We start from the raw sequence: 70,690 nt of genomic DNA, 5'->3' as shown, positions 1-70,690 counted from the left end.
TTTTTCCTGGGTGGTAGCTCCTAATATGGAACCTAACCTCATGTAATTACAGCAAGGGTTATTTTTCTCTATATGCAACACCTTGCACTTGTCCACATTACATTTCATCTGCCATTTGGATGCTCAATCTTCCAGTCTTGCAAGGTCCTCCTGTAATGTATCACAGACTGCTTGTGATTTAACTACTCTGAATAATTTTGTATCATCTGCAAATTTGATAACCTCAAATATATAAGAACTTTTTGCTAGTGGAGCTTAGTTAATCACATCATCTTTCAGAAAACTAATCTTTTTCCATAACCCTTCTTTTCATTTGGGTTTCCTTCCAGGTTCAATGTTAACACCTATGGATGGGTTCAAGCCATGGTCTTCGCCATCAATGAGATTAACCAAGACCAAGCTTTCCTTCCCAACATCTCCTTGGGCTTCCTGATTTATGACAGCTGCTATTCCATAAGAAAAGCTTTAGAAGGCACGTCTCGGATTGTGAATGCGCAGAACAAGTCCATCCTGAACTACCAGTGCCAAAGACAGGCTCTATTGGCAGCTGTCATTGGTGAATCCCGATCTACCATCTCCATTTCCTTGGCCAGATTGCTAGGTCTTTACAGATACCCTCAGGTAAGAGTACATTTCCTAATCAGAATTATATCTTTTAGAGGAATATAATGTAACTACCATATATTGCAAAGAAGAACCACAAAATCTTTACAAGAGTTTTCAAGTTTTTAATGTTCAAGTCTAATGGACTCAATGGCTTAACAAAGCAGCCATTTTGAGATGTTTGGATAATGATGCCAATTTGGGTGTTATTTGAACTGAGTTTGTTCTCTGAGCTGAGTAACTGCTTCTGCTTTTCCAGGTCAGCTTCTTTTCCTCTAGTCCTCTCTTGAACGATAAGATCCAGTTTCCATCCTTTTTCCGCACCATCCCGAGTGATGACATTCAGGTCTATGGGCTTGCCCAGCTTGTGGCGCACTTTGACTGGATGTGGGTGGGGTTGATATCTAGTGAGGATGACTATGGGGAATTTGGGTCACAGCTGCTGAAAAAGGAGCTACAGGCAATTGGAGCATGCATTGCCTTTCATGAGACATTCCCACTGGAACCAGGGAGAGAGAAAATCTACCACATCACTGAGACAGTCAAAAGAACTTCTGCAAATGTCATCTTCATCTTTTCTTCTGGCCACAACGTGCTACCGGTGGTGGAAGATCTTGCCAAGCATCACATCACTGGGAAGGTATGGATTGCTACGGAGGGTTGGTCAACCTCCCCCATTATTTCCACCAAGGAACTTTCTAACACGTTAAGCGGCAGCATTGGTTTAACTGTCCACGAAGGTAACATACGTGGTTTCAGTGACTTCCTGCGCAACCTACGCCCTTCTTCTTCTCCCAGTGACATATTTATTAAGCCATTTTGGGAAGAGACCTTCAGGTGTCAGTGGCAAAATTATGAAAATCCTCCAACTCAAGCTCCTAGCAAATTCAACACCACCAGAGAACGGTGCACGGGGAGTGAAAAATTAGAAGAGTTTAATAGCCAAACTTCCATAGGGAATGACAATAGGATCAGTTACAATGTCTACAATGCAATTTATTCTGTGGCACATGCTTTACAGAGCATGAAATCCTGCGTGCCAGGGGAAGGACCCTTCACCAACAAGATATGTGCGGATATCCAGGATTTCAAACCATGGCAGGTAAGAAGCAAAATAAGATAATGTGCCACTAAAAGTGAGTGTTTCAAATAAATATCTTCTCTTTTTCTAAACATTGAGTGAAATCTTAAACAGCAATTTTCAAAGCCTCTTACTTGCGTTACTCAGGTCATGAGGCTAAAAGTGCATGCAGTGTCTCACAAAGCAAATCACAATGCACCTTATAGCCATATAGAGAGCTAGCCTTCCCTGGGGGTAGGTTTAGCTTGGCGGGAGGCAAAGGAGATGTGCAGATGGCATTTTCAGATCTACATGTATACTTTTCAAGTAAATCTATCCCCAATTTTGAAAGGGTAAATCCACTCGTACTTACCCTTTGAAAGCTGGTGCAAAGACTGTGAGTATAATGTAGTGGTCAAATTTGTAACAATGCAGGAGGATATAAAGTTGTCCCCTTAGATGGTAATTTTCAAAGGGATTTCTATGGATACAACAGGGTTTTATGTGCAGATGTGGTCTTGTAGAAACTTGCTCGCCTAATATGTGGAAATATGTATGCGCATACACCATGTTCGCATGTAAGTTTACCAAGACTGAACGGAGGTGTCCCCAGGGGTTGAGTTGGACTTATGCGAATATTCTGCAAAATTCCATCGAATGCATGTAAATTTTCATTAATAAGATTTTTACTAGCATTGTAGTGAGTTGAAGTTGTGTGGGGTAGTCTTGCTGGGATAATTTCTCAAAGTGGACTTATGTGCGTAAGACCGCTTTGAAAATTTTTGTAACTTATGCACACACTTGCTGACATTTTTTATGTGCAATGTTACAAAATTCCCCCATCCCCTCCTCTCTCTCGAACTTTCAAGTTTGACAATGGTCAAAAGGAGCAGATCTACTTGTTACCAGCAGAGAGACTCTTTTGTGTATTGTTCACTTTTCTCTTTACAAATCGTTGTAGTCTACTGAAGATGAAACCTGCACATTTATACTGAGGTCTTTAAAGAGCATGCCAGCAAGCAGGAATATTATCCAAATAAAGTTACACAGATAATTTTAACCAGATATTCAGCAGAACTTACCTGGATAAGATTTCCACTGATTGATAAAGTTATCCAGATAACTGTTGCACAGATATTGGTCAACCATATGTACCTGGCAGCGTGCCTTGGAAACATCCCCAGTGCCGCTTCTATTTACCCTGGTAAATTTTGCATGGGCAACAAATTGCCCAGACAAAATTTAGGCAGGGAATGGGGTGAACTCCAAAGGTTAGCTAGATAAATCCTTTGAATATCAAGCTCACTAAAATCCATTATTAATCTTTAAAAAATGTCTTCCAGCTCCTGCACTACATGAGGAAGGTGCACTTCAGGAACAAGCTGGGGGAAGAGATGTACTACGACAGCATCGGCAACCCTCCTGCCGTTTATGACATCATCAACTGGCAGCTGAAGCCTGATGGTGCCATCAGTTACGTCAAGGTGGGGAGCTTTGATTCCAGAGCACCCAAAGGGCAGGAGCTATCAATAAACATCAGCGCCATCTGGTGGAACAGACAACGTGCGGAGGTACCAGCTCATATAAAGAAATGGTGGGGTTGGTCTAATAACTGAGTAGCAAAGGCACGGTAGAGATTTGGGTTTAATTTGCAAGCCTGGATTCTGCTTCTTGATCCCGCTGGGGCTGGAGAATGCTGTGTAGGCAGCTTTCCCAACCCTTGAGAGGAAGAATCCCAAGCCTTCACTCAACATGTTGGGGACGGAGCCCAAGCCACCTCTAGTTTCACCAAGTGGCAAGGCCCAGGGTGCACACAGTGTCTGTGGACCTTGAGCAAGGACTGTTCCTACGATGGCTGGGGTAGAGGGAAGAGTTTTAAAAGGAAGGGGGTAAATTCTTGGATAGTTGTAAATGAAGGTTCATTGCACCAAAGCACCAGTAAAAGCTGATCTCAATTGAGCTAGGTGCACAAAGAAGCAGGAGAAAGCTGCTGGCCAAAAAGTAAAAGATTGAAAATAATTTATGCTTAAAAATACATTACTGCTGATTGTTAATTTCTGTCAATGTTGAAAATATTGCTTACTATGAGCCATTTCCCCCTCAGCATCAGGCTCTTACCAGCATATCAAAGACCTTGAAAAGAAAGGGTTGTTTACTTTATCTGAGGCACTAATAACCAACATACCGTGGGCTATTGCGATGCATTTTTAATTAGCAGTGAGTTCTTGGCCTCCCCCATAGTCTACGTCTCTTCTGATGGTCTATGAACTAGGTATGATCCCTGACTCTCATCTACACTCAAATCAATCCAGTCAAGGCTATAGAAGCCTCAGTGAGGACCATGTTTACCTGGAATCTCTAGGTGGGGCCAGTGCCTCTCATCTATCAGAGATCGTATAGTATGGCTTGTGCATGAAATCACAAAATATTAATGTGGACAGTGGAAACAAATCACAAATAAAAGCTTAAATCAATTTTTATTCCATGATGCCGTGGAAGCTCAGGATCCCATTATGCTTATGATACAATGACTTGATGAACTACATTTGAAATATTGAGTTACAATTCCAAAAGACCTTTCCTCTTTCCCTTTTCAGATCCCACGCTCTGTGTGCAGTGAGAGCTGCCCCCTTGGTTACCGAAAGGCAGTTCAGAAAGGACAGCCCCTCTGTTGCTTTGACTGCCTCCTGTGTGCCGAAGGGGAGATTTCCAACATGACAGGTACAGTATGGAATGGGGAGTGGGGGCATAAATGATGTGAAAATTGAAAGAATTCATGCTAAATAATTAAGTATAAGGTTATAACAAGTGCAGGAGGATGAAGGTACCGGTAAATGATTGGCGTGATATCCTCAAAGTAATGTAAAAGATTCTAGAACATAAACATTTTAGATCAGAGCTTTTCTAGACTTGTGAACTAATTCTGTAAGTCAAGAAATCAACTCTCATGCAATCAAGAATTATAATGTATTTTACCCCTTTCAATATGGAGAATTATTTGTTACCACATGGAAGTTTTCCTTCCACAAGATAAATTCATTATCAAAGTAGTTCAGAGATTTTGTTTAGTTTCTGTAATAAATTTTATTCCTCTTCTAGATTCCACAATTTGTTGGCCTTGTCCAGTTGACCATTGGCCCAACTGGAGCAGAAGTGAATGTGCTCCAAAGAAAATAGAATTCCTCACCTATCGAGAACTCCTAGGAGGTGCTCTTGCCGCTGTTGCCTGTTTCTTCTCCATTTCTACGGCTGCTGTATTGCACATCTTCATCAAATACCATGATACACCCATTGCCAAAGCCAATAACCGGGAGCTCTCTTTCCTTCTCCTAGGAGCTCTACTGATGAGTTTTCTTTGTTCTCTGCTCTTCATTGGAGAACCTTGGCCAACAACCTGCTTGATACGCCAATCTGCCTTTGGTGTCATCTTCGTCCTTTGTGTCTCTTGTGTGTTGGCTAAGACCATCATGGTGGTCATCGCCTTCAATGCCACTAAACCCAACAGTAACTTGAGAGGTTGGCTAGGACCCCAGGTGCCCATTGTGATAGTTTCTGCTTCCACACTTGTTCAGATCCTCATCTGTGCCTCCTGGCTGCTGCTATGCCCTCCCTTCCCAGAGAAGAACATGAAACTGATCATTGACACTATCGTATGGCAATGCAATGAATGTTCAGATGTTGCTTTCTGGTGCATGCTGGGATACATGGGGTGCTTGGCATGTGTCAGCTTTGTGGTGGCCTTCCTTGCGCGCAAGTTGCCCGACAGCTTCAATGAGGCCAAATGGATCACGTTTAGCATGCTCGTGTTCCTGAGTATCTGGTTCTCCTTCATCCCCAGCTATCTGAGCACCAAAGGGAAGTACACGGTCGCTGTGGAAGTCTTTGGGATCATCTCATCTAGTGCAGGGATTCTCATTTGTATTTTTTTCCCCAAGTGTTACATCATGGTACTGAGACCTGAAATGAACACCAGGGAACAGCTCTTAGGAAAGGGACCAAGAAAAGGAAAGTAAATGACATTTAGAAAATACTGTGAAATTCTCTGTTGAAAATATGGTCAATTGTATTTTTTGAGTAATCATGTTTATAATGAAATTAGTAACTGACCTTTCAAGTAGGTTCTAAGCTGGGCCACAATTTGGTCTATTCAAGGCTTACTGGGTTGAGTGCTTCTGTGAGCTATTTTCCTTACTGAATAATAACTCATTCCTGTGAGCATTTTTATAAGTAAATTACCTGTGGGTTGGAAAAAGAATTACAGAGGCAATCAGAGGAAGGGAGGGAGGGAGAAAGTGAGAGATGAAAGAACTCAGGAGAGATGGAAAGTGAGAGGGGGTGAGAATAAGCATGAAGGAAACCTACTAAAGTTGGAAGAACAGCTTGACCTCTAATGGCATGAATTGCTTCCAGCCCCATGATGGTAGGTTATAGGACTCCCCGTATTCATTCCAATAGAACTATTCAGTGCGCAGATGCGGCTTAGTAAACAGAAATGAGAAGTTATGTTACATCACTTGGAAATCACTAATAAACCCTCTGGGATCTTTGAAATAATTGTATCTGCTTCATTCAATGAATTTGGCTTTGTTGTCCTATATCAAGAAATTCTTTAAGTTCTGATTGCTGCACCTTCCTTCTCTCTACATATATAAATATATATGTGGGGCAGCTTGTTGTCCACGTATTCGTTTTGGATGTTCCCACTGGTACCATCAATTCAATTTCAATTTATTAAAACTTATTTTCCGCACTTATCACAAGAACTATTTCAAGACGGATTACAGTGCTGACATTCATAACAAATATATTAGACTATGACGATCATTACACAACTAGCATTTCTTATCTACTGTTCACATTTTAGACTCATGGCACCTGAGGATTCTGCTGCTCACCTATGCTGTAAACCTTAAATAAATAGGTCTTTGAAGATTTTTTTAAAGTCTTCTATTACTCTGATGGAATCAGGCAGAGAGTTCCAGAAATGAGGTACCTCTTCATGCCAGGTCTTGCCAGTTTAAGAGCCTTATTGAGGGGGTTTTTATGTACATCCCCACAGATTACTAATGTATCTCCTGGGGCGCTTTGTCAGAAACAAGACAGGGGGAGGAGATGGACTTCAGCACCAGTTGCAGTTTTGTTGCCGTGCGCGACATCATCAACTGGCACCGGCAGCCTGACGGTGCTATCCAGTAGGTGAAGGTGAGAGGGTGCCCAAAGAGTAGAAGCTGTTTGTCAACATCAGCATCATTGGACAGCGCCCTCACTGTGCCCGGAGGCACCATTGTCAGCCAAGAAAAATCATGGCCCTTAACCAATTATTGAGTTTTTGGGTTTTTTTTTTAAGTTTACTTGCCCATCGTGGGTCCCAAATGCGTTCTGCTGTTATGTAATTCTTGGCTCCAACACTGAAGCGCTGGTTGTGGCATTTTGCCACGTCAGGGAGGATTCATTGTTCTTTCCACAGCCGAACTATTATTGTGAAATTGAGAAGTTAATTCTTCCCTCTGCCAGACATTTGTAACAAGTAGGACCACACACCTTACTCTGGGTTTTCTCCTCTCTGACTTGCGTTGGTTGCCATAGCTTTACTTTCTGATTTAAGAAGAAGTGAAGGATATGAGTTAGGTACAAAATGGGCCATTACTGAATGCAGTACCAAGTGGTCTATTTGCTGCTCTGTCAGGCAAAGGTTTAATAGGAGGCCTTGTGCCAGGGAGCTCACAGCCCGACTGAAAAAAAAGAAATCCAGAAAAAGAAGAGAGAGAGAACAGTAAGACACAACAGAGTCCATTGGAGCTGCATTTTGTATTTAGTATTTTTAGTATTTATTAAAATGTATTATCTGATCAAGTCACAAATAATAGTTCATGGCAGATTACAAAAGATTATATAATAGTAATAGACAAAAACAAACAAGACCTTAGCAAAATAAAAATAAGGATCAAACAACTAAATATTAAAATTCCTAACAAAATGGCTCAGACATGTGAAGACTGTAAGCCTGCCTAAATAAAAAGATTTTCAGTGAGTATCAGCCAACCTGACATGGGCAACAGGGACTTCCACAGGATAGGGCCTGTAACACAGAATGTTTGTTCTTGAGCTTAACAAACATGTAAAAAAAAACATCAAATAAATGCATAAGAATTTATGAAGTTTCCCTGCTTTCCATACCTAGGAACGTTTGATTTTCAGATGCTCTTAGAATGTCATGGATTAGGAGGCAGAAAGGAAGGGGGTCTGTTACAAACTTTCTCCACTCTCACACACACAGACGCATACACACATGCTCTCTTTCTGTCTCTCACATACACACATGCGCTTTCTCCACACATGCACGCATACACACACATTCTCTCTCTCACTCTCACACACACACATGCTCTCTCTCACTCTCACATGTACCCTCATACACGCTCTCTCACTTTCACGCACATTACGCACGCTCACACATGCTGCCTCTCTCTCACACACACAGTCTTACACACACACACACGCATTGTCTGTCATGCTCACACAAATGTTCTCACACACACATATATATATATATGAATGCACACAATGCTCTCTCTCACACATACACACATGCATGCACAGAAATGCTCTTTCACTCTCTCTCATACCTTCATGCTCTCACTCACTCTCTCACAAACACAAGCTCTCTCTCTCACACATGCTGTCAGAAAGACATGCGCTCTCACACACTCTTACACATACACACACATGCAAACAAACATGCTCTCTCACTCAGGCATGTACACACATATCTCTTCCAAACACACACACTTCATGTTACTCTCTCTCACACTTGCACTTGGTCAATCCTACTTTCCTCCTCTTGAAACAGCAGCAGCACTCTCCTTTTCAGCCCTGGTGGTCAACAGGTCTTCTTCTTGGGGCCATGAGGGCCAACACAGATGTGGCCTAGTGCTTCTTCCTGCAGAGCAGGTCACACCATTCCTCCTCTTCCTCCTCCTAAGGTCCTTCGATAATTCCTAAGGCCGGGCTGTAGCATTGCTCCTTCTCCCAAAGCCCCACTGGTGATTTCAAAAAATCCTTAATGCTGCTCCTCCTCCCAAGCTCCCACTTGTGATTCTGGCAGAGCTTTCTTGCTGCTCCTCCTCCTAATCAGACCTCACCAGCTGTGCTGCAGATTCTGGCGGGGCTGTTCTACTCCTTCTCAGGATGACATTACTGGCAACACTAAGGGTAGCAGCGCCTGTGGCCGAGGCCGTCGTGATTGCTTCAGTAGCGCCCTAATGGAACCACCTTACTTTATGTTATCTTAGCACATTTCAGCAGCATGTATCCCTCCTGTCTACCACATGAACTCAGAAACAGCGCATTGAGACAATATTGTATATTATTATACACTTTTATGCGTGAGAAATACAACTACCATTTTCATTTTTGGCATCACGAACAGCGCCTACTTTTGTTCTATTTCGCTGAGTGTAACTTTGAAGAACAAGCTTAGTATTTTAGAAAAAAATTTCTTGGATCTGACCCAGTGGTAAGAGCTACCATGCAGAGGACCTGTATTCAAATTCCAGACCAGGCTTCTGCTAATTAGGCTGGATGGAGCTGTTATTGCTAGCAACATTTTTCTAAGGTGAGCAGCCTTCCTGATAATTCATACAATGCTGGTACTTGAACAAGCTTTGCTTTTTGACTGGGCCATAGAAGAAGTTCTGTACGTTTTTCCTAATGTCTGCGTATCAGTACACTGGTCCAAAAAAGTCAAGGCCCAGTGTTGGTTGTTATCCGAATCCTCCACCCCCCCCCCCCCCCCATCAACGCAGCGAGCGATGCTACAGTTGCATAAAAAATGCTTGACTGCCTTCCATTTGCTGAAGGGAAGATTTCCAATATAACAGATATATAACACACAATGGTGAATTTGCATGTCAATGATGTCTAAATACAGAGAAACACAAGACTATCTAAACTCAAGAATCTGGAAGACAAGTATTCAGGACTTTTACAAGAATGTCTAAAATGTTATGGGCTATACAGAACTCTTGAGTGCTTAGAACCCATCTCTCTTATAATTAATCTCTCCTTGAGGAAGTTTTTACACTCACTCTAGCACATAAAAAGGCCACATACTAATTTTTACCTGACAATCTCAGGATATGAACCCATGACCTTCAAGCTCCATAATGGAAACTCTACCTCTTAAGCAAGAGGAACGGCTCCACTCACTGAGCTAGTAGGCTGACTCTAAAATCATGAGTGGGGTGGAATATGTAAACAGAGGATAGTTATTTACCTTTTCAAATAATACTAAAACAAGGGACATGGGGGGAAACCAAAATGGCGTGTGTGGTACACAGGTGTGTTTAAGAGCTCTGTGTTATCTTTTCTTTTTTGTTGAATTTGCTTCAGTTCTCATGGGAGTAATGGTGAAGCATAAAGGGGCAGTGAAGGGGAAGGCAACTGCCCCTTAGGATCACAACTCTTGTCAGACAACACTAATGGAATTCTCACATACCTTGCCTGTTCCGGCATTGGCAACCGACTTGGCAGGAGGTGGGGCAGCCAGCCTGTCGGTGGTGGAGGTTTCTCTTGACCCCAATGACCACACGATGCCAACTCCCCCTCTCTATGTCTTGGTTGAAGCTTTGATTTAGGAGATCCATGAGGAGTTGGGTGCATCTTCAGAATCATCAGTCAGCACCTCCCCAGTTGAGTTGGATGGATGGGAAACCTATTGGACCAAGCTTAATCTAGTATAGACACGGGGGATGGAAAATAGAGTCAGAGAGGCTAGAAGTTCTACAGAAGATGGAGGTTTTACTGTGCAGCCTTCGGGGAAGATCTCGTCTAGCTCCTTGGAGATTCTAGCTGTAATTGCTGGACTTAAGGTCAGCGTGTTGATGGGCAAACCTCCTGTTGCTACTTTAGATAATATATGGTTTGTAATGGCTGTTCTGGAAAAGTCTGTTTCTTATTTAGCTACTCTTACACTAGATATACATTCTAGATTTCATGTGCAGGGAGAGAAGATGGCTGACTGTGAGAAGAGGCTGAGCACTTTGGAGATCTGTTTCCTATGTTTCTGATGTTCAATCATGTTTCATTCAAGAACAAACAGCAATACAACAGAAGTTGGAAAATTTGGAAAATAGCTGTATTTTCTATTTAATTTTCCTTAACTGATCAGCCTTATTTAAAAGGCAGAAGGTCTGGGTGTTTCCTGACTTGGCAAGATCTACTCAACACTGCTGGAAGAAATGTCGTGCTATTGCATCCCAAACGTTTGTTTTTGGACTGCAACATTTTTGTTCACCATCCCTGCACTTTTAAATGTACATTCTATGAGCTTTCCACAGATTCTCAGCAGGAGGCTAGACATTAATTTTGTTTCAACGATCTTAAAATCACAATTATAGTTTTTGGCAGGAATGTCTAGTTTAGATCAAACAGTATCTCTGTTGCCAGAAGACTTAATCAAGGCAACTAACATAGCAGAGTTAAAAGACTGGAAGAAAAGTCCGTAACACATTATTGGCCAAGTAGGCTAAATAAAGTTATTGCTAACTCCTGGGAGTGAATAACAGGAATTAGATCTACTTTATGGGATCTGCCAGGTACTTGTGACCTGGATTGTCCACTGTTGGAGACAGCATGCTGAGCTGGATGGACCTTGGTCTGACCGAGCATGACAATTCTTATGTTCTCATGTTCTTTATCCTTTAGCCCAATTACTCATATCCTTTCTCACTATCATTCTGTTATTTATTCTGCATTAAATATATTAATCCAATATCTTACTCTTATTATATAACTGAAACCCAGAAAGAGTCTGGGGCTCATGTCCTGGATGTACGTTGACTGGCAATGGGCTGCAAATAAGCTGGAAACAAGTTACTAGTATGACTGCTTAAATGGGTGAAACATCTCATCTTCCACAGCAGTGACTCCATATGTCAGCAAATCATAGGCAAACAAATGAATTGCATTGATGTTAAGAGAAGGCAGTTCCTGACACAAGGTTTGAGCCATTGTGAGAATAGAGAAGAGCTTGTCTCTCACCCAGCCATACTTTCTAATTTTACTGGGCGCAATCTTTTTAAGCACGTAAACACATGCTGTTACTTTAAATGGCCTTTAGCATACATGGAAAATGAGGTGGGGTTAGGTCAGGGAGTGAAAGAATACATGGAGGTTTCATTTTGAAATTTCCCCATGCATTTTCATGCATAAACTTTGAACCTGATTCAAAGTAGATGCAAAACTACCTGGGCACCAAAGTAACCACATTTCCTGCTTAGTGCTTTCCACAGATTTTCAAAGGGAGACTCAATGGGGATTTTCCCTGGGAAAATGAACTTTCAGGCCCATTGATACAAAATATCCATACCCAAGCATTCAATAGCTCAATGAGAAAAGATGTGAATGTGTCCCAAAGACAAAAGAATTCCTTTTCTATCAATATCCACTTGATGCAGTCTCCTCTTTCACCTCTATCACCTTGGCTGCTATACTATGCATCTCCATCAAGTACGGAGATACTTCTATCACCAAAGTCAATGATCGAGAATTCTCCTTCCTTCTTTTGGGGGCCTTGGTGATGAGTTTCCTCTATTCTATGATCTTATCAGGAGTTCCTCACCCAATGGCTTGTTTGTTTCATCAGCTGGCCTTGGATGCCCCTCTCCATCCTCTTATGTGTTAGTCAAGACCATTGATGCCACCAAGCTCAGCAGTAACTTGATGGGGTGTATGGGGCCCTGGGTATTGTTGCTGAACTCTCTTTGCTAGAAATGACCATTTTGCTTGTGACAATAATCTGGAATCCTACTCTGAAGGTTATATTCTTGCTGGTACCTTTGCCTTTTCTGTATCTCATACTAATCATTCCTTGATAGCTAGATACAATCAATGGTGCCTTTGCATTAGAACTTCATGTCCATTTTTTATTGCTGATGATCAAGTGTTTATTATTGTTGAACATCTTAATCTATGCTTGTGCAATGTTACTGTTATTTCTGGTTGCAATTTCAACTACACATGTCCCGCCCATACTATGCATGTTTGTAAAAATCTCTCCATCCCAGCTCCTAAACTTTACGCCGCCATCTGGATTTTAATATTTCTTTGTAGAAATGTATTTGGACTCATCCATTTTTATCTTGGTCCCTGAATTGTCTTAAGAAAGAGATCCATTTTCTGACCGATAAACTCTCCCCAGACTCTCAATTATTATTCAAATTAGCAATGGACATTGAGGAACTTGGGAGACACTCAGGGAGGAACATTTTTTAGGGGATGGCTTCCTTCCATTACTAGCCTGCTTAAGAAATTTTTCTATCCACTGTTAGCTGTCAAGTTTACTCAACTTGTCCTTGTCTCCTCAATTCAGCTTGTCCTCTCTCATCAGATACATACTTTGCATCTACATGAAGCTTTCTTATAAACCAGCATACATATATATTTACTGATTGCATTTTTGCACTTTATTATGATGAATTTACTATCTGTAATTAATTTTCAAGAAAAAGGAAAAATGAAAAGCAATGACTTGTTCATGTATTCCTTAACTGCTTTTCATTCAAACATATATCCATATTCGTATTCATTTTACTTCAGTTATTATCATCTTACATTACATAACAGAAATTCTGATTGCTGTTAAAATTTTAATTCTATTATGACTGTTACACAATTTTTGATATTATATTACATATTGCACTAATTGTTTTCACATCGGCTAAAGAAATTTGCATAACTTTCCTGGCTGAGTTTTTTTTTCTTGTTGCCAGTAACGTGTCTTCCTATTGATGATTTGCTCTTAGCAATGTTTGTTTATGACATCCCTGTACTGATTAGGCTTATTCAGTCATGCCCATTCCTATCAATCCCTTTAGAGGGGGTGGGAGAGTGTCAGAGTTGGCATAGTGCTGTTTGGACGTGAACATGAGCCTAGCATTAGTAGTGAGGCCTAAGTCAGTCAAGTGAAGTGCTGTCAGCTTCTTTTGCACCTTTGCACCAGTATAATTCTGGATGACATCATGAACACAATTACTTGCCCCTCAAAAGAAAAGAAATGTATGCCCGGCAGTTTCAAGGACATTCGGCATGGAACATGGAGATCTAGCAACCACTGGCAAAATGATATTCCTTCCAGCACACTTAGAAACTGCATGGCTAGCTCAAGGACGGTATATTCTGAAGCAAGAGATAAGTCTCCCTCATACACTTGCAGACACATCTCCCCCGCCTCCCACCCTTTCCTTCAGTTGCTGCATCGGCTCATGAGTCAAAGGGTCTCTACTGCTAATTGAATAGATAAGAAAAACTCTGGCCTGGCACACACACAGTGCAGGCCTGTGCAACAGAAGGACATAATATCGTTTGTATGAAAACTAATGCAATACAGCAACAGCAGCAAGCGACGTCTGACCGGACTGGATACAGGCATCCTTCTAGCCAAAGTAAGTAATCAGCTACTTGAGTGAAAGATAATCCTGTTCATCTTGGTAGCTAGGTGTACATCACCCAGGGTCTTAGGGATAGCGCAATTCATAAATGCAAGCAATAAATAAAAAATGAATAAAATCAGAGGCATTCCCGAAGGCATGTTTAGGTCAGGGAAGAAAAAGGACCAGATGGTTTGAACACCTGCTAAGCTAGCTAAAGTAGGGCCAGGCAGCAATGGTGCACGCTGGAGGTATTCAGAGGGAGATGAAAATCTCTGACATATAATTTGGGAATGATCAAGATTTTCTAATTTCTGGCAAGAGGATTGGTCAACCATTGATAAAACCTTGCCCATCTCTACAGTCGGCAACAACTGGTGTATTCCATGATTTAATGAAGCTGACTTATCTTGACGAGCACCAGAAAAACTGGTTATGTATTGCCTGTTCATGCACCAAGCAGATTATACTGATATAAAGTCTACTATTCTTCACCACAAGCTAAAATGTGGAAATTTCCAGCACAGGAAGGTTCAATGGGTATAGTGTGTGCATTGAGTGATAGCTCCATCTCCTACAGAGTAGGTCAATTGTCTAAAGCTATAAAGATGAGTCCATGAGTTGCTAGTTGGGGACATTATCCAGAGAAGCTATGAAGAGTCAGCAAGGACTGCTTTCCTTTTCCTCGCCAGTGGGTTGCTCTCTCAATGATTGGAGTGGGATCCAGGAGGGACCCAACAGCCGCCAGTGCTCCTGCACTTGTTGGGTATAGGAGACCTGCCCAAGAATCTGCTGCACTAGCCAGGCACTGTCCTTGTTCAATCTCTTAAACAGGGAGGTGAGAACTTCATAGCTTCCAATATTGGTTCTAAGGGAAACAGAGGCCTATTGGGAAATAATTAAACTAAACTGAATAAGTCCCAGCTTTCCTGCAACCTTGCTCAATTATTAATAAAAGCATCAAATATAAACATAGGGAGGGTACATACTGTTAAGATTTATCCTACCTTCATGACTCCTCCCCACCAGCAGAGGCCCTTAGTGTGCCTCATCACTAGTCTTGTCAAGTAGAGCCTTTTCCAATTGCAAAACCCAAATTAATGTCTGTATGTAGCTTTGAAAATTCAACCCAAAACACATCAATATATACAAGTGCAATATTCCCCATAAATTGCCAAATTCACACTAATTCACCCTCCTCCGGGTCCCTTCTTCACGGAGGGATGGAGCTTAAGAACCCCTGCCGATTTTCAAAGAGAAAGGAGGCATGTATTTCCTCTTTAAAAACTGGTGCAAGGCCCGTGGATGAAAAGTTTGTTTCAACGTGGTTAAGTCTGAAGCCTGCCTGTCTTTATAACATAGAGTTTGCACTGTAGTGTTAACTGCTTTTTTTTTTCTATTGCAGCCATCCTCTCTTATGCACCTGCAAAACTTTTAATCAGACTGAACATTCACAATAAATAAATATCTAACCCCAGTCTCTCTTTCTTACTATCCGCTTCACATGCACTGCTGAGTCCTATCATCCCCCCATACTTTAAAAACCAGATGACTCCGAAACTTGTTGTGGATCAATGTGAACGGGAGGAGGAAGCCTCGTTGCATGACGAACGACCTGAACTTGTTTCAGAATTGGGCGGGGCCTTATCTTGTCCTGCTTCCTAACCCCCACTTTAACAGCCCATGACCGGGTCAGACACACTATGTGTATATCGCCTTCAGTACCCAAGAGTTGCCAAATTATTAAGGACAGACCGACTGGGAGAACGTTATGGCAGACATAAAATTTTATATCATTTGCCATTAAATAAAAAATGAGAAATAAATTCTACATGGTGTTTTCTTTTCTATATAGATAACTACATCTGCTCTGTGTGGTTCTGGTAAAATTCTCAGTGCATTGTGATATCATCAAACGTTCTTTGAGCTCTGCCTCACCATTGGCTAACACTGGAAAAGGAATGTACATGTCACAATCATTCTCACATTACTGCTAGCAAATCAGGTTTCTCGCTTTCACTCTGACACACACATATATCGTATCTAGTCAGATAAATAGAGTTATGTACATACATGGTCCTACAGAGAAAGAGAGATATATGTATGTGGCAGTGAGCACACTGAACCATATATATCCCTACTCTAGTGTTGGCTAGAAAGGTAGAGGGTCACATTCAATCCCAGGGCTGAGTCCTGATAAAAAGTCTCATCCAACCTGGCATGGATTCTGGGATTAGTGGGGGAGCAGATGTACCTGCAAGCCCAGGGTAATGTGCAACAGCCACTCCAGGGGTGCAAACCCAATGCTTCGGCTCCTTTGAGTTCCAAGGCCAAACAAATCAGACTGGAGACTCGGATTAAAAAGTTGAAGTTCCCTGTCTGACATGACCAACGGTAGTCGCATAGCAGCAAACACCCTTTCCTGGAGTTACATCCATGATCCGTATGAAGCTCCTCTGTGTGTGTATGTCCCTTTCCTCCAATGAGGTGGAAAAGAAGACGCCCAGGATGGGAGGGAATCTCCCGTCTTTGCTGGTTCTTCCATTGCTGGACTGTAAAACTCCGCTCCTCTCCGTCCCTATTTTCCTGGGAGGGGGGTCCTGCAGGTGAAATCTCCTCTCTGATAGGCTGGAACTTTCAGACTGAAAAATCCCCAAATTCACACAGCAGGGGGAAACCAAAACCCTCTTCTTTCCTCACTCCACTTTTGGGCAGGAAGGGTGGGCACAAAAATGTCCTCCCAAAACAAAACTTTATAAAATTTCCCCAAAATCTAAAAATGCAGAGATGCCACAATCCAGCCACTGGGTGCGAGGTAGTAAAATTAGGTTTTTCTCTCTCTTCCAAGCCTTGCCCAGAGCAGAAGGGCATCCCAGGCTGGGCAGGACCAGGGGAACCAGCAAAGACAGAATCACAAATACTGAGGCACACTCCGCCAGTCACAGGGTGGGTACAGGCGAGGAGCTGTCTCGCTTCCTACCCTATTCAGGAAAAAAATGTAAAAATGGAGTCCAAGCTGAATAGGAATTGGGAGGCCACCACAAAGATCCTCTCATTTCAGCTTTTAAACAGAAAACGACACCCATCCCAGGTGTCACCTGCCCTCGAGTTGCCAGGAACCCACTAATGCACCAAATCAGAGCTGGGGCAAAGTGGTGTGCTCCACTGCTCCTTCCCAACGGGTCCTTACTACTAGGGCCAGACGCCGGTTACTAATGGCCATGTATGATTAAGGTTACACTTAGCCATAAATTTATCAAATTCTTCATATGGACTGCAAATATAATGACTATAGAGTAGATTAGAACTTGTGTGCATTGGCAGAACCGTTAGTAGGGGCCCAGTGTTGAAACACCAAGAAGTGCCACAGGCCACGATTGAGGTCCATTGGCAAAGCAGTATATATGGGATCTTAGAGCAGGGAGCAGGGAGCTCTGCAGGGAAGGACTGAGGTGCATTGGCAGTGCTGTGGGTCAGAAATGGAATAGCAGAAGGTGCCGCTGGGCAGGAATGAGGTGCATTTACAGTGCCATCTGGAAGACCTCTGCACTGTCCCTGCTTGCACTGTCTCTCATGGACACTCAAATTACAGCAATTGAGTAAAACAAATGTAATTAACCAACCGAGTGGCACTCTTACGTGTACGACAGTGCATTACAGAGATGAGACATAATCATAATTCTGTCCGGAGGGAGATCATTGGCAGTCAGAGGAGGGGCAGGGAACGGTATAAATGTAGGGAGTCGTCGGGGGCCGGGGAGGATTGCAGTCACTGCTGCGGCACTGTCTGAGATCCTGAGTCGTCAGAGTCTGAACGCTGTATGGGACGAGGGGGAAGGAGAGTTCTGGAAGAAGTGATACATTAAAGGTAAGGAAATAAAATACACGGCTATTTCTGCAGCTTCCACCTTGCTTTCCTGTCTTTGGGAGAAGTTACTTTTAGTCTCATTTCTTAATCTGTCAGTATTCGCAATCTAATAATATAAACATTCATTTAGGCTAATTTGATGAAATATGGAGAGAAAGATGAAATGTGTGTGTGAGACAGAGAGAGACAGAAAGAGTGAACAGGAAGCGTCAGAGAAACACCAGGCAGAGAGGAAGATAAAAAGTGAGACAAAGCATTTGGCATGGAAGAAAATTTCCACCAGAAAAAAAACTACAATAAAGAAAAGCACTGAGGGACTTTCACCCGATCCCTTAATTTCAGCCCATAAATCAGGCCTTTGGGACAATAAGTTGCTGCTGTTTGGTGACTGATTCCTTATAAATTATTGCTCATCATTTCTGTAAGCGCCTACGAGACGCACGCAGCGCTGCACAGATACACAGAAGAGACAGTCCCTTCTCCGTAGAGCTTACAGTTTTGTCAGGACACACACGCAGGGCAAACAAGAAGCTACAGGAAATTTATTTATTATAGAAAAGCGACTAAAATCTATGAGGTCCATACTTAGCGGTGCGGCCAGCGGGAAGTTACCTGAGTAAAGTTACAGCGGCATTGACTGGTGAGCCTGCCGCTGAATGTACCCGCCTGAAGTTACCCAGGTAAAATTATTGGGGTAGTTTTAGGGCAGAAGTTTCTTCCACCATTATTACCCGTCAAGGTTTCTCCAGGTAACGCTGAATTGTGGTGCTACCTGGATAAATTTAAGTCTGGTAAAACCCTGGTTGTCCACTAGGTGGCAATAGAACCCTGCTCTGGTAGGTAGGTGATAGCTGGTGGGACAGACCATTTTCTGCAGCACCTCCCCTCGAGGATGGTCTCTATTGGTTCAGTTGCTTGTCCAGAAAGGGGGTTGGAGCCATGTATGGAGTGGTCAGTTGATTTTCATGCACTTCAAAGCAGATTACATTCAGGTACTGTATGTTTAGATTTTGAGGAGGCAGGAGCTGTTTTGGGTTCCTGTGTGTGTTGTCTTGTTTGGGGATGTGCTCAGTTCCAGTGCACCTCTTGCCTGGTAGGGACTATTCCTTCCTGTGAGTAATAAGGATTTTTGGAAGAAGTTTGTATTTTTCCAGTTTTGGTTGTGCCTTGGTAGAATCCTATTCCTGCTGGTGAGGCCATCCCTGTAACGTAAGGAGGGAGAAGACCTGTACATACCTTCCGTGCCGGTATCCAGTAAAGGACCTTTTCCTCTTAAGAGATCAACTGCAGAAGGAGTCCGGGAGTTGAAGATTCAAGATAAATTGGATCTCCACCCCTGGGGAACGTTGGACACAAGGCTGGACTCTGTTGAGCTGCAGGTACAATGGGGCTGATGTTCCACCACGGAACAGCTAGTTAAGTTAGCCAGATGTAGCTATCTAACTTCACGGGGATATTCAGTGGCACGGCAGCGCCTCTGAATGTACCTGGCTATCTTAAAGTTAGCCTTAGTCAACCCTACGGAGCGACCAGAGTTTGTTGGATTGGTTAAGTGGCTATCTCTGAAAACCAGAGATATGCGGCTGACTCTGGCCTGCCACAAAATGCCTCCCACCCATTATGTAGAGCAAGGAACCAGGTAGAGAGCCTCAGAGAGAGGGGAGGGGGAAAAATAGAAAAGCGCAGAAACACAGCAGGAAAGACACATAGGAGGGGGGAGGGGAGAGAGAAGAGAGATTCATAGGAGAAGAAAGAAGAGCTGACCCACTCACACAGGGGAGAGATATACATGGAGGAAGGGGAGAGAGAGAAGAGTGGAGATAGGGAGGGGAAAGAAGAGCAGAGACACTCATGGAAGGGATATACAGGGAAGGAGGGAGGGAGAGGAGAGAGACAGGGAGGGAGGTGGGAAGCAGAGCAGACAGAAACCCAAAGCGTGGATAGAGAACAGAGGCAAAAAAAAGGAGAGAGATGAAAGAAGAATGTAGAGAGGCACACTGGATACAAGGAAGAGAGAAGAGTATAGAAGCAGAGGGAGGAGAGAGAACAGCACAGAGACACTCAAGGGAGAGGGCAGAGATAAAAGTGGGGGACAAACAAGGAGGGAGAGAAGAGAGAGACGAGCAGAGGGAAAAAGAGAGGGACACAGGAGAGAAAGGAGGGAGCAGGGCTGGCTTTAGGGGAGGGCAAGCAGGGTAACTGCATGGGGGTCGAGCACTGCAAGGGGCCCCCTGGGTGGAGACGAGTGATGTCACTGAGCTTCAAGGCGCCCGGCGCTGGCTGAGCCCAGGCCTTCGTGTCAGCCCTGGCACCGTCCCCCTCATGTGCACCTGCACAGTGCCGCACATCTCTAGAAGCGCCGTAAAAATGATAGGTAGCAGCAGTATCACTAGCCCTGGAAGAAGGGAAAAAAGCAGAGATGCATGGAAGGAGCTGAGAAGAGAAAAGCAGAGACACAAAGGGGAGAGACATGCAAGGAAGGGGGAGCGAAGGGGAGAGACACAGGGACGGATATGCACGCACAATATAAAATCGGCAGTATGTGTGTACATATGAGTGCAACTTTATATGGATAATGCATGTGCGCTCAAATACTGCCTCTACTGCGGGATTTTGGTAGGCTCGTGCGCCGACGCAAATACCTATTTCCTCATTTCAATCCCTCTTCACCCCGGTAGAGGACAGGACTTCCTAACGCCCCTAGGTAGATAGCCTCCCTTTTACCCTATTAGCCCCGACCCTTCAAACCCCACTGGCTAGCCTTGATTTTTTTTAATTTTAAAACTTACACACCATCCATAGCAGAAGTAAAGTGACGCAGTAAGGGAGCCTGGTGTGCGTGTAAATATTTACATGTGTGTGTACTTCAGGTTACAGGCGTGGAATGCCCGTGGCCCGCCCATGCCCACCCAGACTCCACCCATGCCCGGCCCCAATTTGTGCGTGTGCGGGCGCTTCTTCAAATCCACGCGGCATGCACTGGCCCGAGATACCCGCCTGACTCCCAGCATTGGCGCCCATAGGGCTTTTAAAATCCGCCTGATAAAGAGGCACGTGAGAAAGGTCATAAAAATGCCCTCTGAGGAAGTTGCTAACGCGGAAATGTCCCAAGGCATTGCCCTGCACAGAGCATGGAAAAGATGGGGGGGGGGGGGAGGGAGGCAGGTATCTTGGAAAAAGATGGCCACCAGAGAGCATCTGGAGCAGGCAGCAGCTGAAAGAGGAGGAAAAGGCACCACAGAGAATTTCTCACCACCTTCCGAAGATCTTCATCCTCCACCGAGACTCATCGGGACCTATGTTAACTTTTAAAAATTAAGCACTGCTTATGAAGATTTCTGGTCTTTTTTTCTTGTACAACAGGTGACGCCCACTGATGACCAGCAATGACCTCAGTAATTCCAGTGAGAAATTCCCCAGCCATGATCCTGGCCAGGCTGGCGGTCCTGCTGATGATACCCTTGCCCATCAGCCCAGTCGACGCCTCAGGCTGCACACTGAGAGGTCTAGAGGAAGCAGGTTTCAGACAGGATGGGGACATCCTGATTGGTGGGATATTCCCAGTGACCGCTGACTGGAAAATGCCTGAATGGCCTTCAGTTGAGCAGCCTGTCTTCTGCCAAACGTAAGACTTATTACTTCTTTACCGCATATCCTCTTTGCAGGATGGTCAAATCCCCAACATAATACTGCCCTAGTGTTCTGGCTGCTTTTTGATGTCTAATGGTCATCCAGGTCCCAGTATCAGTCTGTAAAGTGTTTTCTCCACTCCCAATTTATCAACTGAACAGCAGAACAGAGACTTTTATTTGCTTCAGAGGACCCTCAGGAATCCAACCCAAAGATTCTATCACGACAAATAGTTCCACTAGCAAAATGTTCTTATCTATTTCAGCTTAGCTAATCATACCACATTTCAGAAAACTAATCATCTTCCACAGTTCTCCTTCTTTTTTGGATTTCCTTCCAGGTTCAATGTTAGGACCTATGGATGGGTTCAAGCCATGGTCTTCGCCATCAATGAGATTAACCAAGACCAGGCCATCCTTCCCAACATCTCCTTGGGCTTCCTGATCTATGATAGTTGCTACTCCCTCAGAAGGGCTCTAGAAGGCACTTCCCGGATTGTGAATGGGCAGAACAAGCCCATCCTGAACTACCAGTGCCAGAGACAGGCTCTTCTGTCAGCTGTCATTGGTGAATCCCGATCTACCATCTCCATTTCCTTGGCGAGATTGTTAGGGCTTTACAGATATCCTCAGGTAAGAGTCCATTTTCAAATCAGAAATATATCTTTTAGAGGAATATAGTGTACCTACCATATACTGCAAGAAGAACCAGCAAAATCCTTACAAGAGTTTTTAGGTTGCTAATGTCCAAATATAATGGACTCGTTGGCTCAACAAAGCAGCCATTTTGAGAAGTTTGGAGAATGATGCCAATTTAGGTGTTATTTTATTGGGTTTGTTCTCAGAGTTGAGTAACTGCTTCTGCTTTTCCAGGTCAGCTTTTTTTCCTCTAGTCCTCTCCTGAATGATAAGATCCAGTTTCCATCCTTTTTCCGCACCATCCCGAGTGATGATATCCAGGTCCATGGGCTTGCCCAGCTGGTGGCACACTTTGGCTGGACATGGGTGGGATTGGTGTCTAGCGAGGATGACTATGGGGAATATGGATCACAGCTGTTGAAAAAGGAGCTACAGGCAATTGGAGCATGTGTTGCTTTTCATGAGACATTCCCAGTGGTACCAGTGAGAGAGAAAATCTACCACATCACTGAGACAGTCAAGAGATCCTCTGCCAATGTCATCTTCGTCTTTTCTTCTGGTCACAACATGCTACCAGTGATGGAGAATTTTGCCAAGCATCACATCACTGGGAAGGTGTGGATTGCTACAGAGGGATGGTCAACTTCCCCCGTTATTTCCACCAAGGAACTTTCTTACACGTTAAGTGGCACCATTGGCTTAACAGTCCATGAAGGTGACATACATGGCTTCAGGGACTTCCTGCGCAACTTACGTCCTTTCTCTTCTCCCAGTGACATATTTATTAAGTCATTCTGGGAAGAGACCTTCAGGTGTCAGTTGCAAAATTATGAAAATCCTCCAACCCAAGCTACTAGCAAATTCAATACCACTAGAGACTTGTGCACCGGGAGTGAAAAACTAGAAGAGTTTAAAAGCCAAACTTCCATAGAGGACGATAATAGGATCAGTTACAATGTCTACAATGCAATTTATTCTGTGGCACATGCTTTACAGAGCATGAAATCCTGTGTGCCAGGGGAAGGACCCTTCACCAACAAAAGATGTGCAGATATCCAGGATTTCAAACCATGGCAGGTAAGAAGCAAAATAGTTTTCCATAATGCATTAATTTGTTCGATGAGGATAAAAGTGCGTGTAATGTACCACAACACGCAACCTTGTAGCCACACTGAGAGCTGGCTTTCTTCAGGGGTATGTTTAGGTTGGGGGGAGGCAAAGTATATGTGTAGATGGCATTTTCATATCTCCATTCATACTTTTCAAGTAAATCTATTCGCAATTTTGAAGCACTATTTCTGCTAATATTTGTTTTTTGAGAGCTGGTGAAACAACTGTGAATAAAATGTAAGCGTCGAAAGCAGAAGGGTAAAAAATAGCCCCCTTGGAGGGTAAGTTTCAAAGGATATCTGTGGATAATACAATGTTTTACGTGTTGTGCGGATAGTAGTGGACCCTTGAGCCGGCCTGACGGAGAGAGAGTATGATGGAAGAAGGAGTCTCCATGGAGAGAGTACAGGCCAGGAGGCGGATACCGGTAAGCGAAGTGAAGCTCTTCACCCTGGAAGCCCGAATCCCCCCGGGAGGAGCCCTTGAGGATCCGAGGCGCTGGGACTTAGGCAGTGGACGAAGATGACTTCACCCTGGAAGTCAGAGGCTCCCCCCAGGAGGAGCCTGTAGGAGCCCGGACCGCTGGGACTTAGGCAAGCAGCACTCTGATGAGACGATCCGAGGTCAAGGCAGGCGGCTGGCGAGCAGAATCGGAAACAGGCAGAGGTCAGCACCGGGGAAGCAAGCCGGGAGGAACGGGAAGGTCCGGGACTGGAACCGAAGCAGAACCTGGAACTGGAACTGAAGACAGGATCCGAACCTGGAACTGGAACTGAAGACAGGATCCGAACCTGACGCTGGAGCTGAAGGCAGGGTCCGAAGCTGGAGCTGGAAACAGGGTCCGAAGCTGGAGCTGAAGACAGGGTCCGAAGAGAATGGACAACGTCCGCAGCACACTGCAACAGGGAACCAAGTACCCTAGTTGCAAGGCACTGACTGAAGGCAGACGCCGGCTTTAAATACCAGCCGGCGTCTGACGTCAGAAAAGAGGCGGCCCGTGGTCTGGCGGGAAACGGCCCTTAACTTGCCACTCCTCGCGCGCGCGCCTAGCAGGGGAGGGGCAATGCTCCGAGACTCGGCGGCGTCTCCCTCGTGGGGACGCCGCCGACCAGGCTGTGCGGGTCCGCCGGAACGCGGCGGCTGCTGCTCAACTCCAGGCCCGAGGAGCGGCGCACCAGCTGGCGGCCCCCGGACCCGTGGACGGCAAGGTAAGGTCCCGGTTGCCAGCGCAGCGACTGGGACCACAACATTACGCGCAGACTTAGCCTTTCACCATCTTGCTCGCCTGATATGCAGAAAAATGAATGCGCGTATGCCACATTCACGTATAAGTTTACCCAGACTGAGCAGAGGGGTTCTTGGGGGCATAGTTGGCGGGGGATGGTTGGACTTATGGACTTATGCGTGTATTCTGCAAAATTACACCGAATATGCATAAATTTTCATGAAAAGGCTTTTGCCAGCGTTGTAGAAACTTGAACTTCTGAGAGATAGTTTTGCTGGATTAATTTTTCAAGGTGGATTTATGTGCGTAAGACTGCTCTGAAAATAGGTGTAACTTCTGTACATACTTGTCAACATTTTTTATGTGCGATGTTACAAAACTCCCCCTTTCTTGTTCTACCTGCCCATCTCCTGCTCTCTCTTGAACTGCCAAGTTTGTCAATGGTCAGAAATAGCAGATCTATTAGTTCATGCCAGCAGAGAGACTCTTTTGTGTATTGCTCACTTTTATTTTCACAAATAGTTGTAGTCTAAAGAGGAAACCTGCACATTCATACTGAGGTCTTTAAAGTGTAAGCTGGAAGCAGATAAAGTTACCCAGATAATTTTAAACTGACATTCTGTGGAACTTACCTGGATAAGATTTCCATTGACTGCACCCAGATAAAGTTGCCCAGACAAAATTTAGCTAGGGAATGGAGTGAACTCCAAAAGTTAGCTGGACAAATCCTTTAAATATCAACCTCACTGAAATCCTTTATGGATTTTTAAAAAATGTCTTCCAGCTGCTGCACTACATGAAGAAGGTGCACTTCTGGAACAAGCTGGGGGAGGAGATGTACTATGACAGTGCTGGCAACCCCCCTGCCGTGTATGACATCATCAACTGGAACCTGAAGCCTGATGGTGCCATCCGCTACGTCAAGGTGGGAAGCTTTGATTCCAGAGCATCCAGAGGGCAGGAGCTATCGATAAATATCAGCGCCATCTGGTGGAACACACAACATGCGGAGGTACCTGCTCATATAAAGAAATGGTGGGGTTGACCTAATGGCTGAGTAGCATAGAGATTTGAGTTTGATTTTCAAGCCTGGATTCTGCTTCTTGATTTGGCCAGGGCTGGAGAATGCTGTGGAGGCAGCTTTCCCAACCCTTGAGAGGAAGACACCCAAGCCATCACTCAACATGTTGGGGAAGGAGCCCGTCACCTCTAGTTACACCTAGTAGCAAGGCCCAGGGTGCACACGGTGTGGATAATGTTGCGCCCTGTGGACCTTGGCCAAGGACTGTTCCTACAATGGCTGGGCTAGAGGGAGGAGTTGTAAAACGAGAGGTAAACTCTTGGATAATTGTAAATGAAGGCTCATAGTATCAAAGAACTTGTAAAAGCTGATCTCAATTGAGCTAGGAGCCAAAAGAAGCAGTAGGAAACTGCTAACCAAAAAATAAAAGACCGAAAATAATTTATGCCTTAAAATACATCATTGCTGATTGTTAATTTGTGTCAGTGTTGATAATATTGCTTAATATGAGCCATTTCCCACTCAGCATCAGGTTCTTATCAGCAATCAAGGGCCTTGAAACGAAAGGATTGTTAACTTTATCTCGGGCACTAATAACCAACCTACCATGGGATATTGTGATGCAATTTTAAATTTAATTATCCATCAGTTCTTGGCCTGCCCAGATGATCTGAAAACTTGGTATGATCCCTGGCTCACATCTACACCCAGATCATTCCAGTCAAGTCTATAGAAGCCTCAGTGAGGACCCCTCCCATTGGATAACTGGAGCGTCTTGGTTGGGCCAGTACCTTTCATCTATTAGAGATGGTATACTATGATGTGTGCTTGAAGTCACGAGATATTAATGTGGCCAGTAGATACAAATCGCAAATAAAAGCTTCAATCAATTTTTATTCCACAATAAGTTCAGGATCCCATAATGCTTAAATATAATCACTTGAACTACATTTAAAATATTTAGTTACAATTCGAAAGGACCTTTCCTTCTTTCCCTCTTCAGATCCCACGCTCTGTGTGCAGTGAGAGCTGCCCATCTGGATACTGGAAGGCAGTACAGAAAGGACAACCCCTCTGTTGCTTTGACTGCCTCCTGTGTGCTGAAGGGGAGATTTCCAACATGACAGGTAACAACATGGCATGGTGGGGGGGGGGGGGGGGCATACTTCATGTAAAAAATGAAGAATATTTACAAATATATGGCTATAGGAAGTGCATGAAGATGAGAGCAGATGAGTGGCTGATACCCTCAATGTAATATAAAAGTTTCTAGAACATTAAATACTTTGGATCAGAGCTTTCATAGACTTGTGAATCAGTTCACTAAATGATGGACTCAACTCAGGCAAGAATTCTAATGTATTTTAATCACCCCTTTCAATATGGAAAATTACTTGTTTCCCCATGGAATTTTTCCTTTTGAAAGATAAATTCATTATCTTAGTAGTACATAGATTTTTTTTAGTTTCTATAATAAATTTGATTCCTCTTCTAGATTCCACAGTTTGTTGGCCATGTCCAGTTGATCATTGGCCCAACTGGCAAAGATGTGAATGCGAGCCAAAGAGAATAGAATTCCTCACCTATCGGGAACTGCTAGGGGGCACACTCACCGCTGTTGCCTGTTTCTTCTCCATCACCACGACTGCTGTATTTCACATCTTCATCAAGTATCATGATACGCCCATTGTCAAAGCTAATAACCGGGAGCTCTCTTTCCTTCTTCTTGGAGCTCTATTTATGAGTTTTCTTTGTTCTTTTCTCTTCATTGGAGAACCTTGGCCAACAACCTGCTTGATACGCCAATCTGCCTTTGGCATCATCTTTGCCCTTTGTGTTTCTTGTGTTTTGGCTAAGACCATCATGGTGGTCATCGCCTTCAATGCCACCAAACCCAACAGTAACTTGAGAGGTTGGCTAGGACCCCAGGTGCCCATTGTGATAGTTTCTGCTTCCACACTTGTTCAGATTCTCATCTGTGCCACCTGGCTGCTGCTATGTCCTCCCTTCCCAGAGAAAAACATGAAACTGATCACTGACACTATCATATGGCAATGCAATGAATGTTCAGATGTTGCTTTCTGGTGCATGCTGGGATACATGGGGTGCTTGGCATGTGTCAGTTTTGTGGTGGCCTTCCTTGCACGCAAGTTGCCCGACAGCTTCAATGAGGCCAAATGGATCACGTTTAGCATGCTCGTGTTCCTGAGCATCTGGCTTTCCTTCATCCCAAGTTATCTGAGCACCCAGGGGAAGTACACGGTCGCTGTGGAAGTCTTTGGGATAATCTCTTCCAGTGCAGGGATTCTCATTTGTATTTTTTTCCCCAAGTGTTACATCATGGTATTGAGACCTGAAATGAACACCAGGGAACAGCTCTTAGGGAAAGGGACCAAGAATAAGAAAGTAAAGTCCATTTAGAAACTACTATGGAATACTCGGTTGACAATATAGTGAATTGTATTTTTGAGTAATTAACGTCTATACTGAAATTACTAACCGGCCTTTCAAGTAGTTTCTAAGTTGGGCCACAATTTGGTCTATCCAAGGACTACTGGATTGAGTACATCTGTGAGCTCTTTTCCTTACTGGATAATAACTCATTCCTGTGGGCTTTTTTATAAGTACTTTACCTGTGATGGAGAAAGAATTACAGAGGCAAACGGAGGAAGGGAGGGAGGGAGTAAGCGAAAGATGAAAGAACTCAGGAGAGGTGGAAAGTGAGAGAGGGTGAGAAGAAAAGTGGAGGAAACCTACTGAGGTGAAAGAACAGCTTCACCTCTGATGACAGTAATTGCTTCCAGCCCAGTACTGGCACATTTCAGGACTCCCTGTATTCATTCCAATATAACTATTCAGTGTGCAGATGCAGCTTAGATAAAAGAAATCATTGCTCTGTGAATGTACTCTGCTGTGTACACTGAAAACACTTTACAAATTAAAACAATAATTTAACAAAAACTAAAATGTACAATAAAATGTAGTTTTATATGAAGGAATCACAGGCTCTTTCAATACACTTCTGGAACTTCTACCTTGGTTTATAGTGTACTCGATCAGAGCTTTCGTAGACTTGTGAATCACTTGTGGACTCAACTCTCATGCAGGAAAGAATTCTAATGTATTTTAATTACCCCTTTCAATACAGAAAAGTATTTGTTACCCCATGGAATTTTTCCTTTCGAAAGATAAATTCATTATCATAGTAGTACAGAGATTTTTTTTTAGCTTCTGTAATAAATTTGATTCCTCTTCTAGATTCCATAGTTTGTTGGCCATGTCCAGTTGACCATTGGCCCAATCGGAGCAGAAGTGAATGTGCTCCAAAGAAAATAGAATGCCTCACCTATCAGGAACTCCTAGGGGGCGCTCTCGCCTCTGCTGCCTGTTTCTGCACCCTCCCCACAGGCTCTTTCCGTACTCTTCCGGCACCTCTACCTTGGTTTATAGGGTACTGGAGTGCCTCATCTGTGGCTGGTGTCCATTTGTGGCCTTAGAAGATGTCATATTGTCTTGGAGTGTGTGTGCATTTGAAAATGCACTGGTTTTGTGTGTGTGTTGTGTGTGTGTGTGTGTGTTTTTCTGTTTGTGTGTGTATGCTCTGTGTATATTTGATAGTATGAAATCACTTGTGCCTGCACTTTTTTTTGTCTGGGAGAAAAGGTTTTGCAAGAGGTTCAGGAAATACTGCCCTACGGCAGGCCTCAGCCTTTGCTAATAAGGCTCTCTTTTTAAGAAACTTTCTCCAAGCAAATGAAAAACCCTTGAATTAGAACTGAGTCCAGCAGTGACAGCATGCTAATGAAATTAGACACAATTCTACATCTCTCCAGAGGGAATTTTCTGGCAGGATGGTGATGGTGGTGGTAGGGTGTTTAAATGGAGAAAGGGAATAAATACAAAAGTGAAGCTGGGGGGTGGGGGTGCAGGCAGCATTGCTTCAGGTTATTGGGTGTTACACCGAAAGGATCCAACTCATCCAGCCCCTTAACGGAGCATCTCCAAGAGATGAGCAGGACAGCGAGAACAGCTGAGGAACTCAATAGTGACCTTTTTTTTTTTTGGGATGTAATCCATTTTGAAAAAGGAGTTCCAAAGCTTGGGCATATGTGCCGCATTCCAGGTTAATATTCCCAGACATAAAAATCATATCGCTGAGGTAGTTAGAAGCGCTTCTCCTACTTCTCAAAGCCCCTTTGGAGATTCTGGCACGGCCGCGACACTGCCCCTCCTTACAAGGCCCCTGCCTGTGATCCTGGCAGTGCCGCCGCGCTCCTCCTCCTAATCGGACCCCACTAGCTGTGCTGCAGATTCTAGCGAGGCCTCTGCACTTCTTCTCGGGGCGACATTACTGGCAGCACTATGGTGCCCTTCGGGTAGCAGCATCCATGACCGAGGCCATATTGGCCATGGGAACACTTAGGGGTGGATTTTCAAAGGGTTACGCGCGTATATTATGCGAGTAACCCCTAAAACCCGCTCCTGCGCGCTCCGAGCCTATTTTGCATAGGCTCAGCGACGCGTGCGAATGTCCCGGGGCTTGAAAAAAGGAGCGGGGAGTGGGCACTCCAGGGCGGGGCATGGGCATGGCCAGAGGGCTCCGAAAGCCCTCTAGGCTGGGGATTGTGTACCGGCACTCGGCAAGCGCGCGCAACCTACGCCTGGCCAGAGGCAGGCGCAATTTATTTAACAAAGGTAAGGGGGGGGGGTTTAGATAGGGCTGGGGGGCAGGTTAGGTAGGGGAAGTGAGTGGAAGGTGGGGGGGGGGGGGGGGGGGGGGGCGGAAGGAAAGTTCCCTCCAAGGCCGCTCTGATTTCGGAGCGGCCTCGGAGGGAACGGGGAAAGTCATGGGGGCTCCCCTAGGGCTCGGCGCGCGCAAGGTGCACAAGTGTGCACCTCCTTGCACACGCTGACCCCGGATTTTATAACATGCACGCACCTGCACGCGCATGTTATAAAATCGGGCATAGATTTGTGCATGCCGGGTTGCGCGCACAAATCTACGCTCGTGCGTAGATTCGAAAATCTGACCCTATGGCTCTGGTACCCGAAGACCTACCAATGGGCACTTCTGCACTCAGTTGGCTTGGTGAGTGATGATGTGGCCATTGGGTTTGCTTCTGTAGTAGCCCATGGTACCACCCTACTTTATGTTACCTTAACACATTCCATTCCTCCTGTCTGTTACATGACATCGGAAAGAGCACATGGAGACAATACCCAGCCAGAGCACATAGATCTTATTATTACACACTTTATGCGTGACAAATATAAGCACCACATTCGTTTTTGGCATCACGAACAGTGTCAAATTCCTATTTCACTGAGTGCACTTTTTAAAAGGAAACTTAGAGTTTTAGAAGACATTTCCTTGGGCCCGACACGGTGGTAAGAGCTGCCATGGAGAGGACCTGCGTTCAATTTCCAGACCAGGTTTCTGCTACTGAGCCTGGATGGAGCCAGGGCTGCTGCAGAGGAGGCTTTCACAGCCCATAGTGAGGAGATTGATAACAGTCAACTAGTGGTCGGACTTAGGGCCCATGATTAAAGGGTTTCCAGACCCAGTCGTGGTGTGTGACTTCCTCAGCTGAGGCTCGTCACTGTAATAACTGAGCTAGGAAAGCTGGAACGGAGACAATAAAATAAGGGGAAAACTCTGGATTTTTGCAAATGAAGGCTCATCATAGCACTGTAGCCCTAAGGGAGGCCGGCTCCAATTGAACTGGAAGCCCAGTGACCAGAAGGAAATTGCTGGGCCATAAACCCCCCCATGATTGTATTCTCTTTCTACCCCTTCAGGTCCTATGGTCTATGGGCAGTGAGAACTGCCCCTCCAGATACAGGAAGGTGGCTAAAAAGAGGCAGACACTCTTCCGCCTGACTCCCTTCCATGTGCAGACGGGGAGATTTCCAGTTTAACAGATTATGTAGCCCACAGAACTGTTGCCATTCCATGGTGAACTTCCATGTCAAGGAGGTCTAAATACAGAGAAACACAAGACTATCTAAACTTGAGAATCTGGAAGGCAAGTATTCAGGATTCTTAACAAGAAAGTCTAAATGGGCTCCACCGGACTCATGAGTGAAGGCTCTGCACTCACTCTGGCACCTGAAAAGGCCACATGCTAATTTTCACCTGGCAATATCAGGAGATGAACCTTCTAGCTCCATAATGGAGACTCTACCACTTAAGCAAGAGGAACAGCATCCCTAAATGAGCTAAGAGGTTAACTCTAAAATGATGAGTGGGGTGGAATGTAACAAACAAAAAAAGGGCGGTTATTTACCCTTTCAAATAATACTAAAACAAAGGTGACGCGGTGGGAGGAAAAGACGGCATTTGTGGTATAGACGTGTGCTTGAGAGCTCCGTGGTTGTTTTTTTTTTGTTCTCATTTGAGCGACGGTGAAGGATAAAGGGGCAGTGAAGGGGAAGGCTGCTGGCCCCCTCGGGACCCCAGCTCCGTCAGACACACCACAAAACTTTCACACACCTTGCCTGTTCCTGCATCGGCAGGGGGTTGGGGCAGCTAGTCACAGGGTATGTGGAGACGAGGAGTCGCCTTATTTCCTATCCTAGTCAGAGGTAAAAAAAAAATTTTAAAAAATGGAGCCCAAGCTGAATTAGGAATTGGGAAGCCAAGAAAAAGATCCTCTCGCTTCAACGTCTAAACAAAAATTCACATTGATTCCAGGCGTAACCTGCCCTCGAGCTGCCAGGAACCCACTAATGCACCAAATCAGATCTGGGGCAAAGTGGTGTGCTCCACTGCTTCTTCCCAACGGGTCCTTACTACTAGGGCCAGACGCCGGTTACTAATGGCCATGTATGATTAAGGTTACACCTGGCCATAAATGTATCAAATTCTTCATATGGACTGCTAATATAATGACTATAGAGTAGATCAGAACTCGTGTGCATTGGCAGAGCAATTACTGGGGGCCCAGTGTTGAAACACCAAGAAGTGCCACAGGACATTGGTAAACTGTGTATGTATGTGGGGTCTCAGAGCAGGGAGTGCTGCAGGGCAGGACTGAGGTGCAGTGGCAGTGCTGTGGGTGTGTGCATCTCAGAAATGGAATAGCTAAAGGTGCCGCCGGGCAGGAATGAGGTGCATCTGGAAGACCTCTGCACTGTCCCTGCTTGCACTGTCTCTCATGGACACTCAGAGTACAGCAATTGAGTGAAACTAATGTCGTTAAAGAACTCAGTGACACTCTTGCTTGTACGACAGTGCATTACAGAGATGAGAGATAATCATAATTCTGTCCGGAGGGAGATCATTGGCAGTCAGAGGAGGGGCAGGGAACGGTATAAATGTAGGGAGTCGTCAGGGGCCGGGGGGGATTGCAGTCACTGCTGCGGCACTGTCTGAGATCCTGAGTCGTCAGAGTCTGAACGCTGTATGGGGCGAGGGGGAAGGAGAGTTCTGGAAGAAGTGATACATTAAAGGTAAGGAAATAAAATACACGGCTATTTCTGCAGCTTCCACCTTGCTTTCCTATCTTTGGGAGACGTTACTTTTACTCTCATTTCTTAATCTGTCAGTATTCGCAATCTAATGATATAAACATTCATTTCGGCTAATTTGATGAATATGGAGAGAAAGATGAAATGTGTGTGTGAGACAGAGAGAGGCAGAAAGAGTGAACAGGAAGCGTCAGAGAAAAACCAGGCAGAGAGGAAAATAAAAAGTGAGACAAAGCGTTTGGCATGGAAGAAAATTTCCACCAGAAAAAAAAACCTACAATAAAGAAAAGCACTGAGGGACTTTCACCCGATCCCTTAATTTCAGCCCATAAACCAGGCCTTTGGGATAATAAGTTGCTGCTGTTTGGTGACTGATTCCTTATAAATTATTGCTCATCATTTCTGTAAGCGCCTACGAGACGCACGCAGCGCTGCACAGATACACAGAAGAGACAGTCCCTTCTCCGTAGAGCTTACAGTCTTGTCAGGACACACACCTACAGGGCAAAGAAGAAGGAACAGGAAATTTATTTAGTATAGAAAAGCGACTAAAATCTACGAGGTCCATACTTAGCGGTGTGGCCAGCGGGAAGTTACCTGAGTAAAGTTACAGGGGCATTGACTGGTGAGCCTGCCCCTGAATGTTACCCGCCTGATGTTATCCAGGTAAAACTATTGGGGTAGATTTAGGGCGGCGGTTTCCCAAAGCAGACTGTCCGAGCTAAATTTATCCAAGTAGTGCTGAATTGTGACGCCACCCGGATAAATTTAGGGAATGTCCCTGGGAACACTCTCCGCCTTCTCTTATTTTATCCGGCTAAATTTTACCCGGCAACATTTTGGTGATTTTGCTAGGTGGGCGGGGAGGTGGGGGGAGGGGAGGGGATTAGTGGGAAGATCTGGCTTGCAGGCCCGAAAGGATTAAAAAAAAAAAAATTAGTTTTGTTTGCCATTTAATTGTCTATAGTTTCAGTATGGCCGGTCAGGTTTAAAAGTTAATCCAAGGAGGTGCAAGCAGATAGCTTTAGCCGAGTATATTCAATGGGAGACTTGTCCTGCTGAATATACGTGACAAGTTATGCGGCTAACTTTGGCTGGATTAAGCTCTGCTCCCTGGCTTACTTCATATGCACGTCTGCCTGTCTCTGACCAGCGCTGCGTCCAACCGCTACGAGCTATTTATTTATTTATTAACGCACTTACATATAGCATTGTCTGAAATTCTAAGGGGTTCATAATAAAATGAATAAAAATATGGACAGCAAAAAAAAATTAGTTTTGGGGACATAAAAATAACCATGCAATAAGAAACAAATGTAAACAATAGTCATGAAATGCACTAATATCTGCCATAACACTGACATCAATATTAGAGAGAAAATAACTCTTAAAGAGAAGAATCCTCAGCTCCCTTTTAAAGGTCTTGAAACAGGACGCTCTTCTTAGAGAGGCACAGAGGAGGAGCTGCAGGGTGGGCTTCAGCTCTTTAAAAACGTCTCCTTTCCCCAACCAAGGAGGCACAGGATTACAGCAGCAATAGTGGAGAAATAAGAGGCCCCATGGACCCTGCCTGTCTAGCTTGCATGCGTGTGTATGTGTGTGTGTGTGTGTGTGATTTGGAGTTTGCCTGGGATTGGTGTGTGTGTGTGTGTGTGTGAATGGGAGCCTGCCTGGGATGGAGGGATGGATGGGTGTGAGTGTGTGTGTATGTGAGTGCATGCATGCATGGGAGTCTGCCTGTTATTGGGGTGTGTGAAGGTATGTGAATGGGAGCCTGCTTGGGCGAATGGGTGATAATGGGAGCATGCTTGGGTGGTGTGGGTGTGAATGGGAGCCTGCCTGGTGGAAATGAGTTTGAATGGGAGTCTGCCTGGGTTGTGTGTGTGTGTATGTTTGTGTGAAAGAATGGGGATACAGTTGGATCCCAACCTGTCAGCAAATGAAATGAAGAGGAGGACCCAAGGCTGCTGGCGGATTTCAACCATAGAAAACTGGAGATGCCTGGGCGTGTCTGAGAGAGAGCGTGTGTGTGTGTGTGCAAGTGTGTGCAAGAGGGAGCATGTGTGTGTGTGTGTGTTTGTGTGTATGAGCATATCTTTATGTGTCTGTGTGTGTGTGTGTGTGTGTGTGAGGGAGCATGTGTGTGTGTGTATGAGCATATCTTTATGTGTGTGTGTGTGTGTGTGTGTGAGGGAGCATGTGTATGTGTGGGGGCATACACTACAAAGGTTCTGTGCATCCAGAGCAGCTTTGACAGAAGCTCTCCGGGAGCGGGTAGGTGCTGATGATTCTTTGACTACAGGAAGTGGAGGGAAGGGTCAGGCAGGTTGGGGTGTGGTGGGGTTGTAATTTAGATTGTTGAAGGGGGGAAGGGCCTGGCCTCACCGGTTTTTGTTTGAACAAAGGGTTTGTTGGGGGGTGCACAACGGCTCCATTATGTTTAAAGATGTGCGGTGGGAAATACAAGACCCGATTGGGCAACTTATATATATGCTAAATCTATGTAAATCTATGTTAAATCTGTGTAAATCTATGCTATGGATTCCGCTGCTACTATGTAAACCGGTGTGATAACACTAGTTGAATATTGGTATAGAAAAACAAACAAATAAATAAATAAAATATATTAGGTGGGGGAGTCCAAAAGTTGGGCCGAAGGTCCCTTTAAATTAAAAACATTTTTGGAGGCAAAAGCGTTACTTACCCGGATATCTTTTGTTTTTAAATTATCCGGCTAAATGTAGCCGGATAACTTTAAGCAAGTACTGTATATTCAGTGCTACGTTTATCCCACTGAATATATGGGCCAAGTTATCCGGCTAACTTTAGCCGGATAACTTGTCCTCTAAACGGCCTACTGAATATTGGCCTCGGTATGTTTTTACTTTTATGATTATGTATTTATTATATTTCTTGATTTTTCTGTTTTTTCATTGTTGCATTGCATAGAGAATCTGACTTCTTGCTATTTCCAGTTCAATTTTTGTCTGCAAGTTTGTACTTCTACTTTATGGTTGCTCTGTTCTGTATTTGATGAGGGTCAGGGTCTGTATATGTTCTGCATGTATGAATGAGGTGAGATATTCTGCTAATAGGAAGTGTATTAGTGTTTTACGGTTTTTGGAGGGTCAAGCCCACACCCAGCGCATGTTACAATAGGCCTAATGCCATACGGGTTCCAAGAGTCTTTTTTTGCAGGGATTTCTGGTTGGCATCACAGAAATGCATGCAAATATAATGTAAGTGCTATTATTACCTCAGAATTCTGTGCTTTGATATTTTTCATGTAAAATTTTATTATAAATGTATAACTCTTACCTGTGTGTGTGTGTGTGTGTGGAGAGGACCAGGGAGGAGGGGAGGAAGGGTGTGCTGCGGAAAGCTATAAGGTTTGACTAAGGCACCTAATACGCTTGTACCAGTCATGGATTCTGGCACAGGGGATGAAGATCTGGAGGTTGGGGGGGGGGGGGGGGGGGGGGGTGCAGTTGTTTTTTAAAAATTATATTGCTGGAGGAAACTGGGCTTTTTTTTTTTGGTCAGTCGGTGGGAAGGAGAGGGTGGGGTAGGAGGGACAGCACAGTAATTATTTGCACAGGGCAGCAAAAAAATTGCTCGCACCGGCTCTGCGAGCTGTGTGAACATCCAGTAAACATTGCCCAGCCAAGCAAAGGTTCCTCTGAGGCCCTGTATATTTTCAGAAGTGAAGGACCTTGTCATTATCAGTGCTTTGTGGATTCAAGTCAATATTTTGAAAGATATTCTTGCTGCAACCGGTAGCCAACGTAATGCAGCGAGAACGAGTGAGATGCAGGTCGAGACGGGAAGAACCAACGGGCTGCTGAATTTTGGATGGACCCTGTAAAGCATGCAAGGTCGAGGACTGGAAGGTGAAAGTCAACGGCATGACAATAGCCAAGTCCAAACGACGAAAGTCATTCAAATCAGGAAACGGTTCTGATTTGCGACGCACACGCAATCTGAGGGATGAGTTCCCCAGCACAGATTTCACCCCGGGACCTCGAGGACGGCTCTTCTGGTCAGAAATAACTCCGAGATTCCAAATCTCCTTCGCAATAGGAAAAGGCACCACCTCAAATAGTAAGCTATTAGGGAAAGATGATGCTGAAGCTCTGGCAGTTTTAATCATCTCAGATTTCTCAATATTTAGGGCTAATCTGTTACTGGTTAAACAGGCTGGAATAGCTTTAAGGTAAATAAAAATTAGCCCGAGAGTGGTGTAATTGTCTGATGTTATAGGAAAAAAAAATAGATATCATCAGCATATATCCTTATTGTTAATGTTAAAATCCCCATCTTTGATGTGAACCGATGTGATATGACTTGTGTCATGAATGTCGGTATAGAAAAGAATAAAATAAAATAAATAAATAAGGCCTAGAGCAGCCGAAAGTTTGCCAGTTGGCCTAAGGTAGATCAGTGTTTCCCAACCCTCTCCTGGAGGCACACTTAATCAGGCAGGTTTTCGGGACATTCGTAATGAATATGCATGAGATAGAATTGCATACATTAGAGGCCTAGGGTATGCAAATCTATCTTATGCAAATTCATTATGGATATCCTGAACGCCCATCTGGTTAGGTGTGCAATGAGGAGGACGGTTGGGAAACCCTAAGGTAGATGTTAAATGGGGGGGAGGGGGGGCAGAGAGTGAGGAATCCAATCTGGGAGTTTTATTGACGATCTGTGATCTGTCAGTAAGATAGGACTTAAACCAGGTAAGAACGGTTTCAGTAACACTAGCCTCAGCCAGACAAGCCAATAAAATATCATGGCCAAGAATGGCAAACGCAGCTGACATTCTATTAGATGTAATAGAACAAGAATGAATTCAGTACCATATCTATAGCACAATAAAAATTATCGAGGCTGGAGATAATCAGCACCTTGGTAATATATTAAGGGTAAAATGTAGTAACATAGTTAATGACAGCAGATAACATTTATGCTGCTGAAATTCAATTCTTTTATCCTCTGAAGGAAACATGGGCCCTCACAGAATTTTTCCTCATCCACTGTCTTACAACCATCCAAAAATGGCTTCACAGCAATAAACTCTCTGACTTCAGGTCGGTCCTTCAATCTTTACTTTTCTCTGGGATAGACTACTGCAACTCCCTCCTGACAAGGCTACCTTTATATGCTACCCGTCCACTACAGATCATACAAGTCATCCGGCACTGGCTGGGCTCACTCCTTAGTTTCAGCCCTTCTGTGTATTTGTACAGTGCTGTGTATGTCTATGGTGCTAGAGAAATGATAAATAGTATTATTATTTACCAGAGTACCTAACACTAGCCCTGGGAGAGAGAAAAGCAGAGATGCATGGAGGGAGGGGAGAGAGAAATGAAGAGACATTAAGAGGAGAGATAGATAGGGAAGGGAGAGTGAGGGGGAGAGACACTGGAAGGAGGAGAACAGAGAGACAAAAGACATGAAAAGCAAAATGAAAAAAAAAATGAAAAAAATTTCCTTTGAGGTACTTGCTAGAAGAGAAATTCAATGATACTGGGTCCCGAGTCATTGTCCTGCACAGGAAAAGGAATAGGTGGTGGGAGGCAGGTATCATGGGAAGAGATAGGGCCACAGAGAGAGATCACCTGGAGCCGGCAGCAGCTGAAAATGGAGGTGGCCAGGAGGAGACGGCAGCAGTCAGGTCCCAGTGAGGCTCAGTGGTGGATGGAGATTTTCAGAGGGTAGAGGGAATTCCCCCTTGTTAACTTTTACAAATTAAGCACTGCTTAGGAAGATTTCAGACTCCTTTTTCTTTTGTACTGTAGGTAACTGCCACTGACGACCGGCCATGCCCTCAGCAATTCCAGTGAGGAATTCACCAGCCATGATCCTGGCCAGGCTGGGGGTCCTGCTGATGATACCTTTGCCCATCAGCCCAGTTGATGCCCCAGGTTGCACCCTGTATGGTCAAGAAGCAGCAGGTTTTAGGCAGGATGGGGACATCCTGATTGGTGGGATATTCCCAGTGACCGCTGGCAGGAATGTGCCTGAATGGCCTTCAGCTGAGCAGCCTCTCCTCTGCCACAAGTAAGACTCATTATTTCTCTGCTATGTGTCCTCTTCATATGATGCTCAAAATCCCTCCAGCAAATGACTGCCTGAGTGTATCTGGCTGCTCTTTGATGTCTACTGGTCATCCAAGTCCCAGTATCAGTCTGGAAAGTGTTTTCTCCCCTCCCTATTTATCAACTGAACAGCAGAACAGAGGCTATTGTGTGCTTTAGAGAACCTTCAGGGATCCAAATCAAAAACTCCATCATAGGGAGTTGCTCCACTGACACGACTCTCTTATCTATTTCAGCTTAGTTACTCACATCACCACATCATCTTTCAGAAAATTAATCTTCTTCCACAATTCTCCTTCTCTGTTAGATTTCTCTCCAGGTTCAAAACTAGACCCTATGGTTGGATTCAAGCCATGGTCTTCACCATCAAAGAGATTAATCAAGACCAGGTCCTCCTTCCCAACATCTCCTTGGGCTTCCTAATCTATGACACCTGCTCCTCCTTGAGAAGGGCTCTAGAATGCACCGCTCGGATAGTAAATGGGCAGAACAAGCCCATCCTGAATTACCAGTGCCCTAGTTGGTCTCCGCTGGCAGCTGTCATTGGTGAATCGCAATCTACTTCCTCAATTTCCATGGCCAGATTGTTGGGGCTTTACAGATACCCTCAGGTAAGAATCCATTTCCTAATCAGAAATATATCTTTTAGAGAAATATAATGTATCTACCATATACTGCAAAGAAGAATCACCAAAATACTGATAAAAATTTTAAAGCTTCAAGAGGTCAATATTCAAAAGCCATTTAGATGGATAATTGAAAAGTTATCCATCTAAATGGCTACCCGGCTATATTGAAAGCCGTATGTAGGTAAATTCTAGATGAATAATGACTTAAATGATAAGAATTTAGCCTCATAAGTCGGGGCATTCTGGGGGCAGGCGGTAGGTGTTTCTGAGGAGAGCAAAGTTAGTTGCATGTGTTACGCTTAACCAATGCAGCTAACTCTGGTTGGCCCATAGGGCTGTCCTATAGTTAGCCGGTTTGACATAACCGTCTAACTTTAAGATAGCCGGGGATCTTCAGTGGCGTGGTTGCACCACTGAATTTCCACGATAAGTTAACCAGATAGCTATATCTGGCTAACTTAACTCGCTGCTCCACGACTGAATATTGACCTCCAAATGTCCAAATCCAAAAGACTTTGTTCCGTGAGCTGAGTAAATGCTTCTGCTTTTCCAGATCAGCTATTTTGCCTCTACTCCCCTTTTGAACAACAAGATCCAGTTTCCTTCCTTTTTCCGCACCATCCCGAGTGATGACATCCAGGTCCGTGGGCTTGCCCAGCTGGTGGTGCACTTTGGTTGGACTTGGGTGGGGCTGTTGTCCAGTGAGGATGACTATGGGGAATTTGGCTCCCAGCTGCTAAAAAAAGAGCTACAAGCGGTTGGAGCCTGTGTTGCCTTTCATGAGACCCTCCCAGATCTACCAGCGAAAGAGAAAATCTACTACATCACTGAGACAGTCAAAAGATCCTCTGCCAATATCATCTTTGTCTTTTCTTCTGGCAATAAAATGCTACCGGTGTGGGAGGATCTCACTAAGCATCACATCACCGGGAAGGTCTGGATTGCAACTGAGGCTTGGTCAACATCCGCTCTTGCTTCCACCATGGAACTTTCTAACATGTTAAGCGGCACCATTGGCTTATCTGTCCACGAAGGCGATGTACGTGGCTTCAGGGAATTCCTGCGCAACCTACGCCCTTCCTCTTCTCTCAGTGACATATTTATTAAGTCATTTTGGGAAGAAACCTTCAGATGTCAGTGGGAAATTCGTGAGGATCCTCCAACCCAGGCTACCAGTGAATTGAACAACACCAGAGTCTTGTGCACGGGGAGTGAAAAGCTAGAGGAGTTTAAAAGCCAAACGTCCATCGAGAAAGACAACAGAATCAGTTATAACATCTACAATGCAATTTATTCTGTGGCACATGCCTTACAGAACATGAAATCCTGCGTGCCAGGGGAAGGGCCCTTCACCAACAAGAGATGTGCGGACATCCAGGATTTCAAGCCATGGCAGGTAAGAAGCATAATAGGATCATGTGCCCCTAAACATGAGTGTTTCAAATAAATAACTCCCCTTTTTTCCATACATTGAGTGAAACTTTAAAGGGCAATTTTCGAAACCTCGGTCTTGCTTAATCAGCTCAACAAGGCTAAAATTGCTTGCATTGTTTCACAAGGCGCATTAAAATTTTTTTTTTTTGTGGGGGGGTATGCCTAGGAAGGGTGGGGGATGTAAAGTACATTCGTAGAAGGCTTTTTCAAATCTCGGTGCATACTTCTCAAGCAAATCTCTATCCCCACTACAGGCAGGTGGGAGTAACTGTCTGTACTTTGTACCCATGACACTTTTGAAAGGGTCAATCTACTCATGCTTGCCCTTCAGAAGTTGGGGCAAAGACCGCAAGTAAAAAGTATGCATCAAGTTTATGACGATGTGGGTGGTTTAAAATTTAAGTCTCCGAGGCGGATAATTTTCAAAGGGTCTTCCATGGGTAAACCAGTATTTTAGACACAGAAATTGTTTTTTTTACTAAATAGGTCACCCTACTACATTCTTGTGTAAGTTTACTGGACTGAGCAAAGGGGTTCCTTGGGGGGGGGGGGGGGGGGATGGGGAGGTGAGTTGAGGAGAGTGGTTTTGGACTTACGCTTGTACTCTGCAAAATTCTACCGAATATGCGTAAAAAAAAAAAAAAAATTGTGCCGGCATTGTAGCAGGTGTAACTCAAGAAGGATAGATTTGGAAGGATCATTTTTCAAAGCATACTTATGCACATACGACAACTTTGAAAAAATCTGTGTAACTCATGCTCGTATTTGGCAACGTTTTTATGCGCAATGTTGCAAAATTAACCCCTTTGTGTTCCACCTGCCCATCTCCGTCTTCGCTCATAAACTTCCAAGATTGCTAGTGGTCAGAAGGAGCAGATTCACTTGTTCATACCTATGCAGAGTCTTCTTTTGTGCATTGCCCACTTTTTCCCTTGCAAATAACTGTATTGAAATGGAAACTAACAACCAAATGGGATGCACATATACATTTGAAAATATATATAATTTTAACATTATCTTCATATACTCAAAAATAAAACGTATTTTATTAACAGAAACATAGAAACGACGGCAGAGCAGGACCAAGGGTCCATCCAGTCTGCTCTGCAAGCTTCCCATGGTAGTATCTGCCGGGCCGTGCAGGTTACCCCCCATGTGTCGGTCAGTGCCGCTTGTCGCGCTTTGCTTATGGATTTGGCCGTCGAAGCAGCCCTGTGTTTTTTCCCCATTGTCTGCGTATCAGTAACCCCAGACTGTAAAAAGTCATGGCTCGTGTTGGTTGTCTCTGAATCCAAATTCCTCTTTCCTTCCACCCCTACCCCCTTCCTTCAAAGCAGAGAGCGATGTTGCATCAAAAGCATCAAGGCTTATTGGTTAAGGGTAGTAGCCCCAATGCCTTCTGCTAGGGATAGTAACTGCTGCTCTGGGCAGGTTACCCCCAGGCTTATCAGTTCCCAGGATATAAAAACTGAGTCCCTCATTGGTTGCTGTCTGAATCCAATTCCCCTTTTCCCCCTGCTGTGGAAGCAGACAGTAATGTTGGAATTGGGTCAAGAATGTCAAGGATTATTGGTTAGGGGTAGAATTCGCCGCACCAAGCAAGTTACCCCCATGCACGCTGTGTCTTCATTTCCTTTAGGACTTGGCTGTGGAATCATTCCTGTGCTTTTTCCCTATGCATATCAGTATCCCAGACCTTGGAAGTCGGGGCCCTCGGTTGTTTTCTGAATCCAGTTCCTCTTTTCCCCCTGCCGTTTAAGCGGGAGCTATGTTGCAGCTGCATTAAAAGCATCAGAGCATATTTGTTAAGGGTACTAATCTCCATGCCTTCTGCTAAGAGTAGTAATCGCCGTACCAGCAAGTTACCCTCCTGCAAGCCTATCTCATTTCCATCCTTTATATTTATTTATTTATTTATTTAAAATTTTTATATACCGGCATTCATGATACAATCACATCATGCCGGTTTACATAGAACAGGGGTGTACAAAGAACAAATGAGTAACCTATTAGTGAGGAGGAAGCAGTTACAAATAACAAGGTACTAGAACTGGGAGTAGAGAAGAAAGGGAGAGGATTACAATAGATAAAGATATTTACATTAAATTAACATTTTTACAATGGGAGGTAGTTCAGCAGGCTGCAAGGGTTAATCAGTGTCCGGGAATGCTTTTTTGAACAGCCAGGTCTTAAGTCTTTTCCTGAAGATTGGGAGGCTGGGTTCTCTAGCTGGGTTCCTCTAGCCTTCAGGGATCCGCCGTGTTTATCCCATGTCCCCTTGACTGTCCTCACCACTTCCTCCGGAAGGGCATTCCAGGATTCCAGGTCTCCACCACCCTCTCTGTGAAAAAAATATTTTCTGATGTTGGTTTTAAGTCGTCCCCTCTGGAGTTGCATTTTGTGACCCCCTAGTTCTATTGTTTTCTTTTCAACGGAAAAGGTTCAAATTCCGTTCATCATTAAAACCTTTCAGGTATCTGAAGGTCTGTATCATATCTCCCTGTTGCGGTCTCGGTCGCCACGCTGGCGCCCGAGGCCTTACCTTCCTCCCGGGTCCCGGGGTCCTGAGACCGCGTTCCGCGGTCTCAGGACCCTGGCCGCCGCTTTCCGCCGCCGTTTGACTCTCCGCGGGCCTGCAGGGCCTCCGGGCGCCATGCGCCGGCTCTCACGCTGCCGCTGGCGTGCCCTCACGGCCAGTCCCGCCCCCAGGCGCGCGCGCGCGACTGTCCCCCGCTTTTAAAGGGACCAGCGCGGGAAAACCCGGCTCCTCCCTTCTCTGACGTCAGACGCTGCAGGGCTATTTAAGCCCTGCAGTCCCTTCCCTTCTTTGCCTTGCAACGAGGTTCACTACTTCCTGTAGTTCTCAGTTGCGTTCCTGGATTACCTGTTACCCGCCTGACTCTGCTCGCCTGACTCCGCTTTGCCTGCTGCCTGCCTTGACCTCGGATCGCCTGACTCCGCCTGCCTGCTGCCTGCCTTGACCTCGGATCGCCTGACTCCGCCTGCCTGCTACCTGCCTTGACTCCGGTTCGTAGTTTCGACCTGCTTGTCTTCAGCCTGCCTTGACCTCGGTCCGTGATCCCGTCTTCTGCTTGCTCGCTGCCTGCCCAGACTCCAGACCGGACTCCACTCCTGGGTTTCTTCGTTCTCACCTAAGTCCCAGCGGTCCGGGTCCCTACGGGCTTCTCCTGGGGGGATCTCGGACTTCCAGGGCGAAGTCTCCTAAGTCCTAGCAACCCAGGCTCTCACAGCTCCTCTGGAGGAGTCTCGGGTTTCCAGGTGAAGACCCTCTTGCCCAGTGGGAGTTCTGCCTACCGACTGTTCCCTCGGTCCGGTCGGCCCAAGGATCCACATCCGGGTTTTTTTGCCAGCACAACATCTCCCCTGCACTTCCTCCCTTCCAGGGTGTACATATTCAGATCCTTCAGCCTCTCCTCATATGACTTCCATTACAGACCCCACACCATTTTAGTCGTCCTTCTCTAGATCACCTCCATACTGTCTCTATCCTTTTTGAGATACGGGCTCCAGAACTGAACACAGTACTCCAGGTGAGGCCTCACCAAGGACCTGTACAAGGGCTTTATCACCTCCTTTTTCTTACTGGTTATTCCTCTCTCTATGCAGCCCAGCATTCTTCTGGCTTTAGCTACCGCCTTGTCACATTTCTTTGCCATCATGTATTTTTAACAGCTTTTTTTTTTTATCAGCTTTAAACAGTATTCAGTACTACCTTACCAATATTCAAACGCACATCACATTATACAAATTTCACATAAAATATCCAGATTCACAATGGAACAAAAGACAAAACAGCTCAGCTTGCAGCAGCTCGACAGATAAACCATGCAAACAAAAAAACAGGGACGGAGTTCCAAATGTCTGCCCTCCAAGTTTCAGACCCAAACCTCTGCTCTCCAAAGCTTGGCCCAACACGTTTCACTGACACGCGGCTTTGTCAGGGGCCATAATGATGAAACAAACGCCTAATGTCCTGCTCCATGCCAGTATAGAAAGTCAAACATTGTGAAGGCAGAGTGACTTCTTCAAAATGCGAGCTTCAACAACATTACTTGAATAAGGCGCAACACGGCGACTTCAGTGGCGTTGCTTGAATGTAATGTTGAACAATGGGAGCCTGGATTTTGTGCGTTTGAACACAACCCGTTTAACAGAAAACTTATGCCCAAATTTTAAAAGCCCCGTGAGTGTAAAAAAATCGGGGGTTACACGCGTTGGCGGGCCCTGCGCCCGTCGCATGCATTTCCGAAAGGGCCCGGCCAGGCGCGTAACCCCTAATACGCGCACAGTTGCCAGGCCTGGAGAAAGGGGTGGGCTGGGGCTTGGGGTCTAGTCAGGGAGCAGCGGGGCGGGGGGGGAGACCAGGACAGCATGTGCCGGCAGCTGGCCAGCTCATGGAGTTTACTTCTGCTCCGGATGAGCAGTATTAAAAAAAATAAAATTGGGGAAAGATAGGTTTAGTTTAGAGGTCAGGGAGGAGAGGGGAAGAGGGAGGAAGATTAGGGTTAGGGTTAGTGAACTGGGGAAGGCCTACTCGCGTCGCCGCGTGCTGCTTTTTAAAATATACCCCCCCCCTGCGCGCACGAGTCCCGTCCCGCCAGCGCATGTGCGCGCGGAATTTAAAATCTGGCGTGCATGTGCTAAAATAGCCATGCCCATGTGTGTGCGCCGGGAACCGCTCACACATGGACGTGTGGGTATTAAAATCGACCCTCTAGGGAATAGCTGCAAAATGAGATTGCAATTGCCTGGTACCCACAAGAAATGAGAGGTTTAATTGCTTAGCAGAATTGCTTGAATAAAGACATATTATCATTACAACAGCATTTACAGGAAGCTTGAAAACATTTTAAGTGAGTCCCATTGAGTCATCGCTTAAATACAACTTACTCCTTTATGTTTTTAGGAAGGAGTAAGTTGTATTTAGGCAATGACTCAATGGGGCTCACTTAAAATGGGGTGGGGGGTGGAGAGGTGTTGGATTCAGATGACAACTAACAAGGGCCCTGAATGTTTTACTGAATCGCAGATATAAGGGAAAAAGCACAGGTCTTCTTCTACGGCCAAGTCTGTAAGCGATGTACATCAAACAGCTGGGGCAACCTGCACAAAGCAGCAGATACTACCATAAGAAGCTTGCTAGGCAGACTGCATTGGAACATTTGGTCCTTTTCTGCCATCATTACTATGTTACTATGTCTTTTGCTCCATTGTGAAGCTGGATATTTTTTACTTTTTTAATGTAGTTTAAATATTATATATTTTTTGTATTTTTGTGGGTTTTTTTGTTTTTTGTTGCTATGTTTGTTAGTTGTTTTGTTTGATGTTGGTATTGTTTCTCTGTGTACTTTGAGTACACATCTGGGATTTGGCTCGTTCTTTTCAACCCCCCTCCCTGTGGTGCAGCCATCACAGGATCAGTCCTTGGTCAAGGTCCACAGACCGCAACGTTATCCACACCGTGTGCACCCTGGGCCCAGCAGCTAAGTTTGACTTTTGAGTGAAAGCTTGGGCTCCTTTTCCCCAAAGCTTAGCTGCTGTTTTGTATGTTGGGGGGGGGGCCTTATTAATTTCTATTTCTGTGAAATTTCTATATTGTGATGTGTATTTGAATATTAGGAAGGTAGTATTGAATATTGTTTAAAGCTGTTAAAAAGTTATAAAAATGTTTTATTTTTGAGTATATGAAGATATCAATAAAAAAATTTTCTATATATATTTTCAAATGTACATGTACATCCCTCATGGTTACTGAAATATTATTTTAATGCATGCTGTAACTGCTTAGTTATTTTTCTTGAAAATGAAACCTGCAAATTTATTCTGAGGTCCATATTGAGTAAACCAGCAGGCAGGAACGTGACCTGGGTGAAGTTACACGGGTAGCTTTAACCAGATATTCAGCAGAACTTACCTGGATAAAGTCATCCAGTTAAGTTTAGGACAGGTATTGGTCTGACCAGACTTACCCAGCTAACTTTGTCCGGGCAACGTGCTCCAGCAATGCACCAAGTGCCAGGTAAATTTTGTGTGGGCAGCAAATTGCCTGGACAATAATTTAGCCAGGGAGCTGGAAAAATCCTTTACATATCAGCCTCACTGAAATCTCCTATGGAATTAACAAATAGTATCTCTTTCAGCTCCTGTACTACATGAGGAAGGTGCGCTTCAGGAACAAGATGGGGGAGGAGATGTACTATGACAGCAGCGGCAATCCCCCTACTGTGTATGACATCGTCAACTGGCACCCGCAGCCTGACAATACCATCCACTACGTCAAGGTGGGAAGCTTTGATTCCAGAGCATCCAAAGGACAGGAGTTAACCATAAACAACAGCGCCATCTGGTGGAACACACAAAGTACCAAGGTACCAGCCCATGCATAGCAAAGATGGGACTAGCCTGTTGCTCAGCAACAAAGGAATGGAAGAGATTTGGATTCTATTTCCAAGCCCAGATTCTGCTTCTTGTACCAGCAAGAGCTGGAGAATGCTGTGGATGCAGCTTTCACAACCTTTGGGGAAAAGGAGCCCAAGCTTTCACTCATAAGTCAAACTTAGCTGCTGGGCCCAGGGTGCACACAGTGTGAATAACGTTGCGGTCTGTGGACCTTGGCCAAGGACTGATCCTGTGATGGCTGCACCAGAGGGAGGGGGTTGAAAAGAACGAGCCAAATCCCAGATAGTTGTAAATGAAGGCTCATAGCACCAAAGCACCAGTAAAGGCTGGTCGCAACTGAGCTAGGAGTCCAAATGAGCAAGAAGAGAACACTAGCCCCCAAAAAAAGATTGAAAAAAAAATATGTCTTAACATACATCCCTGCTGATTGTTAATTTCTGTCACTGCTGAAAATATTTCTTAAAATAATCCATTCCCCTTTCAGCCTCGTGCTCTTATCAGTAATTCAAGGACCTTGAAACGAAAGGGTTGTTGATTTTATCTTAGGCACTAATAACCAATATTCCTTGGGCTTACATGATGCATTTTCATATTAAATTAGCAGTAAGTGGTTGAATTCCTGAACTGCTCCATAGTCTACTTCTCCTATGATAGTCTGAGATACTCGCTATGATCCTTGGCTGTCATCTACTCTCAGATCAATCCAGTCGAGTCTATAGGTTGGCAAAGCCTTGGTGAGGATTCCAGCTACGATCCCATTATGATTATGATGCAATGACCTGACAAACTATATTGAAAGATTAAATTACAATTTCAAGGGGCCTTTCCTTCTTCTCCCCCCTCAGGTTCCACGCTCTGTGTGCAGTGAGAGCTGTTCATCCGGGTACCGGAAGGCAGCTCAGAAAGGACAGCCCCTCTGTTGCTTCGACTGCCTCCCGTGTGCCGAAGGGGAGATTTCCAACATGACAGGTATATGGGGCATAACTGATGTGAAAAGTGAAAGAACACGTGCTAAATAACTCAGTATAAGGCTATAGCAAGTGCAGGAGTATGAAGACAGATAACTTTCTGATACCCCCAATATAAAGATTCTAAAACATTAAACACGTTGGATCAAAGCTTAACTGGGCTCAGGGGACTAGTTCCCTAAGTCATGGACCCAACTGTTATGCAACAAAGAATTCCAATGTATTTTACTCTTTTCAATATGGAAAATTAGTTGTTACCCCATGGACGTTCTCCATCCAAAACATAAATTCATTGTCAGAGTAGTACAGAAATTTTGTTAATGTTCCTATAACAAAGTTGATTCTTTTTCCAGATTCCAGAAATTGTTGGCAATGTCCAGTTGACCATTGGCCCAATTGGAGAAGGAGTGAGTGTGCTCCAAAGAAGATAGAATTCCTTACCTATCAAGAGCCCCTAGGGGGCACTCTCACTGCTGCTGCCTGTTTCACCTCCATAACCACAGCTGCTGTTTTGTACATCTTCATCAAATATTATGATACACCTATTGTCAAAGCCAATAACCGTGAGCTCTCTTTCCTTCTACTTGGAGCTCTATTAACGAGTTTTCTTTGTTCTCTGCTCTTCATTGGAGAACCTCAGCCAACAGCTTGCTTGATACGCCAATCTGCCTTTGGTGTCATCTTTGTCCTCTGTGTCTCTTGTGTATTGGCCAAGACCATCATGGTGGTCATTGCCTTCAATGCCACCAAACCCAACAGTAACTTGAGAGGGTGGTTAGGACTTCATGTGCCCATTGTGATAGTTTCTGTTTCCACACTTGTTCAGATCTTCATCTGTGCCACCTGGCTGCTGCTCTGCCCTCCCTTCCCAGAGAAGAACATGAAACTAAAGACTGGCACTATCATATGGCAGTGCAATGAATGTTCAGATGTTGCATTCTGGTGCATGCTGGGATACATGGGGTGCTTGGCATGTATCAGTTTCATGGTGGCCTTCCTTGCACGCAAGTTGCCTAACAGTTTCAACGAGGCCAAATGGATCACATTTAGCATGCTTGTGTTCCTGAGTGTCTGGCTGTCCTTCATCCCGGGCTATCTGAGCACCCAAGGGAAGTACACGGTCGCTGTGGAAGTTTTTGGGATCATCTCATCTAGTGCAGGGATTCTTGTTTGTATTTTTTTCCCCAAGTGTTACATCATGATACTGAGACCTGAAATGAATACCAAGGAACAGCTCCTAGGGAAAGGAACCAATAGGAAAATAAAAGCCATTTAGAAACTACTGTGGAATTCTCTGTTGAAATTATAATTAATTGTATTTTTGAGCAATAAAAAATGCAATTCACCAGAATTTGTATGTTTGAGCAATTGTTGAGGCTATAATATCTAAAAGAACATATTTCAAGAAATGGAAAAGGGATACAAATGAAGAAAACATGAATCAGCATAAGCACTGTCTGATGGCGGTTGGACCTTTTATTTTATGTTTTTTTTCTGTTTATGTTTTGTTAATAATGTTATGCTTGTTTTATTGTGAATCACCTAGGCCTACTTTCTGTTAAGTGATCAATACATTTTAATAAATACAAATACAAATACACTGGCAAGTCAGATGCAAAGCATTGATAAGAAAGGCAAAGAGAAAATTTGAAAATAAGCTTGCCATGGAAGTAAAAACTCAAAATAAAACCTTTTCCAGGTACATTTGAGGTAAAAAGCCTGTGAGGGAGTCAGTTGGACCATTAGATGATCAAGGGGTAAAAGGAGCATTTAGGGATGACAAAGCCATAGCAGGGAGACTAAATGAATTCTTTGCTTCAGTATTCATTGAGGAAGATGTAATAGATAAAATATTCTTATATCTATTTAATACCATGTTATAATGTAAAATAGGGCTGTTACCACCCTATTCCTTTAGTTATCTGGAAACCGATGTGATATCTCGATCGAATGTCGGTATACAAAATAAATAAATAAATAAATAAATAAATAAATAAAATAAACCCATGCCAGAAATGATATTCAAAGGTGATGATTCGGAGGAACTGAAACAAATCTCGGTGAACCTGGAAGATGTTCTAGGGCAAACTGACAAAATAAAGATTAGCAAATCACTTGGACCAGATGTCATACATCCCAGAGTGCTGAAAGAATTGAGAAATGAAATTGCAGACCTCCTATTAGTAATTTGTAAACTATTAATAACATCATCTATGATACCTGAAGAGTGGAAGATTGCCAATATAACACCAATTTTAAAAAAGGGATCAAAGGGTGATCCAGAAAACTACAGACCAGTGAGTCTGATGTCTGTGCCAGACCAAATGGTAGAAATTATCATAAAAAACAAAATTGCTGAGGGTATAGATAAGCATATATGGATTTCCAGAAAGCATTGGACAAAGTCCCTCATGAGAGACGTCTTAGTAAATTAGAAAGTCATGGGATAGGTGGCAGTGTCCTATTGTGGACTGCCAATTAAAAGATAGAAAACAGAGAGTGGGGCTAAATGGTAAATTTTCCCAATGGGAAAAGGTGAATAGTGGAGCACCCCAGGGATCTGTCCTGGGATCGATGATATTTAGTATATTTATAAATGACCTGGAAATGGGAATAAGTGAGATGATCAAATTTGCCGATGACACAAAATTGTTCAAAGTTGCCAAATGACAAGTGGATTGTGAAAAATTGCAAGAGGAACTTGCAAAACTGGGAGACTGGGCATGCAAATGGCAAATGAAATTTAATGTGGACAAGTGCAAAGTGATGCACTTAGGGAAGAATAATCCAAATTATAGCTACACAATGCAAGGTACCACATTAGGAATCACATCTCAGGTAAAGGATTTATTCATCATTGTTGATAATATGTTGAAATCTTCTGCTCAGTGTGCAGCAGAGCCAAGAGAGTAAATAGAATGCTAGGGATTATTAGGAAAGGAATGGAGAATAAAATAAAGAATATCATAATGCCTATGAATCACTCTATGGTGCAATCTTATCTTGAGTGTTGCGTGCAGTTCTGGTCACCAAATCTCAAAACAGATATAGCAGAATTAGAAAAGGTACAGAGAAGAGTGACCAAAATGAAAAAAGGGGTGGAACGATTCCCTGAACAGCTAAATAGGTTAGGAGTCATCTGAGTGGAGAAGAGATGGCTGAGGGGAGATATGATAGAGGTTTATAAAATAATGAGTGGAATGGAACGAGTAAACGTTAATTAGTTGTTCACTCTTTCAAAAAGTACAAAGACCAAGCAACACACAATGAAGTTACTGGGTAATACATTTAAAACTAATAAAATAAAATATTTTTTTACTCATTGCATAATTAAGCTCTGGAATTCATTGCCATAGGATATGGTGAAAGCTATTAGTGTAGCTGTGGATATAAACAGTTTGGACAAGTTCCTGGAGGAAAAGTCCATAAACCATTATTAAGGTGGAGTTGCAGAAATCCACTGCTTATTCTTGGGATAAGCAGCTTGGAATCTGTCTACCCCTTGGGATCCTGCCTGGGTTGACCACTGTCAAAAACAGGATACTGGGCTTGATGGACCCTTGGTCTGACCCAGTATAGCAAGTCTTATGTTCTTATGTGTGGGTACTTGGGGAGGTGGTACTGGTAAATGAGAGGGCCCTTCATACTTTCAGTATGTGCCCCATCTCCCCCTTGCAATTTCCACTTTGTCCCTGTAACCCCATGTATGCATATATGGGCAATGGTACCCTATCCTCTCATCCTCGCCTGTGTCAATGGGGATGGAAGGGGAATTTGTGGAGGTGGTGGTGGAGATGCAGAGCGGTGCAGAATTTTAAGTCCAGACTGCACACAGTGGGATTTACCCAAGGGGCCCATCTGCACGTTCAGAGAACTTTACCTTGGAAGCTTGTTCACCACACACAGACACACACACTCTGAGTCAATATACTGCAGTTCCAGTATTTAACAGCACGTTTATCTGAGCAATAAAGCAAAGAATAGATAAAGCCAGATATACAGAAGAGCTGATTTCAGATAATAATAATTACTAAAGAAAATGCTTAAATATGTACATATATAGCAAAGCATACATTCTTGATTGTTGTTGAAAACAAGGGCCCAAAGAATCGGTCTGCTCCACCACTTACAGAAGTCTGAAGTGTATAGCGATCTCTCTCCTCTAGCTTTTCTCATTTATATATATAATAAAAACTGGCAACTGCTTAGGAGAGAAGGCAAGAGTGATGCCCCCTCCCTCTCGATGTTCTTATCAGTTCAAACCTCTCTGCTCAGCACTACTAAATAATCGCTTTGTCTCAGGCCCTGGCACTGCCTAGTTGTTTACTTTCATACCTTGGAACGGCCTTGACACCAATTGCAGTTCTCATATTCTAGCCTGACAGTTCTCATAAACATGTTAGCCTAACATTTCTACATAGTTCTCAAAGCAGTTCTCAGAAGCATTTTATTGTAAGTAGCATGTGAAGTGTTTTATCATAACATCTCCCTAGTTTGCATCCTTAATACTTTCTGTGTCAGGTTAAGTGTGGCCATCACCCAGAAAGACTCAAAAAAACCCCCCAAAATCCTATTATATTCTACCCCAGGAGACAGAGAAGGATTTTCACAAAATGAATTACAAAATTCTTAATCAATAGACACTTGGGTGTCAAGCATTGAGACAGCAATATGAACAATGTGTTTAGTACAAATGCGAAATATATAATAAACACAAAGAATAAGAAAAGTAGAAAGATATATGCTCCAACAAGGAAGCTGTATGAGTAATGCCACTAAAACCTATTAGTTTACTACATACATTATTGCTCTCCTGGTGTAGCTGGTCACATGAGGCCTCATCTTATGTTCTTATGTTCATCAGGAATAGTTAAGTGCCGTCTAAGTTTTATTTCACTTGGAGTTTAGGTGACCCAGAAGTCTGTCCAAATTGAAATTTTTAGCAGGGCATGCTTCCATGCTGCCAGGATTCTCTGTGGTGGTTCTATCATCTGTTGTGATCTACATGATGGTGTTTGTATACATTGTGAGCTTATCTAATATTGGCAAACACCTTTCTCATCAGAGTTCATGAACAAGCTCTCCTTGGCTCAGTTCAATGTCAGGTCCACTTTTCTCATCATGGCCTGCTTAGCAAAAGTTTATAGTTCTCTCCTGAGGGGGTTATCTACAGTTATTTGGGTGTCTCACCGTGCTGTGCTAAATTATGGTTTCTGGTCTTTGCTTGTCAGCATTTTCCACTAGCAGATTACACCTTACTTTCTTATAATTTTTATGTATGTGGAAACAGGCAAACTCAGGTGTACTACCTATCTTCCCTCACACACCTGTGGTGCAAGGGGTAAAAAAAAACAAACTTAAAAAATCTATTCTATTTCTATCTACACATTTTTTTGACCATCTGGATGATAGATTGACATGCAGATAGCATTTTCTGCTGATCAGCTCAGCCGGGCTTCGGAGCTTGTGGCCCAGCTGAGCAGCTGAGTTTCTCCCCCTCCCAGAGCTCCAGGATTCTCAGTACTCAAACAAAAAGAAAATAAAAGGTAAGAGCTTGCTGCTCTTTTAACTTATAAAATGAAAATAAAATCAGAAAAGGCAATTATGGGGGTAAGGATTAAAATCAAATAACTAAATCAAGGGGGAGTGAGCGGAAGAGAAGGGAGGAGGGAATCGCCCTCTCACTGAGCCATCCGGAAACGCCACGAGAAGATCTGAAGCAGGGGAAAGTTTGCTTTGTTTTCCCTGTTCCGGCTTACCCGAGAAAGAAATCTGTGCAGGCAAGCCGAAGTCCAGCTGCGTGATGTAAGCTGAGGACCCCTTCCGACCATAAGACCGGTGGAAGGGCGCTGCCAGTTGGGGAGTGAGCAGAAGAGAAGGGAGGAGGGAATCGCCCTCCTGCTGAGCCATCCGGAAACGCCGCGAGAAGATCTGAAGCAGGGGAAAGTTTGCTTTGTTTTCCCTGTTCCGGCTTACCCGAGAAAGAAATCTGTGCAGGCAAACCGAAGTCCAGCTGCATGATGTAAGCTGAGGACCCCTTCTGACCATAAGACCGGCGGAAGGGCGGTGCCCTGCCTAATCCGCGCGCGCCGAAGGGGCGCGTGGCTTGGACCAGCTTAGACTGGAGAAGGCCGGGGGCCGGCCAACTTTCTTTGTTTACAACGTAAATGGGCAAGAAATGGAAAGCGAGAGTCATCACTACCTCCTCACCGGTGCAAGTACATCGCACAGGCCCTATGGACCAACACGTGGTAAGGGTGTTGGAAACGCCAAAAGAGGACAGTTTGGGAGGTATGTCTTTAATCTCCCTTAGTCCTGGCGAAGGACATACTCCACCACCGCAGCCGAAGGTGTTAACATCCCCTGGAACATCAAGTGAACTGGTAGGATTAGCTCAAGGAGGTACTGATATTAACCCACAGTCTGTACCCCCTTGGACTGAGAATGTCATTTCCTCTAGTAATAATGATGTACAATTGAGACTCCCAGTACACATAGAAAGTAACATTAGCCCGGCAATTGTGCCAGACAATGTTACTATGGCTGATCTTGGTAGAATGATATTAAAACTTGACAACAATGTAATTAAGATGAATGAATCATTAGTGGCAGCTATTAATGTTAACAAGGGATTAATTGATGAACTAGTAAAAAAGGTGGATAAACATGATAAAGAAATAACGACCTTGACAAATAAGATTCAGTTAATTCAGAATTCTGAAAATGTTTTTATAAGGGATACTATTATGATACACAAGGAAGTTGAACATGTAGAAAATTTATTGAGATCCAGGAACATGAGAATTTTAAATTTTCCAGTCACTCGACTCCTATCTCCTTGGGAGATGTTTAAAAAATTCCTGAAAGAGTCATTATTATATCAAGATGATGAGATTCCCAAAATTTCAAAAATATATTATGTAGAGAAAAAATCAGCCAGAGGTACTGATATTCAGAATGTAAATGGAGAAGTTCCATCTTCTCCGGGAATTTCGACTTTCTTAGAGGAGTCGATTGATATTATTAATAAAAGAGCCACTCTTTTTATATCATTTGTGGCTGAACAAGAAAAGGAGAATTTATTCAAAAAATTCTTTAGATCTAAGGATTTATTATTTTGTGGACATAAACTGCAGATGTTTCCTGATGTGGCTAGATCCACACAAGCTAGAAGAAAGTATTTCTTGTCATTGAAAGCACATGTTCTTGCAATTAGTGCGACCTTTTTTTTGAAATTCCCCTGTTTATGTTGTATTAATTATAGAGGGAAGAGATTTGCATTTTTAGATCCAACACACTTAGAAACTTTCTTGGTTGATAAAAGTCAAGCGGAAATATCAAGTGAGCATGCCCAGTAAAGAAAGAATACCTCCCTTCTCTTCATATATTGTTTCATTGTTTTGTTGTATAGAATATAGTAAATTGCCTTTTCAGAATTGATGGATATATGGTAATGTTTACTTTAAGTCTCTCCCATTTATGGTATATGTAACAACAGTAGTAATTACGGAATTGTTTGATTTCTATATTGTTTTCTGTGTTGGGATACATTTTTTTTTTCATGTTGTAAGCTACTAATGAAAAATTTAATAAAGATTAAATAAAAAAACAAACCAAAAAAAAACCTAAATCAAACAAAATAGTAGAGAAAGAGCCTTACCCTTCTGCTCCTATGGGAGACTGAATGTAAAACTGTAAATCAACCAAATGAGAAAGAAAATGTGCCCTAAGCTTAACCCTGCCTGAATAAAACTCACCCTGAAACAAGTAAAAGTGTACGAGTGTGTAATTAAAAATAAAAGCATGTGTGTGTGTGTGAGGGTATGTGGCGTGAGTGATGGAAGGTAAGAGAGGCTGTAGGTGGAAAAGAATATGACCAGAATAGGACAGAATTTCCTCTAGTGGTTGGTTCTCCCTTGACCCCAAAATAACATGAGGTCCATTGCTTGACTGCAAAACACCAATCCTTGCAGTCCCTTATTCTCTCAGGGTAGAAACTCCTGTGAAGGGGTCTCCAGTCTCTCCTCTTTCCTTCAGCTGAAATTCTGAGATGAATTGGATTTTTCAGACTGAAAAATCTCCAAATTCACGCAGCAGGGGGGGGAACCAAAATCCTCTTCTTTCCTCACTCCACTTTTGGGCAGGAAGGGTGGGCACAAAAACGTCCTCCCAGAACAAAACTTTATAAAATTTCATAAAAAATCTAAAAATGCAGAGATGCCACAATCCAGCCACTGGGTGCGAGGCAGTAAAATTAGGTTTTTCTCTCTCTCTTCCAAGCCTTGCCCAGAGCAGAAGGGCATCCCAGGCTGGGCAGGACCAGGGGAACCAGCAAAGACAGAATCACAAATACTGAGGCACACTCCGCCAGTCACAGGGTGGGTACAGGCGAGGAGCTGTCTCGCTTCCTACCCTATTCAGAAAAATTTTTTAAAAAATGGAGTCCAAGCTGAATAGGAATTGGGAGGCCACCACAAAGATCCTCTCCTTTCAGCTTTTGAACAGAAAAACACACCCATCCCAGGTGCCTTGAGGAGGCTGGAGCCCACTGCTACAGCAACCTCCATATACACTGCTGGGGCATAGTGGTATGTTATGTTCTACTCCTACTTCCCTACCAGTCCTAACCACTAGGGCCAGGTACTAATGGCCATGTATGATTAAGGTTACACTTGGCCATAAATATATCAAATTCTTCATATGGACTGCTAATATGATGACTATAGAGTAGATTAGAACTCGTGTGCATTGGCAGAACCATTAGTAGGGGCCCAGTGTTGAAACACCAAGAAGTGCCACAGGCCACGATTGAGGTCCATTGGCAAAGCTGTATTTGTGGGGGGTCTAGAGCAGGGAGTGCTGCAAGGCAGGACTGAGGTGCGTTGGGAGCAGGGAGTGCTGCAGGGCAGGACTGAGGTGCATTGGCAGCGCTGTGGGTTGGAAATGGAATAGCTGAAGGTGCCGCAGAGCAGGAATGAGGTGCATTTACAGTGCCATCTGGAAGAACTCTGCACTGTCCCTGCTTGCACTGTCTCTCATGGACACTCAAATTACAGCAATTGAATAAAACAAACGTCGTTAAAGAACTCAGCGGCACTCTTGCTTCTATGACAGTACATTACAGAGATGAGACATAATTATAATTCTGTCCAGAGGGAGATCATTGGCAGTCAGAGGAGGGGCATGGAACGGTATGAATATAGGGGGAAGCCAGGAGTGAGGGCCATTCACTACTTCAGCATTGTCTCAGGTCCTGAGTCATCAGAGGGAAGAGTCAGAGCTCTGGACACCGTATGGGGAGGTAGGGGAGAAGGATAACTCTGGGGAAAGTGATATATTAAAGGTAAGGAAAGGATATAAAACACAAAGCTATTTCTGTAGCTTCCAGCTTGTTTTCCTGTCTTTGGGGCACCGGTCTTTTAATTTCTTTTCTTAAACTGTCAAAATTAACAACCTAATAAACATCATGCCTTGGCTAGTTTGACGATTTGTAGAGCAATGGATAGGGAATGGTGTGTGTTTGTCTGTGTGTGTGTGTGTGTGTGTGTGTGAGAGAGAGAGAGAGAAACAGAAAGAGTAAGCTGTAAGGGAGAATATAGTCAGAAAGAAATCAAGATAAAAAACCATAATAGAAGAAATCAAAAGCAATGCTAAGAGGCAGCAGCAGCACAGGATTAGGAGATGGGGCAGGCGCAGAGATCAGGAATTTAGCTTTAGACCTCTCTAATGCATACTCATTTGCTGCTTCTTAAATTGATGTTCCTACTATTTGGTTTTATCCTACGTCCTGTGACATTTAAGTGGATGCATTCTGTCTGGTTCCTCTTGATCCACGTCTGTTTATCTTTAAAATAAAAAGTTACATTAAGCAAAAATAAGTGGGAGCCTCTTGCAGAGCGAGGAGTAAGGAGTTGGGGTGGGGGAGAGAGAGCTTTGTGACATTGCTGCAGTGGAGAGGAACCTCCTCTAGACCAGGCGGCTGCGGGAGGGGGCGCCGCCGGACACTGGTAGGAGGCGATAGAGGGAGGTTGGGAAGAAGGGAGACAGTGAGAAGGGGGACACAAGACAGGCAGGGGGAGAGGCACAGAGGGGGACATGGAGAAGTGGGGGAGAGGTAGAGAGTGGTATGGGGGCAGAGGGATGAAGGTGGAATCCTAGTAAAAAGGGATAGAAAGAGGAGAGAGAGAGAGAGGGGACACAGGGCAGGAAAGGAGAGAGGGGGAGAATGCGAGGAAGAGGGAGGAAGAGGTCAGCAGGTAACATTTGCAAGCTTGGCCTTCTTTGAAAGATGCAGGATATGGGGAGGACCTGCTAAGGGAGGGAAGGGTCTGGGACAGGGATCAGAACTGGAGGACCCTTGATCCTTAGATGTAGGAGAAGTAGGGAGAGCAGGAGTTTGGGGGTCACTAAGCCCCTTCTGTCAGGGGGTGGGATGGGAATGTTATTTTGGGGGTGCTGTCATCGTTCTTGTGTCGGGAGTGAGGGCGGGGGGATGGGAGTTTGATGGGGGCGTCGTTTTGGCGCTAAACATAGTAACCTTGTAAACGGACGGCAGATAAAGACCCAAATGGTACATCCAGTTTGCCCAGCGAGTTGTTTAGGCTGGCACCAGTATGCAAATGCTTGATCACAATAATAAAGAAAACGCAGTCCTTAGCAGGGAAGAACTGAGTGTGAGGGAGGGGAAGACATTGCCCCTTGTTAACGGAAAGCAAAATCAATTGTTCCCCTTATTGAGGAGGGAGCCTCAGCTCCAGCAGTAATTAATAGCAAGGAGCCAGGTAGAGAGCCTGAGAGAGAGGGGAGGAGGAACAGAGACGTGAGCAGAGATTCACCAGGAAAGACACATAGGAAGGGAGAGGAGAGAGAAGAGCATAGCCAGGCAGGGAGGGAAAGATGAGAGCAGGCAGACTCTCAGGAAGTGGTTAGAGGCCAAAAGAGGAGAGATGAACACAGAGAGACACACACACGGGAGTGAGAAAAGCAGAGATGCACAGGGAGGGAAGAGAAGATCACAGACACTCACAGGGAAGAGGGTAGAGATAAGAGCGGAGACAGATGAGGAGAGAGAAAGACATGAGAGAAGGGATTGAGCAGGGCTGGCTTTAGGGGAGGGTAAGGAGGGCAATTGCTTGGGGCCGAGGACCGCAAGGAGCCCCCCTTGGTGAAGCTGAGTGATGTTACTAAGGCAGAGCTTCAAGGCACCTGGCACTGGTTGGGCCTACTCCTTACTTTCAGCCCTGGGACCGTCTCTTCGTATGTGTATTTGTACAGTGCTGTGTATGTCTAGTGGTGCTAGAAAAATGATAAGCAGTAGTATTATTAGGCTCCAGGGTACCTAACACTTACCCTGACAGAGAGAAGAGCAGAAGAGCATAGAGGAAGGGGGGGGGGAAGAAAAGCAGACACATAAAGGTGAGTGATATACAGGGAAGGGGGAGTGAAGGGGACAGGCACACCAAGATGGAGGAAACAAAATTCATAAAAAGCAAAACGAAAAAATGCCCTCTCAGGAAGTTAATGGCACCGAAATGCAATGAAATTGGGTCCCTAGTCATTGTCCTACTCAGGGAAAGAAATAGATAGAGGGAGGCAGGAATCATGAGAAGAGACAGCCCAGAGAGAGAGAGATTACCTGGAGCTGGCAGCAGCTGAAAATAGAGGTAGCGCAAGAGGAGATGGCAAAAGTTAGATCCCATTGAGGCTCAGTGGTTGAAGATCTTCGGAGAGTGGGGGGAGTTCCCCTTATTAACTTTCACAAATTACGCACTGCTTATGAAAATTTCAGACCCCTATTTTTTTGTATAGCAGGTGACGCCCACTTATGACCAGCAATGACCTCAGCAATTCCAGTGAGAAATTCACCATCTATGATTTTGGCTAGGCTGGTGGCCCTGCTGATGATACCTTTGCCCATCAGCCCAGTTGATGCCACAGGCTGCATCCTAAGAAGTCAAGAGGAAACGGGTTTTATGCTGGATGGAGACATCCTTATTGGTGGGATATTCCCAGTGACCTCCGACTGGCACATGCCTGAAGAGCCTTCAGCTGAGCAGCTTGTTCTCTGCCACACGTAAGACTCTACTTCTCTACCATGTGTCCACTTTGTATGATGCTCAAAGGCTGCACAGTATAAGTTTGCCTGAGTGTATCTGGCTGCTCTTTGATGTCTACTGGTCATCCAGGTCCCAGGATCAGTCTGAAAAGTGTTTTCTCTTTTCACCATTTATCAACTGATCAGCAGAACAGAAGTTTTTGTGAGCTTCAGTGAACCTCCAAGAATCTAACTCAAAGTTTCCATCATGACGAATATCTCCACTAGCACAATGTTCTTATCTGTTTCAGTTTAGTTAATCACACCACCTTTCAAAAAACAAATCTTCTTCCACAATTCTCTTCTCTTTTGGATTTCCTTCCAGATTCAGTATTAGAGCCTACGGTTGGGTTCAAGCCATGGCCTTCACCATCAATGAGATTAACCAAGACCAGGCACTCCTTCCCAACATCTCTTTGGGCTTTCTGATCTATGACAGTTGCTTCTCCCTGAGAAGGGCGCTAGAAGGAACTTCCCGGATTGTGAATGGGCAGAAAAAGCCCATCTTGAACTACCAATGCCAGAATCAGGCTCTTCTGGCAGCTGTCATTGGTGAATCCCGATCTACAACTTCCATTTCCTTGGCTAGATTGTTAGGGCTTTACAGATACCCTCAGGTAAGAGTTAATTTCCTAATCAGAAATATATCTTTTAAAGGAACACAATGTATCTATCTATCATATACTGCATATGAAAAACCACTAAAATCCTTACAAGAATTTTCAAGTTTCTAATATCCAATTATAATGGACTCGATGGCTTACAAAGAAGCCATTTTGAGAAGTTTGGGGAATGATGCGAATTTAGGTGTTATTTTTAATGAGAACTGTGTTTGTTTTCTGATTTGAGTAACTACTTTTGCTATTCTAGGTCAGCTACTTTTCCTCTAGTCCTCTCCTGAGTGATAAGATCCAGTTTCCATCCTTTTTCCGCACCATCCCTAGCGATGACATCCAAGTCCGTGGACTTGCCCAGCTGGTGGCACACTTTGACTGGAAGTGGGTGGGATTGGTGTCTAGTGAGGATGACTATGGGGAATTTGGCTCACACCTGCTGAAAAATGAGCTACAGGCAATTGGAACATGTGTTGCCTTTCATGAGACATTCCCAGTGGTACCAGTGAGAGGGAAGATCTACCACATCACTGAAAAGGTCAAAAAATCCTCTGCTAATGTCATCTTCGTCATTTCTTCTGGCCATAATGTGCTACCGGTGATGGAAGAACTTGCCAAGCATCACATCACTGGGAAGGTGTGGATTGCAACGGAGGGTTGGTCAACCTCTCCTGTTGTTTCCACCAAGGAGCTTTCTAACATGTTAAGCGGCACCATTGGCTTAACAGTCCACGAAGATGACATACGTGGCTTCAGGGACTTCCTGCGCAACCTACACCCTTCCTCTTCTCCCAGTGACATATTTATTAAGTCATTTTGGGAAGAGACCTTCAGATGTCACTGGGAAATTCTTGAGGATCCTCCAACCCAGGCTAGCAATGAATTCAACACCACCAGAGATTTGTGCACAGGCAGGGAAAAACTAGAGGAGTTTAAAAGCCAAGTTTCCATAGAGGACGATAATAGGATCAGTTACAATGTCTACAATGCAATTTATTCTGTGGCACATGCTTTACAGAGCATGAAATCCTGCGTGCCAGGAGAAGGGCCCTTCACCAACAGAACATGTGCGGACATCCAGGATTTCAAACCATGGCAGGTAAAATTCAAAATAAGTTTCCATACTGTGCTAATTTGCTTGACAAGGCTGTAAGTGCATGCAGTGTCCCATAACACATGACCATGTGGTCGCAATGAGCGCTAGCCTTCCCTGGTAGTAGGTTTATGTTGCGGGGAGGCAAAGTGCATGTGTAGATGTTATTTTCAAATCTCCCTGCGTACTTTTCAAGTAAATCTCTCTGCAATTTTGAAAGAATAAATCTGCTCGTATTTGCTCTTTGAAAGCTGGTGCAAAGACGGGGAGTCAAATTTGTGACAATGCAGGAAAGTTAAAAATTGCCCCCTTGAAGGGTTATTTTCAAAGCGCTTTCTGCGGATAGTATAATGTTTTACACGCAGTTGTGCCCTTTCACAAACTTGCTCGCTTGATATGTGGAAAAATGTATGTGCATACACCATGTTCAGGTGTACATTTACCCACACTGAGGGGAGGTGTCCCTGGGGCCAGAGTTAAACTTATGCACGCACTCTGCAAAATTTCACCAAATGCACTTGCCAGTGTTGTAGCAGGTTGAACTTCTGTGGGGTAGTTTTGCTGGGATAATTTTTCAAGGCAGATTTATGTGCGCAAGACCGCTTTGAAAATCGGTGTAGCTCATGCATGTGTTTGCCGGTATTTTTAAGTGAAATGTTAAAAAAAAAAATAAAAATTCAGCCTTCATGTTCGGCCCACGCATCTCCTCCTCCCTCTTCAACTTCCAAGTTTGCCAATGGTCTGAAAGAGCAGATCTACTTGTTCATGCCAGCAGGGAGACTCTTTTGTGTATTGCCTATTTTTTTCTTTGCAAATAACTGTAGAGTATTGAAGATGAAACCTGCAGAGTCATATTGAGGGCCATATGGAGTAAGCCAGCAAGCAGAAACATTATTCGGATAAAGTTACCTGGATAGCTTTAACAAGATATTCCGTGGGACTTAACTGGATAAGTTTTCCACTGACTACACCCAGATAAAGATATCCAGATAATTGTAGCAGAGGTATTTTTTGAACAAAAAAACTTCCCTGGCACCGCCTCCTATTACCCAGGTGAAGCTCGTTGCCCAGATAAAATTTAGCCAGGGAATCGGGTGAAATATTCAAACCTCAGGTTTTGTCCAGTAAACTGCAAAAGTTAGCTGGAGAAATCCTTTGAACATTGACCTCACTGAAATCCACTATGGATTTTCAATAAAATGTCTTCCAGCTGCTGCACTACATGAGGAAGGTGCACTTCAGGAACAAGCTGGGGGAGGAGATGTACTTTGACAGTGGTGGCAACCCCCCTGCCGTGTATGACATCGTCAACTGGCACCCAAAGCCTGATGGTGCCATCCGCTACGTCAAGGTGGGAAGCTTTGACTCCAGAGCACCCAGAGGGCAGGAGCTATCGATAAACATCAGCGCCATCTGGTGGAACACGCAACGTACGGAGGTAACAGCCCATTCAAAGCAAAGATGGGGCCGACCTGAAGGCTGAGCAGCAAGAGCATGGAAGAGATGTAGGTTTGATTTCCAAGCTCAGATTCTGCTTCTTGAGCCAGCCAGGGCTGGAAAACACTGGGCAGAGAACATTCATAACCCTTGGGGAGAATGAGCCCAAGCCATTTCTCAACATGTTGGGGAAGGAGCCCAAGCCGTCACTAGTTTCACCTAATGGCCAGGCCTAGGGTGCGCACAGTGTGTATGACATTACAGTCTATGGACCTTGGCCAAGGTCTTTTCCTATGATAGCTGGGCAGAAGGAGGGGTTTTTAAAGGAAAGGCAAACTCTTGGCTAGTTATAAATGAAGGCTCATAAGAGCAAAGCAGCAGAAATGGCTGATTTCAATTGAGCTAGGAGACCAAAGGAGCAGGAGAAATTTGCTAGGCAAAACCTAAAAGACTGAAAATAATTTATGCCTTAAAATACATCACTGTTGATTGTTAATTTCTGTCACTGCTGAAAATATTTCTTAATATCAGCCCTCAGCATCAGCAAGTCAAGGACCTTTAAAAGAAAGGGTTGTTGACTTTATCTAAAACACTAATAACCAATATACCATTGACTATCATGATGCAATTTTAAATTGAATTAGCAGTGAGTCCTTAGCCTGACCCAGAGACGACTTCTCCTCAGATGGTCTGAGAACTTGGTATGATCCCTGGCTCTCATTTACACTCAGATCAATCCAATCAGTTTTATAAGTTTGCAATGCCTCAGTGAGGATTCCTTCCATTGGATAGTTGGAATGTCTAGGTCGGGCCAGCACCTTTCATCTTTTAGAGTTGCTATATTATGGCATGTTCATGCAGTCACGAGATATTAGTGTGTCCAGTAGATGCAGATCACAAATAAAAGCTTCAATCGATCTTTATTCCACGATGTCCTGGAAACTCACGATCCCATTATGCTTATGATACAATGACTTGATGAACTACATTTGAAATATTCAGATATAATTGCAAATGACCTTTTCCTCCTTCTCCCCATTCCTCAGGTCCCACACTCTTTGTGCAGTGAGAGCTGCCCCCCAGGGTACTGGAAGGCAATTCAGAAAGGACAATCCACCTGTTGCTTTGACTGCCTCCTGTGTTCCGAAGGGGAGATTTCCAACATGACAGGTATTTCCTGGCATGGGGGAGGCATAATTAATGTGAAAATATATATAAAATAACTCAGTGTAAGGCTATAGGAATTGCAGGAGGATGAAAGCAGATAATTGGCTGATATCCTCAATGTGATTTAGAATCCTTTATAACATACAACACACTATGGATCAGAGCTTTCCTAGACTTGTGGAACAATTCCCTAAGTCATGAACTCAATACCAAGATTTTACCCCTCTCAATATTAAGAATTGTTATCCCATGGAAGTTTTATGTACAAAAATAAATTTATTTTCAGAGTATTATAGAGATTCTTTTTTAGTTTTGATAACAAATTTGATTCCTCTTCTAGATTCCACAGTTTGTTGGCCATGTCCAGTTGACCATTGGCCCAACAAGAGAAGAAATGAATGCACTCCAAAGAGAATAGAATTCCTCACCTATCAAGAGCTCCTAGGGGGCATTCTCACTACTGCTGTTTTTATCTCTTCCATCACTACAGCTGCTGTATTGCACATCTTCATCAAATACCATAATACACCCATTGCCAAAGCCAATCACCGGGAGCTCTCTTTCCTTCTCCTTGGAGCTCTATTGATGAGTTTTCTTTGTTCTCTGCTCTTCATTGGAGAACCTCGGCCAACAACCTGCTTGATACGCCAATCTACCTTTGGTGTCATTTTTGTCCTCTGTGTCTCTTGTGTGTTAGCTAAGACCATCATGGTGGTCATTGCCTTCAATGCCACCAAACCCAATAGTAGCTTGAGAGGTTGGCTAGGACCCCAGGTGCCCATTGTGATAGTTTCTTCTTCCACACTTGTTCAGATTCTCCTCTGTGCCACCTGGCTGTTGCTTTGCCCTCCCTTCCCAGAGAAGAACATGAAACTGAAGACTGGCACTATCATATGGCAGTGCAATGAGTGCTCAGATGTTGCTTTCTGGTGCATGCTGGGATACATGGGGTTCTTGGCATGTGCCAGCTTTGTGGTGGCCTTCCTTGCTCGCAAGTTGCCTGATAGCTTCAATGAGGCCAAATGGATCACTTTCAGCATGCTGGTGTTCCTGAGCGTCTGGCTGTCCTTCATCCCAGGCTATCTCAGCACTCAAGGGAAGTACACAGTTGCTGTGGAAGTCTTTGGGATCATTTCATCCAGTGCAGGGATTCTTGTTTGTATTTTTTTGCCCAAATGTTACATCATGGTACTGAGACCTGAAATGAACACCAGGGGACAGCTCTTAGTGAAAGGGACAAAGAATAGGAAAATAAAGGCCATTTAGAAATTACTTTGCAACTCTCCCCGTGTCTCTCTTGTTCATTGTATCAGTTGATCTATTTATTGGCAGCTGTTTATCTCCCTTTTGTCTTCTTCTAAGTCATTGTCTCACAATTTTCTCTCCTTATTTCAATTTAAGTCATCTTGCTTTTCTTCTGTCCTTTTCCCTCTCTACACCTCTTTCGCTGTCCAAATGGTGTTATTAAGGGATTCTTTATTTGCATGCCCTGGGACTAATATGTATATTTCTCTTTCCATGTAAGGTCCCCCCTCCCCCCCCACAGCTCTTGCACTACATGAGAAAGGTGCACTTCAGAAACAAGATGAGTCAGGAGATGGACTTCAACACTAGTGACAATTTTGTTGTTGTGCATGATGTCATCAACTAGCACCAGTAACCTGATGATGCAATCCAGTATGTGAAGGTGGGGAGCTTTGAGCTCACGGAACCCAAAGGGCATGAGCCGTTTGTCAGCATTAGCACCATTGGACAGCACACTCAGGAGGCTCAAACCTGTTGATGCAACTCCATCATTGCTCTCTGCTTCAATGGCAGGGAGAAAAGGGGAATTAGATTCAGACAGCAACCAAGAAGGGCATTGAATTGCCCAGTCTGGGAAAACAAATAAGCATGGGAGTAACTTGCTGATTCGGCGGTTACTACCCTTAACCAATAAGCCTGTATGCTGTTGATGCAACTCCAATTAGCTCTCTGCTTCAATGGCAAGAGGTAACGGGGAATTGGAATTAAACAGCAAGCGACAAGGGCCCTGACTTTGACAATCTGGGAAACTGATAATTATAAAGATGATTTGTATGGCCAGCAGTTACTACCATAAGCTTGCTGGGCAGACTGGATGGACCATTTGGTCCTTTTCTGTTGTCATTTCTCTGTTTCTATGACTCTTATCTAATTATTTAACTCTTTGAAACCTACATGCCCAGTACTCCCATCATGAGTCCCAATGCATTCTGCTGTTATGTAAATCTTGGCTCTAACATTTGGGTTGTGGTATTTTGCCACGTCAGGGAGGATACTTTGTTCTTTTCACAGCCAAACTATTATTGTGAAATTCAGAAGTTAATTCTTCCCTCTGCCAGACATTTGTCATAACTTAGTCTCCTTGTAACAATTAGGACCACTCACCTTATTCTGGGTTTTCTCCTCTCTGACTTGTGTTGGTTGCCATAGCTTTACTTTCTGATTTAAGAAGAAGTGAAGGATATGAGTTAGGTACAAAATGGGCCATTACTGAATGCAGTACCGAGTGGTCTATTTGCTGCTCTGTCAGGCAAAGGTTTAATAGGAGGCCTTGTGCCAGGGAGCTCACAGCCCGACTGAAAAAAAGATTACAGAAAAAGGAGAGAGAGAGAACAGTAAGACACAACAGAGTCCATTGGAGCTGCATGATGAGTGACAGAAACAGAACCTGGAATGGCCTCCTCCTGGCTGTGTACTTAAAGTACTGGACTACGGTGCTGAACTGATTCCCTGCCGAAATTAGACTGCAAATGTTGTGGTGCAATTTAGCCCTGCCTCCTCTGGATTCCAAAGTGCCTGAAGACCTACCAGTGCACGCTTCTGCACCCAATTGCCTGGTGGGTTGGTAATGCCTGGTGTTACCTGTGCCCATAAGGATTGCTTCAGTGGCACCCAATGGTAACGCCTCACTTCATTTCATCTCTACACACTTCAGCAGACTCCATCCCTCCAGTTCACTACCTGAACTTAGAAAGAGAGCATTGAGACAACAGGCAGCCAGAGCACATTGAGCTTGTTATTACACTTTTATGCATGACAAATGCAAGCACTACATTCGTTTTTGGCATGACAGCGTCATGGGATTTGAACCCGCTGCGAGCCCGCCGCATGGCTGCTGGTTTTTCCAGGAGAGGTAAGCATATTTATCCTATTTCCCGAGGGAGTCCGACAGATCCCTGCAGTCGTACATAAGAACATAAGAACATAAGAAATTGCCATGCTGGGACAGACCAAGGGTCCATCAAGCCCAGCATCCTGTTTCCAACAGAGGCCAAAAATCAGGCCACAAGAATCTGGCAATTACCCAAACACTAAGAAGAACCCATGCTACTGATGCAATTAATAGCAGTGGCTATTCCCTAAGTATAATTGATTAATAGCCATTAATTGACTTCTCCTCCAAGAACTTATCCAAACCTTTTTTGAACCCAGCTACACTAACTGCACTAACCACATCCTCTGGCAACCAATTCCAGAGCTTTATTGTGCGTGCCCCCTTATTCCCATGCTCAGGAGACACACAGTGCTGGTTCAATAGTCATCTTGGCGTACGTCCCGCGGAAACACTACCCGTTTGTTTTCTGATTCCCAAGCCTTGCCTCGTCTTGGCACCTGAGCCTTGTTGTAAGAGAAAAATCCTGTTCTAAGATCCCTGCAAGTGTATTCGTATCACAAGATCCCTGCACTTGCATTTGTGTGTGCCGCACTCCTGCACATGAACCTTCCTGCTTCACATTTCAGTCTCCAGTGTCCCGCTTGTGCCTGGGTGTTCTAGGGTTCTCGTCCCATGCGTCTCTCATGGAGATTTCCCAGCTCCTGGACTTGCCACCGTGCTTCCAACCTGCCCTCTGCAAGCACGCACCTTCCCTTAGGGGTGGCCCTGATGGCAAAGCCCAGATACCCGTGTCACATGACCAGGGCCTAATCATTTTTCATTTCACTGAGCGCGCTTCTGAAGAACAAGCTTAAGAGTTTTAGAAGAAATTTTCTTAGGTCCTACCCGGCGGTAAAGCGCTGCCATGCAGGGCACTTGCATTCAGTTTATAGACCAGGCTTCTGCTCCCCCAGCTGGATGGAGCTGGGTTTGCTGCAGAGGCAGCTTTCACAGCCCGTAGTGGAGGGAGGGAGTAACAGTCATTGTGCAATGGTGAAAACTGGTGGTCAGACTTAGGACCCATGATTACAGGGTTTCCAGACCCAGTCGTGCTGCGTGACCTCCTCAGCTGAGGATCGTCACTGTAATAACTGAGCTAGGAAAGCTGGGTCGGAGACAATAAAATAAGGGGAAAACCCTGGATTGTTGCAAATGAAGGCTCATCATAGCACTGTAGCCCTAAGGAGGCCGGCTCCAAATTGAACTGGAAGCCCAGTGACCAGAAGGAAATTGCTGGGGCATAAACCCCTCCCCCTCAAGATTTTATTCCCTTACCCCTTCAGGTCCCATGGTCTATGCCCAGTGAGAACCGCCCCTCCGGATACAGGAAGTTAGCTCGGAAAGGCTGGGCCCTCTGCTGCTTGACTGACTCCCATGTTACAAAGGGGAGAGATTTCCAATGCAAGTCAAATGTAACACACAGAGCTCTTGTCATTCAGTCGTGAACTTCCATGCTGAGGATGTCCAAATACAAACATGAGGCTGTGAACCACAGGCATTCAGAATTCTTACTAGGAAGTCTAAAATGGTAAAGCCCCTGAGAGATTTCTTGCACTGTGCTAGGCTTTTGGACAGTGCTATATCGATACTAAATCATTATTATTTTTATTAGTGAGTTGGAAGAAAGACAGCAGATAGCTGATCACGTTCTTTGAGGACCTCGGGTCCCCAACGTTGTTTGCCTTCCCAAATTGAATTTAATGAGATAACGCAGCAACTTCCAGGGACACCTGGCACCTTCCTTCTCTCATTAATAGTCAAAAGCTCTAATCTGCCGTCTTCTGGGAATGGATTTGTTTATATATATATATATATATAGGCACATATGAAAGGACGCAGGAGCGGCGGGGCTGGTCTGCATTACCCAGGCTCCGGTGTGTGCAGAGGAGAGGCTTAGGCAGGAGGAATCCTTACAAGGCGCGCAGAGAGCGCAGCACGAACGGACAATGGCAAATCATCCTTAGAGAAGGTCCCTCACCCCCATCCGATCCTGTCCTGAAATCCTCTGCCACGTTAACACCAGGATAGCATGATAGCTAAAACCAGGGCCACGGGAAGTGTGGGTTGAGCTTTGGGCGTGTATACAGAGCAGTTTCCTGGGAATCTAAGACTGATAGCCATTTTATTGCACAAGCCTAATATGGGGCTGTTTTCAGGTTAACCCGTGCGATATTAAACTTATTATAGGATTCACTCAAAGATGACCAGTGGTTCACTTCTAATGTCATGTTAAATCTACCAGTAATTTACTGGAGGCTCTAAACAGGGTATTTTAAGGTTACGAGCTGTTTTTTTTTTAAAGCTAGTGTTGAGGTGAAGAATCAGTTTTCTATCAGGCTGGCCCAAACTAAAGTGAGATCATTTCTAGGTTTGTTTAAGACTATGAACAGTTTATTTTCCGGTCAGTGCAAGGTTATAGGAGCTGATTATTTTATCTAGTCTGTTTTAAGGTTCATCAGTGCACTTTTATTGTAATTGCCTTGTGGCCAACGTGGATCCAAA

At 44.3% G+C, this 70,690-nt stretch overlaps 4 protein-coding genes across 5 annotated transcripts in view; all 4 read left to right on the top strand.

The window, feature by feature from the left end:
* Positions 1–5,676, top strand: part of LOC115077455 (extracellular calcium-sensing receptor-like) — a 7,189-nt gene extending 1,513 nt beyond the window's left edge. Inside the window, exons 2-6 of the mRNA XM_029579746.1 lie at positions 330–621; positions 863–1,705; positions 3,007–3,234; positions 4,261–4,384; positions 4,763–5,676. Of these exons, the coding sequence (XP_029435606.1) occupies positions 330–621; positions 863–1,705; positions 3,007–3,234; positions 4,261–4,384; positions 4,763–5,676 (2,401 nt within the window). The remainder of the gene's footprint in view (positions 1–329; positions 622–862; positions 1,706–3,006; positions 3,235–4,260; positions 4,385–4,762) is intronic.
* A 12,177-nt stretch (positions 5,677–17,853) lies between these two features.
* LOC115078879 (extracellular calcium-sensing receptor-like) lies at positions 17,854–28,574 on the top strand. Of its 2 annotated transcripts, none has more exons than XM_029581949.1 (8): positions 17,854–17,959; positions 19,134–19,338; positions 21,323–21,584; positions 21,930–22,221; positions 22,462–23,304; positions 25,347–25,574; positions 26,587–26,710; positions 27,079–28,574. In XM_029581949.1, the coding sequence occupies exons 3-8, from the start codon at positions 21,346–21,348 to the stop codon at positions 28,002–28,004; spliced, it is 2,652 nt and encodes an 883-aa protein (XP_029437809.1). In that variant the 5' UTR covers positions 17,854–17,959; positions 19,134–19,338; positions 21,323–21,345; the 3' UTR covers positions 28,005–28,574. The 2 variants fall into 2 exon arrangements, with proteins under 2 accessions (XP_029437809.1, XP_029437810.1); XM_029581950.1 differs by having other exon boundaries at positions 19,114–19,338.
* A 10,894-nt stretch (positions 28,575–39,468) lies between these two features.
* LOC115077454 (extracellular calcium-sensing receptor-like) lies at positions 39,469–49,881 on the top strand. The gene is made up of 5 exons (XM_029579745.1): positions 39,469–39,765; positions 40,337–41,179; positions 47,379–47,606; positions 48,483–48,606; positions 48,959–49,881. The coding sequence occupies exons 1-5, from the start codon at positions 39,508–39,510 to the stop codon at positions 49,879–49,881; spliced, it is 2,376 nt and encodes a 791-aa protein (XP_029435605.1). The 5' UTR covers positions 39,469–39,507.
* A 10,558-nt stretch (positions 49,882–60,439) lies between these two features.
* On the top strand, positions 60,440–66,276 carry LOC115077453 (extracellular calcium-sensing receptor-like). Its single transcript, XM_029579744.1, has 6 exons — positions 60,440–60,678; positions 61,025–61,316; positions 61,570–62,412; positions 63,617–63,844; positions 64,890–65,013; positions 65,351–66,276. Exons 1-6 carry the CDS (start codon positions 60,440–60,442, stop codon positions 66,274–66,276), a joined length of 2,652 nt encoding a protein of 883 aa, XP_029435604.1.
* Positions 66,277–70,690: the final 4,414 nt, after the last annotated feature.

Source organism: Rhinatrema bivittatum, chromosome 16, assembly GCF_901001135.1.
Source record: "Rhinatrema bivittatum chromosome 16, aRhiBiv1.1, whole genome shotgun sequence".
NCBI lineage: Eukaryota > Metazoa > Chordata > Amphibia > Gymnophiona > Rhinatrematidae > Rhinatrema > Rhinatrema bivittatum.
The sequence above is the reverse complement of the archived record's forward strand: the minus strand, read 5'-3'. Positions and strand labels throughout refer to the sequence as shown.

Bases quoted from the DNA above. Each gene is read 5' to 3' on its own strand.
- LOC115077453 (XM_029579744.1), top strand. From the start codon at position 60,440: ATGACCTCAGCAATTCCAGTGAGAAATTCACCATCTATGATTTTGGCT. The intron at 60,679-61,024 runs GTAAGACTCTAC...ATTTCCTTCCAG, and splicing joins CAGCTTGTTCTCTGCCACAC to ATTCAGTATTAGAGCCTACG. The intron at 65,014-65,350 runs GTATTTCCTGGC...TTCCTCTTCTAG, and splicing joins GGAGATTTCCAACATGACAG to ATTCCACAGTTTGTTGGCCA.
- LOC115078879 (XM_029581949.1), top strand. From the start codon at position 21,346: ATGACCTCAGTAATTCCAGTGAGAAATTCCCCAGCCATGATCCTGGCC. The intron at 22,222-22,461 runs GTAAGAGTCCAT...CTGCTTTTCCAG, and splicing joins GGCTTTACAGATATCCTCAG to GTCAGCTTTTTTTCCTCTAG. The intron at 25,575-26,586 runs GTACCTGCTCAT...TTCCCTCTTCAG, and splicing joins GGAACACACAACATGCGGAG to ATCCCACGCTCTGTGTGCAG.
- LOC115077454 (XM_029579745.1), top strand. From the start codon at position 39,508: ATGGTCTTCACCATCAAAGAGATTAATCAAGACCAGGTCCTCCTTCCC. The intron at 39,766-40,336 runs GTAAGAATCCAT...CTGCTTTTCCAG, and splicing joins GGCTTTACAGATACCCTCAG to ATCAGCTATTTTGCCTCTAC. The intron at 41,180-47,378 runs GTAAGAAGCATA...TATCTCTTTCAG, and splicing joins AGGATTTCAAGCCATGGCAG to CTCCTGTACTACATGAGGAA.